A 71,730-nucleotide genomic window follows, 5' to 3' on the forward strand; every position below is an offset into this window, starting at 1 on the left:
ATGACGTCTAACTCAGGGCAGTCAGTTGGGGGCAGTTATCCAATAAATGAGCCGTTCCACGTGAGCCCAGGAGCAAACTGATGCCTGAGGAGCTCCGTTCAGTAAACATTGGTTGAGCAAGCGGCTGTGGGGAGAGCCCTCCAGACTATCAGGACTGTCCTCAGAATCTGTAAAGTGCAGTGTCAGGGAGCAGGGCAGACAGGAGGGAGGAGCACCAGATGTGGGGGAAAGTGTCAGCTTCCCTTCGGGACAGATTGAATTTGAGCCGGTCATCCAGATGGGGGCGTCCAGCAAGAACCTGGGAATAAAGATCTGGCACTGAGAGAGAGCACAAATTGGTATTTGTATAGTGAGCAGAAGGAATCCCACTAGGGAGGTGCAGATGGGAGCCTGTGGGTACCTGACCTTCAACTCATCACTTACCTTCTTTCTGATAACTCATGGCATTTGCACATCTGTTGCCTAGCTTGTTTTTACAAAAATTCGTGTAAGTAGAGAACAGTGAAGTGCTTCTATGAGCACTGCGTGCTGGTCATTTGTCTGTTTTAAGTGGTGTTTCAGTATGAAACAAGGAAGCTTCTCTCAATGTTTCAAAGGCTTCTGATACTATAGAAGTAGAATGGTGGGCTTCTGGAAGTAAGTCATCAGAGAGAACCCAAGGGAAGCATTCTGGGCAGCTCTTTATCAGCAGGTTCAGCACAGTGCCTGACACACAATAGAGCCTTGGTAGATCCATCCACTACACTGTGAATAAGGTGACAAGAATGGGAACAGAGTTTCTCTATTCTCTGAACACGTGCAACATCAGAGGTATCCCTCAGACAGGGAGAGGGGACTTGAACGATGGCCCCAGAGCAAGCTCAGGCTTAGAAACAGGATGAGATAATGCAGTGTCTCTGGCAGAGGCAGCTGGTGCCATGCAGACAAGTACAGGGCAGATGTCCTCTGCCACTCAGGCTGGAGGCTGGTGTAGGGCCATTCATGACCCAGCCCAATGACTGAAAGAAATATGTCAGGGCAAGGGCTTGCCTTCCAGGAGCTAAGCACATAGAGCTACCCAGACAGGCTGGAGTGGTGTCTGCAGGCGATGTGAAGAGGGGCAGGGCCTCAGGGGAGGGACCAGAGGATCATCTGGAGCTCAGCTTCTAGGGGAGGTCCTGGGTAGCCAGGGATACTTCAGGTCAGGGCAATCCCCATGGTATGGGGGAGGGCAGGGGAGGGGTAGGATAACCTTGAGAGCACATTCCTGGGCAAGAGTCGACCATGTCACCCACGCCGTGCCAGCACCAACCCTCCCCAGCTCCAAGCATGAGTGTCCTTGCCCAGAAGCCACTCCCTCTCCAACTCAGAGAGAAGAAAAAGAAACAGGTTAAGGCTGGTGCCTCACTCAAACCAACCTTTAACTTGGCTCCAAAACTAGCCTTCCAGATGCAGACTCTGTGATCTGTTTCATATACTATGAATGTGTGAGTGGGTTGAGGGAGGAGGCAGAATAGTAATTTAGTATTGTGTTGGCCAAAAGTTTCATTTGGGTTTTTCTGTAACTCTTTATGTCCTCAGTAAGAATTTTTGTGGGTTTGTTTGTTTGGGGTAGGGGTTCAGTTCAGTACAGTTGCTCAGTCGTGTCCGTCTCTTTGCGACCCCATGAATCGCAGCACGCTAGGCCTCCCTGTCTATCACCAACTCCCGGAGTTCACTCAGATTCGCGTCCATCGAAAGGGGTAGAGAAAATTGGTCATGGTGTTTGTTTTTGAAAATGTCTACATTTGTTCTAGGCTTCCCTGGTGGCTCAGTGATAAAGAATCCACCTGCCAATGCAGGAAACATGGGTTCACTCCCTGCGTCAGGAAGATCCCTTGGAGAAGGAAATGGCAACCCACTCCAGTATTCTTGCCTGGAGAATCCCGTGGCAGAGGAGCCTGGTGGGCTACAGTCCATGGGGTCAAAAAAGAGTTGGACACGACTGAGCGAGTAAACAACAACAACGGTGCTTGTTCCCGCCCTAGCCCGGTCTCAAGAGAAGCTGCAGAGCAGAGTCTGCTGACACCAGTCCTCCCGGACCAGAGTCCTGGGTGAAGTTCACAGCACCCAGGTTGTTTCTCCATTTAGTTTCAGAGATACTTTTTTCAGTTCACCGAGGGTCATTAGGTAATCTGCTACCCGGGGACACAACGCTGATTCATAAGGCCTGATTCATTTGTGTGGAGCAAGAGAACTACCATCTGGGACAGATCTTCACATCAGGGTCCAGGGGCTGCTCAGGGGGCGAAATCCTCTCAGAACTTGGGATGAGTGGGTGGTTTGGAATTTGTGAATTGCCAGCAAAGAAGTGGAGTGGTCTCCAGGGTTGTTTACTTAAGCTGCGAAGGCCCTGGTAGTTGCCCTTGTCCACTGAAAAGCTTGGTGGGATAAGAGGCCACTATAGCCACAGAAAGGCAGTTGCCCTGCAGAAACCACTCCAATGCCAGCTGGCACAGAGTGTCCTCTCTGTGGGAGTACTGCTAATAGAAACCCTCCTCCCTCTAAAACCTACTCAAGTGTGCTTGGAAGACCAGCTGCCTGGCATCACCAGTGAGCTTGTTAGAAATGCAGAGGCATGGAGCTTCCCTGGTGGCTCAGTGGTAAAGAGTCTGCCTGCCAAAGCAGGAGACATGGGTTGGATCCTTGGGTGGGGAAGATCCCACATGCCTCGGAGCAGCTAAGTCTGGGTGCCACAGGTGTTGAGCCTGTACTCTAGATCCCTGGAACTACTGAAGCCCGAGGGCTCTAGAGCCTGTGTTCCGCAGCAAGAGAGGCCACCACCGCAACAGGAGCTGCTCTCTACTCGCAGCCAGAGAGTAGCCCCTGTCCCCCACAACTAGAGAAAAGCCTGCGCAGCGGCGAAGACCCAGCGCGGCCAAAAATTAAAGAAATAAATAAAAATTTAAAAAACAAAAGAATGCAGAGTCATGGGCCTCTGCTTACAGTGGGAAGCTGCATTTTAACAGACCCCAGAACACTCATGCTCGTCATAGTTTAAGAAGCCCTGGGCTGTAAAAAAGGAACAAATCTGAGTCAGTTGAAGTGAGGTGGATGAACCGAGAGCCTGTTTTACAGAGTGAAGTAAGTCAGAAAAACAAATATCATATATTAACTCATTTATACGAAATCTAGAAAAATGGTACTGATAAAACCTATTTGCAGGGCAGGAATACAGATGCAGACGCAGAGAATGGACTTGCGGACACAGTGAGGGCAGGAAATGGGAGACGAATTGAGAGAGCAGCACCATGTGCAGAATGTATGGCTAATGGGAGCCTGCTGTGCAGCACAGGGAGCTCACCTTGGTATCCAGGCTCCATGTGGATCTCAAAATCCACTTTAGCTTGATTCATCTCAACACTCGCAGGGAATCTTTCCTGTCCATAGGGTCCCTCAAGGCTGGACCCAAGGTCTCCCACCTGAAATGGGGAGGGCACTGGGCTCAGCAGGGCTGCCTTCTATTCCAGATTCTCTTTCTACAGCTCTCAGCTTCTATTGCCTACTTTTGAGTCCTGGCATGGATTTTATTATAGGAGTGGGTCTCTTCAAATGCTTCTCTGTTTGAATCCAGTCTCAGAAGCAGTCATCTTACAACATTTAGAGATGGTTTATCATGATTAGCTGCTTTCTGATTACCTGGTTGGGGGCTGTGAGCTTTCATGTCATCAGTTAAACAAGTTTCAAATTTCACTTTGGCACAATGTACTTCTAGGACACATTTTGAGAGATCATTATCCCAGGCACATTGCATGTCGTGACCTTGTCTTTATATGTTGGGATCTTTAATTCTGTGCCTGTGGCATCGAATTCCATTATAAACTGGACTCAAACCCTCCTAAGATGGCTGTGGTTACTAGGTCAAGGCTGGAACTTGGAAGTAAGCATTCTGTTCTGGGCCCAGGGCTTCAACCATCTGCCTGCTGGTTAGTATTTCAGTGTTTCAGTACCTGAGATGCAGTGAAGGGTGGTTGTAAGATCAAAGATCTCAAATATCTGAAGCTAAACTATGCCATTTAAAAACTGTGTCCCTTGAAATTAATTACTCTGTGTTTTTTGCACTCTCACATATTTGTCTATAAAATAAATATGGTACCTACTTGACGGAATTGTTCAGTTCAGTTCAGTCGCTCAGTCGTGTCCGACTCTTTGCGACCCCATGAATCGCAGCACGCCAGGCCTCCCTGTCCATCACCAACTCCCAGAGTTCACTCAAACTCACGTTCATCGAGTCGGTGATGCCATCCAGCCATCTCATCCTCTGTCATCCCTTGTCCTCCTGCCCCCAATCCCTCCCAGCATCAGAGTCTTTTCCAATGAGTCAACTCTTTGCATGAGGTGGCCAAAGTATTGGAGTTTCAGCTTTAGCATCAGTTCTTCCAAAGAACACCCAGGGCTGAACACCATCTCCTTTAGGATGGACTGGTTGGATCTCCTTGCAGTCCATGACTGTCAAGAGTCTTCTCCAACACCACAGTTCAAATGCATCAATTCTTCAGCGCTCAGCTTTCTTCACAGTCCAACTCTCACATCCATACATCACTACTGGAAAAACCATAGCCTTGACTGGACGGCCTTTTGTTGGCAAAGTAATGTCTCTGCTTTTGAATATGCTGTCTAGATTGGTCATAACTTTCCTTCCAAGGAGTAAGCGTCTTTTAATTTCATGGCTGCAGTCACCATCCGCAGTGATTTTGGAGCCCCCCAAAATAAAGTCTGACACTGTTTCCACTGTTTCCCCATCTAATTCCCATGTAGTGATGGGACCAGATGCCACGATCTTTGTTTTCTGAATGTTGAGCTTTAAGCCAACTTTTTCACTCTCCTCTTTCAGAATTGTTAGGAGGCTAAATACAGTGTAAGCGAACAGGGTTCTCAGACTGACACCTGGGAACCTTAGCTCTAGGACATAGCTTCTCTACCATTCAGGAGACTGTGTGAGATGAAGCAGGGGAGCCAGGCCAACTCTCAAACAGTCTCTTCCTTGACCACATTTCCATGTACGAGAAAGAAAACTTTTGGCAGGATCATTTTCCAAACCAAGGGAACATTTGTTTACTTTCATGTATTAAGCTGAAGAAACCAAAAAGTTTCTGATGATACAATATTTTTCCAAACACTGTATTTGCTGATTTAGGATTTGGATTTAATCATCTGTTTGCAACTGTTCTCTTTACATATTTGTTCATGTTTCTCGTTTATATCAGCAACTACCCAGAACTTCACAGCCTCTTTTTTTACCCCCTTTTTTGAAGACCTCAACTTATGATAAATTTGGCCATACTGCACAGAGTTTATCAGAATTGTGTGTTGCTATTTAAAGATGCCAGATTTACACCATAGAGGAAGGGGAACTAAGATACAAATTAAAGTCGTTCCAAATAGGAAAAAGAGTACATCAAGGCTGTATATTGTCCCCCTGCTTATTTAACTTGTATGCAAAGTACATCATGAGAAACACTGGGCTGGAAGAAGTACAAGCTGGAATCAAGATTGCCGGGAGAAATATCAATAACCTCAAATATGCAGATGATACCACTCTTATGGGAGAAAGTGAAGAGGAACTAAAAAGCCTCTTGACGAAAGTGAAAGAGGAGAGTGAAAAAGTTGGCTCAACATTCAGAAAATGAAGATCATGGCATCTGGTCCCATCACTTCACAGCAAATAGATGGGGAAACAGCGGAAACAGTGTCAGACTTTATTTTTGGGGGCTCGAAAATCACTGCAGATGGTGATTGCAGCCATGAAATTAAAAGACACTTACTCCTTGGAAGGAAAGTTGTGACCAACCTAGATAGCATATTCAAAAGCAGAAACATTACTTTGCCAACAAAGGGCCATCTAGTCAAGGCTATGGTTTTTCCAGTGGTCATATAAGGATGTGAGAGATGGACTATGAAGAAAGCTGAGTGCTGAAGAATTGATGCGTTTGAACTGTGGTGTTGGAGAAGACTGTTGAGAGTCCCTTGGACTGCAAGGAGATCCAACCTGTCCATCCTAAAGGAAATCAGTCCTGGGTGTTCATTGGAAGGACTGATGCTAAAGCTGAAACTCCAGTACTTTGGCCACCTCATGCGAAGAGTTGACTCATTGGAAAAGATCCTGATGCTGGGAGGGACTGGGGGCAGGAGGAGAAGGGGACAACAGAGGATGAGATGGCTTGGATGGCATCACCAACTCGATGGACATTCGGGTTTGGCTAAACTCCGGGAGTTGGTGATGGACAGAGAGGCCTGGCGTGCTGCGATTCATATGGTTGCAAAGAGTTGGACATGACTGAGCGACTGAACTGAACTGAAACTACAGATGTCAAAAGGAGGAAGATGAAACTGATTTATTGATATTTTGAAACAAAGTTAATATATTTATTTTAATTCAGTTGCTCTCCATGGGACTTCCCTGGTGGTCCAATAGTTAAGACTGCATTTTCAGTGCAGGGGACATGGGTTTGATCCCTGGTTGGGAAACTAAGGGGGATTCCCAGGTGGCTCAGTGGTAAAGAATCCTGCCAATGGAGGAGACACAGGAGACGTGGGTTTGATCCCTGGGTCGGGAAGATCCTTTGGTGAAGGGAATGGCAACCCCCTCCAGTATTCTTGGGCTTCCCTGGTCGCTTAGATGGTAAAGAATCCGCCTGCAATGTGGGAGACCTGGATTCAATCCCTGGGTCAGGAATATCCCCAGGAGCAGGGAATGGCAACCCACTTCAGTATTCTTGCCTGGAAAAATCCCTTGAGCCTGGCGAGCTACAGTCCATGGGGGTCACAAAGAGTCAGACATGACATGTGTATGACTGAGTACATACACATGCACGCACGGGGTCTAAGATCCCACATGTGCACAGCATGGTAAAAAAAAAAAGGAACCTCCTCATCAGGGATAAGTCCACATACTAAGAATTTAGTAAATCAGCTTGTCTTGTAGAGATAATATGAATGCATTGCAATTCTCTTAAACCTGTACTTAGATTTCTTTGATGGGTTGGTGGTGAGATAAGTGGGAGTCAGCATCATCAACCTTCAGGTTCTGCCTGGTCTGGAGCCTACTTGCTTATGGGAATCATTAATTTCTCCCACCTTGAGGGGACTTCAGTATCTAGAAAACAGCTCAAAGCTATTTTTCCTGTGTGGAGATAGTGAAGGACAGGGAAACCTGGCATGCTACAGTCCATGGGTTGCAAAGAGTCAGACACGACTAAGCAACTGAACAACAACAATCCATTGATGGGAACCAGGACTCTGCCCCAAAGCTAGACTATTCTTTCTCTTGACCGTTTCTCCTTTGTCTCACATTCTCTCCCTTTCCAGGCTCCTCTATTCATAGGATTTTCCAGGTGAGAATACTAGAGTGGGTTGCCATTCCTTCTCCAGGGGATCTTCCTGACCTGGGAACCGAACCCTGGTTTCCTGCACTGCAGGCATATTTTTTTTACTGACTGAGCTACAAGGAAAGCCCTTTCCCTAATTAACAACTGCTTAAATCTGTCCATTGGAACTCAGGGAAGGTCATGGAGGCTGTGGTGGTGGTGGTTTAGTCACTACGTTGGGTCCAACTCTTGCAACCCCATGGACTGTAGCCTGCCAGGCTCCTTTGTCCATGGGATTCTCCAGGCAGGGACACTGGAGTGGGTTGCCATTTCCTTCTCCAGGGATCTTCTTGACCCAGGAATCAAACCCAGGTATCCTGCATCGCAGGCAGATTCTTCACCGACTGAGCCATGAGGGGAGACCCTTTGGAGGCTGAATGCAGGCTATTTCTGATAATCAAAGAAACGGGGGACACAGAAAAGCTTTGTGCCTGGGAGTCACACAGGGCCCTGCTGGATCTCAGGGCCCTGTGTGAGATAAACGACTAGAATCATTTTTAGCACACTAGGTTTAGGTTTTTCTAGGTTTACCTTCTCTTCACATGTACTCTTGGCTTGGCTTTGAAGTGAAGTGAAGTGAAGTCACTCAGCCATGTCTGACTCTTTGCTCCCCCATGGACTACAGCCTACCAGGCTCCTCTGTCCATGGGATTTTCCAGGCAAGAGTACTGGAGTGGGTTGCCATTTCCTTCTCCAGAGGATCTTCCCCACCCAGGGATTGAAGCAGGGTCTTCCGCATTGTAGGCAGACGCTTTACCGTCTGAGCCACCAGGGAAGCCTTTTAGCACACAGTAGATGCTTAATAAATCTTAGCCGTTATCTGTCATTCAGCTATAATATCAAGGATGTTCCCAGCCAAAGACTAGATTCTTCTGCATCACTTGCTAACTAGAGTAGCAATAAACTGGGGAAGAGAGTCTATGTATAGTGTATCAGACTGCAACAGTATGTGGATATTACATTATCCATGGAAAAGAGAAAAACAGGTAATAGCACAATTAGCTAGTACATGCAAAACTAGATTTTGAACCCAGGTTTCTCTGCTCCAAAGGCCCACCTGTCCCCTTTGAACTCTTGCTGAGAGCTCAGCATGAGGTTACAATGTGCAGTGGCTGTTAAGGTAGGGACTGAGGTGGCTGGCAGATGGCATTTGTAAAGGCCTGGAACAGAGGAATGGTAGTCCCGCTCCATTCTTCTGTTTGACCATCTGGATTGGTCAAACCATGCTTCCAGTACTGACTAGTGAGTGGGGAAACGTAGAATCGTGTCCTGTGGTGGCCTTTAGAAGGGATCAGGATATTTCACCCGAAGGAAAGATGATAGCTGTGGACATAAGAGCAGTCTTCAAACAATAACCAATTTATCAAAAGTAGAAGGGAAAGAGAATTCAGTATAATGTGAGTGAAAACTTTTTTTTTTTTTTTGGCCACACCGCATGGCTTGCAGGGTCTCCCCTGACCAGGAATTAAACCCAGTTGGCAGTGAAAGCTGAGTCCTAACCACTGGACCACTAGGTAATTCACTAGGTAAAAACTTTCTAACAGTCTGAACTTCCCAAGCTCTCCCAAATCTATCAAGGTTTTGGAAGTGATAAATTTGCTCTCATTGGAATGGCTGAGTAGAAGCTACACAAGCACTTGATGAGGTGAAGTAGACACATTTTGTTAGATGAAATCTCCATATGTTTAGTGGACATCTGTTATAGGCTGTGTATGGTACATGAGTTAAAGTTCCTTCCAGATTTGAAATTCTGTTATGAAACTAGAAGGGCTCAATAGGACCTTATATCCTGCTCAAAACTCCAACTTTGAGCACTGTATTCATTGGCATAAATTATCTTCTAATTAATGTTAAAATTAATTATGTATTCTGCTTTCCCGCCCTGAGTAACTTTTACCACTTGCTATATAGTAGGGGCAAATTCCACCATATTAACCTGGATTGCTCCTGCTCCATGCTTTCCCACGTGAGCTTCCTCTTAGCACAGAATAATTTAGTCAGGAGTATTAGGACAGGAAACTGAAGGTTTTCAAGTACATTTTAAAGGGGAAAAAATGAAAAATAAAGTGGAAAATAGTAGCAACCTCAAATATCAACCCTCAAATATATTAGTTGACAATCCTCCTTCATTCTCTGGAACAATCCTGTTCCAGTGTGCAGAACTCCACATTTTTATTTTTATGATTCTAGTCTAAGGTGATTGCCCTGAGCTTAGGATTCCAAAGTAAAGAAAGTGGATACAGGTTGTCAAATAGGAGCTGTGGGCAGAGCCAATGTAGGTTGGAGTGGCATCTATAGTAGTTACTGGGAGGACCTATACTGTGTGTCCAGCAGAGTTCTGCCATCATTGACCAAAGTGTGTTTGAAAGCATTTGAAAAGACTTGATCTGTGTTCTCTAACAGTACCTTCCCACTCCAAAAACCTCAGTCAATATTTGCTCAAGTGCAGGATGGTAGAAAGTTGAAACAGTGGGCAAAATAACAGGGAGAATCCTTTCAAGTTGATGTTTAACTTTGAGCAAGCTGTTTGTCCTGTTCACTAGAAAGATTTATGCTTCGAGAAAGGAGATGGATTAGGACCGTGGTTTTCAAACACAGGTCATAGCTCCCTGAGAAATTAATTTAATAGGTTGAAATCAGCATTTTAAAAAATTAAATAGAAAATTCCAGACTGCTTTGCACACAGCAAGAGTATTATTTAATGAAACTTTTACTTGTTTCATGTGAACATATACATATACCCATATATACTGGCTGCAGTCCATGGGGTCGCAAAGAGTCAGACACTACTGAGCGACTGAACTGAGCTCAACCGATACTGGATTGTTCAGTCAAGTGAAGATTTTACCATGGAGCCGTGGAGTGCAGTCAAAAATGTCTGAGAAATGCCGACGTCAGGGAACTCATTTAACATTTGGGCCACAGAGAGGACCCCAGAAAAAGCAAATGATTTTGAATCTTCAGTTTCTGAGTTGACAGATTAATGTATTTTATAAATTGTGATAAAATATACATAACATAAACAAGTTCACGTCTTACATGGGAAGGGAAAGAGCACTAAATGCCTTTGTCTAAAAACTAAAAACCTCCCACCCCCAACCTGCATCATCTTAGAGGCTTGGATTTACAGTGCTGTCCCTCTCTCCCATCCTCTTTGGTTTTCCCCCCAGGTTCTTGATCTCTATCCCCTGGAAGGGGTGTATGTTTTGATTTTGATACTGTGGGGCAAGTAGCAAAAGTTCCCTCTTGTACTTGTGCCTGAGTTAGAGATGAGAGTGTTTATATTCGATTGTACTTTTACATTACAAAATAGATGATTAAAAAACAGGTAGATAACTAGAATGTATTAATAAATAAGCATACATGGGCTTCCCGGGTGGCTCAGCGGCAAAGAATCCGCCTGCCAGTGCAGGAGCCATAGGAGACCCAGGTTCGATCCCTGGATCGGGAAGATCCCCTGGAGGAGGGCGTGGCAACCCACCCCAGTATTCTTGCCTGGAAAATCCCATGGACAGAAGCATCCATGGGGTCACAAAGAGCTAGACATGACTGAGCACAAATAGGCGTATAATTTGGAACAAGATTTAGAGTAGAGAAGTACAGTCTGCCTTAATAAACACACTAAAACCTTACCTTCCTTTTCAGATCTGGGCAGTTGGCTGTCGCAGACCTTGATTCACTTTTATTTTTGCTTGTATTTCATATTTGGATTCTTATTATTTGTTCTTTAAGTATAAATTCTATTTCCCCAGCCATGTTGTTTGCATTTTCAGGGGTACAGATTCCTTCCCTATCTCTATACGTGTCTTTCCTGGACACACAATGCTGTTCTGTGCTGTGCTTAGTCACTCAGTCATGTCCCACTCCTTGTGAGCCCATGGGCTGTAGCCCTCTAGGCTCCTCTGTCCATGGGGATTCTCCAGGCAAGAATACTGCAGTGGAGATCTTCCCAACCCAGGGCTCGAACCCAGGTCTCCCACATTGCAGGCGGATTCTTTACCATCTGAGCCACCAGGGAAGCCCACAATACTACTCAATGAGCATTATTGTATAAATGCAATAAATGGTAATTGATTACCTTTTCCTCTCAGCCATTATCAATAACGGAATCATTGACAGACTGGAATCGGGGCAGTCAAGTGCCACTGAAGATGAGAAAGTCGATTCCTAGGCAGGTTGATAAGAAGTCTGGGGTCCCTAAGGAGGAGAAAGGGGTCTGGGGCTCTGAAAGAGGAGATAGGGGTCTGGAATTTTCAAAGAGAAGGAAAGGACAAACTTTTTTTCCTATATTCCTTAGTAAGGATTATATAACAACAATGTATCCTGCTTGTTTCTCCTTCCTGAAAACCTTCTGACTAATCCTGATATCTTAGAATGTATATTATGGGAGTGGGTCTGGTAAGATCTTTCTGTTGTTAACTATAATCCTGTCATCTTAAAATGTAAATTGTGGGAGTTCAGTTCAGTTGCTCAGTTGTGTCAGACTCTTTGTGACCCTATGGACTGCAGCACACCAGGCCTCCCTGTCCATCACCAGCTCCCAGAGTTTACTCAAACTCATGTCCATTGAGTTGGTGATGCTATCCAACCATCTCATCCTCTGTTGACCCTTTCTCCTTCTGCCTTCAATCTTTCCCAGCATCAGGGTCTTTTCCAATGAGTCAGTTCTTTCCATCAGGTGGCCAGAGTATTGGAGTTTCAGCTTCAGCATCAGTCCTTCCAATGAATTTTCAGGACTGATCTCCTTTAGGATGGACTGGTTGGATCTCCTTGCAGTCCAAGGGACTCTCAAGAGTCTTCTCCAATACCACAGTTCAAAAGCATCAATTCTTTGGCAATCTGCTTTTTTGATAGATTGTGGGAGTGGGTCTTTATAGATTGTGGGAGTGGGTCTTATAAATTGTGGGTGTGGGTCTGGTAAAATTTTTACAACCTTGAGATATTCTTTTGATTTATTGTAGTAACTAATGAAAAAGTATTTAATTCCCTTGCTAAGACTAGCAAAGGGGGCACTCTCCGTCTCCCTTCTGATGTGTGTCAGAAGCTTTCTCAGTCCCTTTTCATACTTTTATAAAACTGCTACACAAAAGCTCTTGAGTGATCAAGCCTGGTCCCTGGTCCCAAAGCTAAATTTGCTTCTTCAGAGATCAAGAATCTGACACTGTTCACCGTAAGCTATGAAAGACAACTTTCCTTTTCTGGACAAATAACATCATTGCTAGTTGCTTAGAACTTTTCATTTTCCAGGCCACATTTACTCATTTGGCTTGGGCTCTGAACTAGCAGCACCTCATATTTGTATAACTGTGTAGTTTAAGGAGCTTTCCTACTTTTTACGGGGAAAAAAACGTTATTTTCTTGGTGAAGGAAATAAAAGCATGTTACCTCTATGTGGCCAATGGGAAAACTGAGGCATAGAGCACCATTAAGCCCATCGTTCTGCAGCACAGTTGGGACAGCTCTGGACTAGTTGGTAACTTTGAGGCTGGGGCCCTTTTCACTTCATCAGTGTCTTCTCTGCTTTACTTTTTCCTGTTATTCCTCTCTCACTGAAAATAGGAAGATTCCTGCTTTCATCTTAAGGTGAAGAAAAGGGAGGGAGGGAGAATTTTGCAGCTAATGATTCCTGTAACTCTCTTCCACCACTGGTTTCCCTGAGGTATTTACATAGAGTAGGATTTTTTTTAATACACACCACAGGAAGCTGGTCTCCTCCTCAATGTAAATCTGGCCTGAAGACATCTTCCATGTTACTTTTCCTGCCTGATCCTGCTCTATTCCACCCAGACAGACTCAACCAAAGATCTTCTCGGTGCCAGAGTAGACTGTGGTTTTAGGAGACTGCACCTGCCTTATCTCATTAAAACACACAGAAAATCTGTGAAGCAAGTATTTTTTATTCTCATTTAAGAGCTGATACAACCCAGGCTCAAGAAAGTTGAGAACTCCAGTTGCTTAACTTCAGTTTTTGTGCTCTTTCCCCAGATCTCCAGCGCTTTTATTTATTTACTTTCTTGTTTATTATTTAAACACATTGTACACCCCTCTCCAGTCTCCAATTTCCTTTATGCAAACTTCTAGTATACATGATTTTAAAACAATTTTTGTGTGCCTTTTGGAAGAACTGCATGGATTTTAGGTCTTATGTAGGTCCGTGGAAGGTTGGAAATTGAATAATATCCATTTCAGTTATGATGAATAGTTTAAATAAAGTTACCAAAAAGTTTATTTCATTGCAAGCATCCAAGTTATTGGTCTCCAGAAGTGGGAGCTAATGCTATGCAATAATGGCAACAACAACAACGAAACTCTGATTTAAAAAAGTAAAATCTTTGAACATGTGTATGGAATATTAGACAAAGCAGAATTGCCTCTCCGAATGGTTCCACAACAAAGCATGATAAATTAATTTTGATCTACTTGAAATTACAGAGGAGGGAGATCCCGCAGAGCTTCTAGGGAGAAAGGGATAGTGAAGGGAATGTAATTGCATTGAATCCCTTGTTACTAGTAAAAGCATGAAAATAAACATATAATTGACATGCTTTTTAGTGTCTTCTTTATGGTTTCATTAGGAGCCTGGTAGGCTGCAGTCCATGGGGTCCCTAAGGGTCAGACACGACTGAGCAACTTCACTTTCACTTTTTAGTCAATGTAAACATTTTAATTTGGATTTTTATAGATTATATCCTGACCTGCGGTCTCCTAATTAAATTTTCTCCACGTGGTTATAAGATTTTCACCTGGATATCAGCATTGTTTGTTTCTTTTCTTTTAAAGTCCCACCAGCCTGGGAAGGAGAAGGGACTCAGTCGACCTGCTGTCAGAATTTCAAGTTGGCCCCATCAAAACGAATCTGTTACATTCCTTGCTTTTTTTCTGTGTAGATCCACTAAGGTGCAGCGATATTACTACATAGGAGATTTTAAAATACTTCTCCTTAGCGAGACTTTAGGTCATGGCAGTATAGAGAAGGGCGGTGGACAGACATCCCTGCGGGTAGTAAGGGGAAGAGCAGAATCTCAAGGCCGGGAAACAGATTTGCATTACAGAGGACTGTTGTTGTCTCCCCCTAGGCTCTGACCTGGAGAGCGCTTTTTATGTAACCCTTTTTATGGCCCAAGACTATTCTCGCTTAGGGGCTGTTTGTAAACGTGTCTAATCTCGCTCGCTGTATATTACCGACCAAAGGGAGGGAAACGGTGAGAATGTTTGCTAAGACTTTAGAAAGTGATAACAGTCCATTTTATTTATTTATTACGCATTGCACAATCCTATAATAACAACAATGGCAAAGAACATCAAAGTTCTATTCTATCACCCTAATAAATCGCTTGTTTCTATTTTCTCTTCCATTCCCTCATGCATTAAAATATTCTGCAAAGTTCTATGCCAGTCTTAGTGATTTATGGGCAGCTTTTATACATCCGAAATACAAATTTGCATTTTCCTTTTTTAAAAAAATTACAGTTGCTTTACAATATTATGTGAGTTTCAGATGTACAGCGAAGTGATTTGGTTATACATAGATACATATCTATATTCTTCGATTCTTTTCCATTAAATATTATTACAAGATATTGAATATAGTTCCCTATGCTATACAATTACATTTTGCTTTTAATTCTGTTTTGCTTATCCTATTTCTGAAGCTGCAAAACATATATTCACAACATGGCTTTAGTGCCTACTTAATATTCCAGCAACGACAGACACTTTCAAATAAACATTTCAGTTTAAGTATCCAGCATTTAGGAGTAAACGCTAACACCATTTGACCTTGCACTGCACAGCCAGAAGATCGGTCAAGGTTAGACGGAGAGCTCCGGGAGGCAGGGCTACGGCTGCGCGCCAGCTGAGGACGCGAGGAGGAAGTGCACCACTCGCCCAACCCCTCCTGCACCTGCAGTCTGGCGCCTTTTCCCTCCGACCTCGCGTCGCGGAGTCCCGCGCTCCAGCGGAGGGCCCTCCATCCGACTGCCTGCCCACTCCTAGCCCCAGGCTGTCTTTTTCCCGAGCGCCTCTGAAGGTGTACGTGATATAGGAAGTGACGCAAGGGGGCGGGACCAAACTATAAACTGCAGGTTGGGGGTGGTTATCCCACCAGAGGGTGTCGGCAAAGACTGGTGGCGGGCCGGCAAGCAGCGGACGGGGGAGGCGCCTCTGTGAGTGACACGCGGCTGCCAGAATCCCGCCGACTCTCCTACCCTCCCCTCAGCTTGCGGGGGGCTGCTCGGAGCGGGCTTGGGTGCGACCCTCCTCGGCGCGGTCCAGCAGCCTGGGGAGCCGCGCGGGGCGCCGGGAGGCTGCAGCGCCTCCGGGTTGGCGGGCGGGAACGTAGCCCGCGTGGCGGCGGGAAAGGGGCTGTGGCGGGGAGCGGAGCCAGGCTGCAGGTGCAAGCGCGGCGCAGCGGCGCTGCGGGACGGGCTGCCCGACCTTTCCCTTACCCGTGCCCTCCCCTCGGCCCCCAACCTTGCGAATAGGTTCTGTTAGGGTCCTGAGGGCGAGATGAGGGGTGTTGCACTGTTGTTCTACGTCCTGCTATTTTGCTCCCGGCTTCCCAGGTCACCCGGATCCCTTGTCCTCACTAGCTCGCCCTGAGAAGATGCAGGCCCTCTTGGGACAGCCATAGGCTGCAGGCCCGGGAGCAAGGCGTCAGCCACGCTGCCGCAGCGCTGAGCCACTCTGCTGGGAGCACGTGGCCCTTTCAGGAAGTGTTCCCAGGGAACGGCTGTCGGGATGCGTGAATGACCTTGAGCTCGTAGCCCTTGCTTGGATTCCTCGGGGCCCTCCAGGGCCGTGGTCTCATTGTTTAAAGGGGCAAAGCTGTCCTCAACTGCATTACAATTGTGTCCTGGGCATGTAGACAAGGGTTTCTGTAAGCCGTATATTTGAACTCTAGTACAACCTGATCTTTTCGCGCTGCCTGTTGGCCTTGTGTGTGGGTTCTCAGTTTTGCTAAGAAGCCGGCTGAATCCCTTAGGTGTTCAAATTTACGAGTATTCGGATTGCTTGGCTCTTCTAACAGATGGGAGACCGTAGGAATAAGACTTCTACTTTGTGAAAGCTATGGTCTAGGGGCCAAGTAAAAGCTATTTGGATTGGAATAGGCTTTTGCCTTCAGGAAACTAGCGATATGGTATCAAAGGGCTGTGTCTGAAGATATAAAACGCCTTAAAAGCCTATTGTATCACTGTTGGCGGTGTACAGCTTTGTAGGCTAGTAATGGGGTGCGTGGGCCAGTTGTGACTTGACCCAGGTTAACATTTTGCCATAGGCTAGATTGTGGTGACTGGGTATGCCAGGGAAATTGATTGCTGGTGCTTTTTCTGGTAAGAAGGTTGAATAAGGAGATAGTTATCCTGATACAGAAGTATGTGGATACCTGATACCTTTATTTGAGGCTTAGATAGGAGTTTGGAATACTAGATGCTGATTCCGTTGTCTCTGAGGTGGGGAATTTGACCTTATTGACCAAGACATTTAAGGTGATTTCCAGAAGTGGTTTTCTGTTTTGTTTTTAATAGGATCTTAGTTCCCCAGGCCAGGGCTGAAACCTGTGCCCCTTGCTGTGGAAGCCCAGAATCTTAATCACTGGACTGCCAGGGCAGTCCCTCCCTGATTTCTCTGCTTTGAAAATTAAGGTTAGGCTCCCTAAAATACTGACTGGTCCTGCCAGGTTTTTTGTTTGTTTTGCTTTGTTTTTTTTCCTCAGTATTGGATTATTGTTGTTCAGACAGTTGCTAAGTCATGTCTGACTCTTTGCCACTCCGTGGACTGCAGGACCCCAGGCTTCCCTGTCCTTCCTTCACCATCTCCTGGAGTTTACTCAAACCCATGTCCATTGAGTCGATGATGCCACCCAACCATCTCATCCTCTGTCACCCCCTTCTCCTCCTGCCCTCAGTCTTTCCCAGCATCAGGGTCTTTTCCAAGTTGGCTCTTCGCATTGAGTGGCCAAAGTATTGAAGCTTCAGCGTCAGTCTTTCCAATGAACTTTCAGGGTTGACTTCCTTTAGGATTGACTGTTTTTGTTGTTGTTTTTCTCAATTTTGTACTGTAATAGACTCAATATGTTACACAAAATCCAGAATTAAAATTTTGTCATTGATATGAAATGTTTTCCAAAAGTCTATATGTAGCATAGTACCATTCAACTTGTCTTTGATGGAATGTTCTTGTTAAGTAATGGTGGTGGTGAACCTAGCCTGTGCGGAAGACTGTTGGGTAACGAACAACTCAGCTAACTCTGCCCTAAGGAGTGGTATTTACCTGCCTTTGATTACGTGAGTGAAGTTGCTCAGTCGTGTCCGACTCTTTGCAATCCCATGGACTGTAGCCTACCAAGCTCCTCTCTCTGTCCATGGGATTTTCCAGGCAATAGTACTGGAGTGGATTGCCATTTCCTTCTCCAGGGGTTCTTTCCAACCCAGGGATCAAACCCGGGTCTCCCGCATTGTAGACAGACACTTTACCATCTGAGCCACCAGGGAAGTCCTTTGATTACGTAGCTGTCTGTAATGAAGAAAGCTCCCAGTTCACCTTGAATCAGACAACAATTGAAAGCTCTTAAAAATGACTCTCTGAGGCCTTTTAGAACTCTTGTGTGTGTGCCCCTTCTGTCTGCTCTCTCAGATGACCACTACACAGACTGCAGGGACTTCAAGTGGTCCTGACCTTCAACTTGAGCAATCTTTTTCTCAGAAAGCTAAATAGAATGAACATTTTGCTTTGTTTTCTTTTATTCCTTCCACTGCTTTTTTATTTTAGGCTCATAAAGTTAGACTCTTAAATAGTAAAAACTTTGACCAGCTGTCTCTTTATAAGGCATTCTGGGTATACACAAGTTATGTGTTCTAAGGGCCATGCAGTTTTGTAAGTTCCTGTAATCTTTTCATTTTCACCTGCAAATGCATAAATGTCTTGGGAAACTGTTTACAAAATGGGTATCTATAACCAATTACTTGACATCTTGGAGCTCTGCCAGGTAAAGGTTAAGGTTTTTCTACTTTTTAAAATTTCTTACCTATCCAAGCTTTGCCCAGTGTTTTCAGGATAAACCAAAATAGTAGCAAGGATGGGAAGATCCCACATCCAAGGTTTTCATTATATTCCTTTTCATATAATTTCCAAATTATATGAAACGTGAACCTCATGTACATTTAGCATACCCTAGTACTGTTAAGAAATAAAGTTATCTTTACTTTGTTGATTACCACATAATTCCACATCAAATTTTGTGGGATAGAGAAGTCAGTCAGAGAAGGCTACATAGAGATGGCCCTTGAGCTGATCCAGGAAGAAATGGGTAGGACTTTAAGAACAAAGGAAGAATGTTAGTGGGTACAAGCAGGGGCTGGATTTTGTCTCATTCTGGAGAAGGTAGAGGGCAGTGAAGTTATTAGGTGGTGAAGGTCTCTAGAACAGAGCCTCAGAAGCAGACAGAGAAACTTCATTTATGTGAGCTCCAAGGACTTGGAACTGTGGCTTGTTTTCTAAATTGAAATGGGGTTGTCAGTATTAAAAAACACGTGTCTTATTTTTATTTCAGGTAAAGTGGAGTAGTGGCTTTAGATATGTTTTCTATGTAGGTGAAAGTGTATTTTGGTACCTAATCCGATTAGCTATATATATTTTGTACAGACCTATGATTTTAAGACATCCCAAAGTAGCATAAGACCTCAAGATAATTACCATATTAAAAAATTAAATAGAAAATTAATGCCACATATCAAGAAAGTAGGAATAAGATGATTTGAATTTGAAAGAAGCTTGAGACTGTAGTCTAGCTATTACCTTTGCCTGCCTCTGTCTTCCATCCCAAGGCTCAGTTTAAAACATTTCTTCCTTCCATTTCATGTTCAAAACATGTGGGGCTCTGATTTTGCTTACCTGAATTTTCATTAGTGTGAGAAACTGAATATTTTTCCCAGTTATCATTGAGAACACCAAAAATACACAAGATGCTAATATAAGTAAAAATCAAGGTGATTTTTGGGTTGTCTTTTGTAATAGATTGTTAGCACTGATGATGACATCTTGAAATAAGCTAAGTGAGAGTTGTTTGGCTTATATATATAGTCTTGTAACAGAACTACTTGTTTATAGGTTGGTATGAAAAGTTTTTCTCCCATGCTTTTAGAGCACATAGTTGTTGCAGTTAGAAAAAACATTAAGGGATTCTTTTAAATAGAAAGCTTTACTAATGGGTGAAATTATTTTGAAAGAATGACTCAATTTTGTTATGGGTAAAACTTTAGGAAGAGCCTTTGTGGATATCATTTTAGATAGAAGGAAAATGTGGATACAATTGTGTTCTTCACAGATGTGGGGTTAAATGATGGAGTTAAAATGAGAATTACCAAGGGTGTGGAGAAAAGGGAACACTCTTCCGCTGTTGGTGAGAATGTAAATTGATACAGCCACTATGGAAGACAGGATGGATATTCCTTAAAACACTAGGAATAAAACCACAAATGTGACCCAACAATTCCACTCCTAAAATTGAAAAAGACACATGTGTCCCATTGTTCATTGCAGCACCATTTACAGTAGCTAGCAACCTAGAGGTCCATGGACAGATGAACGGATAAAGAAGTTGTGGTACATAAACACAATGGAATATTACTTAGCCATAAAAAGGAATGCATTTGAGTCAGTTCTAATGAGGTGGATGAACCTAGAACCTATTATACAGAGTGAAGTGAATCAGAAAGAGAAAGATAAATACTGTATTCTAACACATATATATGGAATGTAGAAGAATGGTACTGAAGAACTTATTTACAGGGCAGCAATGGAGAAACAGACATAGAGAGTAGACTTATGGACATGGGGAGAGGGTGAGATGTATGGGAAGAATAACATGGAAACTTACATTACCATATGTAAAATAGATAGCCAATGGGAATTTGCTTTATGGCTCAGAAAACTCAAACAGGGGCTCTGTATCAACCTAGAGGGGTGGGATGGGGAGGGAGATGGGATGGAGTTTCAAAAGGGAGGGGGTATATGTATACCTATGGCTGATTCAAGTTGAGGTTCAATAAAAAATAAGTTCATTAAAAAAATGAAAATTACCTAGGTCATACTTTTTTCCTCCTCTGACTTGATTTCTTTAATGTTACAGTCTTAATTTTGTGTCTGGGGATTGAAATGGAAATAGTATATCTGTTTGCTCAGTAAAAAATATACTTATATTTTAGCTATGCAAAATCATGACATGTACTATTAACATCTGTTTCTTTAGGCTTGCACTCAATCTCCTCATTGTTTATTTACACCTTTTATTTAGATCACTTATTTGAATGTGTTGTCAGTCTTAAAATTCATTTAAAACTAGAAACCTTGAGGAGTGGCTGAGTCAGATGAATATTAAGCTGGTAAGCTGTTTTTTCCTAGAAAAGGGTGATTAAAATTGGTTCAGGGTGTTCAGGGTGGAGCCTTCCAGTTCTGGCTCTAGTGATTGGGTTTATACAGTTGAGTGCAGTGATAGTGATAAGCTTTTTGTACCAGATGGGTCAGATTGTGCTTCTAAGAGTATGAACTTTTGCTTATTGGCTCTGGTCTTTAAAGCCTGAGGATTAAAAATTGATGGGTTTTTTTTTTTGTTGTTGTTGTTAATAGAGTTTGATAGGAGACTTTTCTAATGCCAGTTTGTATAGTTTCTTTGTTTTACATTCTACATATATATCACATCTTGCTTTTTGCTGTGTGGGTGTTAAATGTGCTATGAGTATACTTTTAGAGGAAAAGCTTTAAAATAGTGTGAAATAAATGTCTTTTTATACATCTCAACATACTTTCAAGCATCACGATGTACTCAAACCAAATTAATTAGAAAAATCTAGATTTCAGTTAATACCTGTGCTTTAACTTTTAAGACTCTTGGTTACAGAGGCATAGTTTGCTTTGAAAAAAGTTAAAAGTAATTTCTTAAATTTCTGGAGATGAGAACATGCTCTCTGTAAAACCAGTTTTATAGACAGCTGTTGGACCTCATTTTTAGGTGATCAGTTTTCAGCCTTGAACAAGTCACTTAAGGGCTCAAATAATTGGCCTTTTCATCTGTAAAATAGCATACTCTATGCTTTTCTTTTATCTATTCTTTTTTGCACCAAAGATCGATCAAATCATTTGTTAGAAATTGTTCATTTGATTAGAAGGATCGGATTTTCTCTCCTTTTCTATTGGCATGATTTGTTACCGATATGTGTAGCATAACCAGTCTTTGGCTTAATTTTACTTTTGTTAGCTTTTTCTTTTTCCCAGGTGCCAGGTGTCTTTTGTATTTGCCCCTTTTCTTTGTCTAGTAAATTCAGTTAAAGTGAACTATTTGAAAGTAAGTGACAGACATCACGATACTTCATCCTTAAAATCGTTGGCATTAATCTCCCAGCAAGGACATACTCCTCCAAAAAATGCAATACCGTATCTAAATCTAATATTGATACAATACTGTTGTCTAGGATATAGTCTGTATTCAAATTTCTTACTTCTCCCAGTAATATCCTTCAAGTTGTCCTCAACCCACCTCATCCCTCCCTCAATTCAGTAGCTAATCAAGGATAACCCTAAATTTAGTTGTCATGTTAAACTATCTTGGTTAAAGATCCTTTCTAGAAAGGTGATAATATATTTTAAAGTAAACTTGATATATAATACTTAATGGAAAGTCCTCACTAGTCTAATACGGTCTTATCTGTGTTAGATATCTCGTTATGCTAATTCTCTGTTTTGTGTTTAGGCTCTTCTGTGTGGCAGCTCAGAATGATGGATCAAGCCAGATCAGCATTCTCTAACTTGGTATGATTTTAAGATGTATTTCTCTGTCACCAGTTTGCAAGAGTCTGAAGCATATGAGGATGCTTTTCACCCAGTAAGCAAGAAAAAATACCCAAAGCTATCATCTCATTTATGTTTAAGTGGTGGTCTTGAGGTGTAATAGATCTCACAAAGGAAGGTTATATTCAGTCTTGAGTAGAGTTAATTATGGAAAATCATATAAGAAGTTTTCAGGGCATAGTGAAGAGATAGTCAGGTAGTTCAGATAAACTAAAGAAAGCATTGGTCAAAATGTCTATCAATAGACATGATAACAGAAACTCTGAATGAAAAAGCTGAATGAGATGAAGGCCAGTGTATGAACCAGCCCTCTTCTGTTATTAACAGAACTCGGCACAGGGAAGTGTGCTAGCTTGAAAAGGGAACTTCTTTTTCCTTGAGAATGTACAGCAAGTCATAGTAATGGTCCAATAACACCTGATCAAGCTTCCTTTAAATGTCTCAGTTCCCTTTCTTCTCCTTCATAATGCTTTCTTTCTTTTTTAAATCTCAGTTTGGTGGAGAACCATTGTCATATACCAGGTTTAGCCTGGCTCGGCAAGTAGATGGTGATAATAGTCATGTGGAGATGAAATTAGCTGCGGATGAAGAAGAAAATGTTGACAGTAACATGAGGGGTAACCAAACCAGTATCACAAAACCGAAAAGGTTAAATGGATATATCTGCTACGGGATCATTGCTGTAATCATCTTTTTCTTGATAGGTAAGAACAGTCATTCAAAACTTTAAAAATTCCTTGTCGTCAGCTCTAGGAAGTTTGTTCATCCAGCTCAGCAAACATTTATGTAGTGCATTGTGCAAGATACTAGGAATACAATGATGCCTAAGATTTTAAACCTGCCTTTGAGGTTAGCTTGGTGGGAGAAGAGCAACACAGGAATCATTTCAGTGTAATGTGCAAATGTTACACTAGAAATTTGCACAGGTTATTTGTAGCATAGATGCGGGACCTGAGGATTCACAGAAGGCTTCTGGGAAGAAAAGTTACCTTTGCTTTAAAAAGCTAACTGTTTAAAATGAAATTATTATATAATAGATATAATAATGGTTTAAAATAGACAAAGCTGGGATGTGTTATTTACTTTCAGATGCCTTATAGTTTAAATAATGCCAGCATTTTCAAGGGATAACTGAAAATATTAACAGTTCTTACAGGAACAGAGTATAAATGAAATTCTTTGAGTTCAGCTCTGAAACTTTTTATCCTTAGGATTTATGATTGGCTACTTGGGCTATTGTAAACGTGTGGAACCACAAGGTGATTGTGGGGAGCAGGCAGGAACACAGCCTTCGTGCCCAGAGGAGACAGAAGCTTTCGAACCCGAAGAGCAGCTTCCTGGAGTGCCTCGCATATTCTGGGCAGACCTCAAATCAGTGCTATCAGACAGACTGGATGCCGTAGACTTTACCAGGGCCATCAAGTAAGCCTGAGCTGCTTCACAAGTTCAACCTCAGTGCCTAAGCAAATACTATTAGGTGCCATGGAATAGAACAAGGGTGATAGTCTAGAGGAAAAGCTGTTTAGAATAGGCAAGACATTTTCAGTTAAAGGGTAGTCAAAGTGAAAGTATTAGTTGCTCAGTGGTGTCCAAATTGCTACCCCATGGATTGTAGCCCACTAGGCTTCTCTGTCCGTGGAATTCTCGAGGCAAGAATACTGGAGTGGGTAGCCATTCCTTTCTCCAGGGGATCTCCCCAACCCAGGGATCGAACTCAGGTCTCCCGCATTGCAGGCAGATTCTCCCCCGCCCACCCCCCACCTTTTTTTTAAAAAAGAAAATTCATAGGCTCTTGGTCTTTTTGTCATGTGGTTCTTTGTAGCCTGTTGCTTGCTGTCAGACTTTGTTCTTCTCTGATTTTCCATCTCATCCCCCTGTAAGTCATGCTGAGCCCTGCTCAGTTCAGTCGCTCAGTGGTGTCCGACTCTTTGCGACCCCATGAATCGCAGCATGCCAGGCCTCCCTGTCCATCACCATCTCCCAGAGTTCACTCAGACTCACGTCCATCGAGTCCATGATGCCATCCAGCCATCTCATCCTCGGTCGTCCCCTTGTCCACCTGCCCCCAATCCCTCCCAGCATCAGAGTCCCTTCCAATGAGTCAACTTTTCACATGAGGTGGCCAAAGTACTGGAGCTTCAGCTTTAGCATCATTCCTTCCAAAGAAATCCCAGGATTTCTTTCCAAAGATCTCCTTCAGAATGGACTGGTTGGATCTCCTTGCAGTCCAAGGGACTCTCAAGAGTCTTCTCCAACACCACAGTTCAAAAGCATCAGTTCTTTGGTGCTCAGCCTTCTTCACAGTCCAACTCTCACATCCATACATGACCACAGGAAAAACCATAGCCTTGACTAGACGGACCTTAGTCGGCAAAGTAATGTCTCTGCTTTTGAATATACTATCTAGGTTGGTCATAGCTTTTCTTCCAAGGAGTAAGCGTCTTTTAATTTCATGGCTGCAATTACCATCTGCAGTGATTTTGGAGCCCCCCAAAATAAAGTTTGACACTGTTTCTACTGTTTCCCCATCTATTTCCCATGAAGTGATGGGACCGGATGCCATGATCTTCGTTTTCTGAATGTTGAGCTTTAAGCCAACTTTTTCGCTCTCCTCTTTCACTTTCATCAAGAGGCTTTTTAGTGCCTCTTCACTTTGTGCCATAAGGGTGGTGTCATCTGCATATCTGAGGTTATTGATATTTCTCCCGGCAGTCTTGATTCCAGCTTGTGCTTCTTCCAGCCCAGCATTTCTCATGATGTACTCTGCATAGAAGTTAAATAAGCAGGGTGACAATATACAGCCGTGACGTACTCCTTTTCAGTTCTAACTGTTGCTTCCTGACCTGCATATAAATTTCTCAAGAGGCAGGTCAGGTGGTCTGATATTCCCATCTCTTTCAGAATTTTCCACAGTTTATTGTGATCCACACAGTCCTGCTACTATCCATAAAGGGGTCTGCAGCTTTTTTCATCCTCTAGCTCAGGACTAACTGACAGCCCAAGTCTCAAGTATTTCTTGATTTCTTCTGGTTCTTACTCAACCCATACCCTAAGAAGTGTCCTTGAGGTTTCTGTCTTTAGACTTTTCTTTTTTTGGCTGCACTGGGTCTTCAATGCTGCGTGCACAGGCTTTCTTTAGTTGGAGTGAGTAAGGACTGCTGATCTTTTACCTTTCGTTAACCCCAAATAGTTTCAATGGGACAATAATTCTTTCGGTCTTAAATGAGAAATCTTGGCATTTTTACTTCTTCTGGTGAATATTTTTGTGTGTACTGTACACTAGGCATTATGGATAAAGTGAGGGTGAGGCTATAGTCTCAAAAAAGATTACATAACTAATGTGATGTGTGTATTTACAAAGAGTCATGAGATATCAAAACGAAGAGAGGAGTTTTGCTTCTGGGATATTCAGAATGCTTCAAGAAGTGAAATTGAAGCTGTATGTCTTGAATTCACCAACAGTAACACTGTCTTTCATTTCGTTACAGCAGATCTTATGGAAACTACTCATTCCCCTAAAATTACCCTAAGCAGATATATAGGGATGAGGCTTTACAGTAGATAAAGAGGTTTAATTTCTTCAAATATAGATGCCTTCCCCCCCCCTCTTCTAAGCTTGTCTCTTTCTGGTTAATCCAGAATTTTGGGTCATGGTTGTTTTATTGAGTTATGCTTTTAAGGCAACTTGCTTGATACTTGAGTTCAGTGTTTAAGTTAAACTTTAGTTCATTTAACAGTGAGTTTTTTCCCCTCCAGGATGCTGAATGAAAATTCTTATGTCCCACGTGAGGCTGGATCTCAAAAAGATAGCAGTTTGGCTTTTTATATTGAAAATCAATTACGTGACTATAAACTCAACAAAGTCTGGCATGATGAACATTTTGTTAAGATTCAGGTCAAAGGCAGGTATGTTGAAAGATGGTAACCTCATTTTATAGAATTAGCTATTCTCAGGTGTGCTAATTATTGTCTGACTCTTTGTGACCCCATGGACTGTAGCCCACCAGGTCCCTCTGTCCATGGAATTCTCCAGGCAAGAATACTGGAGTGGGCAGCCACTCCTACTATCTTGCCTGGTAGGATCTTCCCGACCTAGGGATCGAACCTGGGTCCCTGCATTCCAGGTGGCCTCGTTACCATCTGAGCCACCAGGGAAGCCCTAATTATAGCAAAAATGAAGTCGCTCAGTCGTGTCCGACTCTTTGCAACCCCATGGGCTGTAGCTTACCAGGCTCCTCAGTCCATGGGATTTTTCTAGGCAAGAATACTGGAGTGGGTTGCCATTTCCTTTTCCAGGGGATCTTCCTGACCCAGGGATCGAATCCAAGTCTCTTGCATTGTAGGCAGACGCTTTTACCATCTGAGCTACCAGGGAAGCCCCAATTATAGCAAAGACCTTCAAAATAAAGAATGCATGTCAAATGCTAAATGTATTAAATTCATTTAATTTTTTCTCAAAGATGCCTTCACTTCATTTTCCCTTAACCTTTTTTTTTTTTTTCCTCGCAGTTTTCAAAACTCAGTGTCTATAGTGAGTACAAGTGGTGACGGCAGTCAGGCATACTCAGTGGAGAATCCTGAGGGTTACGTGGCATATAGTAAGGCTGCGACAGTTACTGTGAGTAAGGCAAAGCCATGCATGAGACTTTTTCCCCTGTTGAATAGCTCGCAAACTCATTCTCTTTCCTGTTCTTCGTATAAGTTTACTTGTAAAATGTAGCTGGTCGTGGGATATTTTTGCTCTCATCCCTCCTATGCCACAGTTAAAATCCCGAGTCCTCAGCTTGGTCGGCAAGGCCCTAAGTAATTCGACTGCACTGCTCTTCACTCACTCTGCTGTGGCTACTCTCACCTCCCTGCTGTTCCTCAAACACTCTAACTCAAACATGCTCCCACCTCAAGGCCTTTACAGATCGCTTTTCCCTTTGTCTGTCCCACTCCTCCCTTAAATGTCAGCATGGCTTCTTCCCTCCCTTTGTACTAGTCTCTTCTCCAGCATTTCCCCCCTAGGGAAGTCTTCTTTGATTATCTTATCAACAATGTCCTTCCTCCAGTCCCTTCTCCCTACCCTGTAAGTACGGAGCCTGACATTATTCACTTGTTTCCACACTAGAATGTAAGCTACACAAAGGGCTAGGGGTTAGTTTCATTTTCTGCTATGTCACAGAGCCTCGGACAGTGCCTGACACATGCTAGTATTTACTGAATGAATTCATGTATCAGATTCACCCTTATGTGGAGGCAGATATAAATAACCATCTTGGCTGGAGTCTAATGTTAGTTTGATGCTTTAATGCTTGATCTTTTAAAATTTAGGCAACTTCGGCCAAACTACTATAGAAGTTGAAAAACAGCTAGCTAGATCTATCTAGGTCTTTTAGGTTAAAAACCACATATTTATATGCCAGAGTCTTATCTGAAGACTGTCTTCTGAGCCAAATGAAGTTTTATGGTTATTCTCTGTCTTCCTGGTTTCCTGTGCTATATCACTTTAACTGGCCACCCACAAGCCAGTGTTTTGGAGGTAGGTAGTGATAGTTTACGGTGAACAATGGCGGATTTCTGATCTCCGAAGAAGATTTAGCTTTGGGACCAGGGACCAGGCTTGATCACTCAAGACCTTTTGTGTTGCAGAAGTTTTATGACAGTAAAAAAGGACATACAAAGCTACTGACATAGACATCAGAAGAGGACAGAGCGTCCCCACTCACTAGTGGTATCAAGGCCTTACATATGTTTACCAGACCCACTCCCACAACATACATCTTAAATTAACAAGGTTAGAACTAACAATAGAGAGGTCTTACCTGACCCATCCTCATAACATAAGTCTTAATATAACAAGATAACCAAGATACAGAGCTTAAGGAAAAACATAGCCTTGAGCATAGCCTTGAGCAAGATGAGCTTTGTTGTGTAATCATTCAGTTTAGTTCAGTTCAGTTGCTCAGTCCTGTCCGACTCTTTGTGACCCCGTGAATTGCAGCATGCCAGGCCTCCCTGTCCATCACCAACTCCTGGAGTTCACTCAGACTCACGTCCATCGAGTCAGTGATGCCATCCAGCCATCTCATCCTCTGTTTTCCCCTTCTCCTCCTGCCCCCAATCCCTCCCAGCATCAGGGTCTTTTCCAATGAGTCAACTCTTTGCATGAGCAAAGTACTGGAGTTTCAGCTTTAGCATCGTTTCTTCCAAAGAACACCCAGGACTGATCTCCTTTAGAATGGACTGGTTGGATCTCCTTGCAGTCCAAGGGACTCTCAAGAGTCTTCTCTAACACCACAGTTCAAAAGCATCAATTCTTCGGTGCTCAGCTTTCTTCACAGTCCAACTTTCACATCCATACGTGACCACTGGAAAAACCACAGCCTTGACTAGATGGACCTATGTTGGCAAAATGATGTCTCTGCTTTTGAATATGCTATCTAGGTTGGTCATGACTTTCCTTCCAAGGAGTAAGTGTCTTTTAATTTAATGGCTGCAATCACCATCTGCAGTGATTTTCGAGCCCCCCAAAATAAAGTCTGACACTGTTTCCGCTGTTTACCCATCTATTTGCCATGAAGTGGTGGGACCAGATGCCATGATCTTTGTTTTCTGAATGTTGAGCTTTAAGCCAACTTTTTCGCTCTCCTCTTTCACTTTCATCAAGAGGCTTTTTTAGTTCCTCTTCACTTTCTGCCATAAGGGTGGTGTCATCTGCATATCTGAGGTTATTGATATTTCTCCCGGCAATCTTGATTCCAGCTTGTGTGCTTCCAGCCCAGCGTTTCTCATGATGTACTCTGCATAGAAGTTAAATAAGCAGGGTGACAATATACAGCCTTGACATACTCCTTTTCCTATTTGGAACCAGTCTGTTGTTCCATGTCCAGTTCTAACTGTTGCTTCCTGACCTGCATATAGGTTTCTCAAGAGGCTGGTCAGGTGGTCTGGTATTCCCATCTCTTTCAGAATTTTCCACAGTTTATTGTGTAATCATTAGCTCTGGGAAAAACATTTTAAGTGACTAAGACTAAGGAATGTAGAAAAAGTTTGTCCTTTTCTCCTCCTCAAGAGACCCCTTGGGGGCCCTGGATGCCTTATCAACCTACATAAGAATTAACTCTCTCAGTACGTAGTTCTGTTAAAGAATGTGGAGAGGATTGGTTCACCTGAATTCTATCTGTGTTTAGATATTTGGTTGTTAATGTCAGTTTATAGCCATTCATCTGAACTCTGATAGAATTTAGGAGTATTATGATGACAACTTACATAAACATCTAAAAGTTGATCTCTGCAAGTTTATTTTATTCTAAAACAACTTTTGGATGGATTTATTATCACAACTTTCAGTTAATTCTTATGTCCTCAGTAATCTGCAGTTTAAGTGTAGGAACAGTATGTAATTGGTTCTGCCTTGGCTAGTCTACAGTGTTTTTATTGATAGATATCTGTTTCCTTAAGCATATTTTATTATCCTTTCTGAAAATATCTGAAGCAATGTAAATTAACATAAACAGTCAATGTTAATTAAATGAAAGGTATCATAAGGTAATGAAAGATATGAATGTTTAGTTCAGTTCAGTCGTTCAGTCCTGTCCAACTCTGTGACCCTGTGAACTGCAGCACGCCAGGCCTCCCTGTCCATCACCAAATCCCAGAGTCCACCCAAACCTATGTCCATTGAGTCAGTGATGCCATCCAACCATCTCATCCTCTGTCGTCCCCTTCTCCTCCTGCCCTCAATCTCTCCCAGCATCAGGGTCTTTTCCAATGAGTCAGCTCTTCACATCAGGAGGCCAAAATATTGGAATTTCATCTTCAACATCAGTCCTTCCAATGAACACCCAGGACTGATCTCGTTTAGGATGTACTGGTTGGATCTCCTTGCAGTCCAAGGGCCTCTCAAGAGTTTTCTCCAACACCATAGTTCAAAAGCATCAGTTCTTCGGCGCTCAGCTTTCTTCACAGTCCAACTCTCACATCCATACGTGACCACTGGAAAAACCATAGCCTTGACCAGACGGACCTTTGTTGACAAACTGATGTCTCTGCCTTTTAATATGCTGTCTAGGTTGATCATAACTGTCTTCCAAGGAATAAGCGTCTTAATTTTATGGCTGCAGTCACTATCTGCAGTGATTTTGGAGCCCCCAAAAATAAAGTCGGCCACTGTTTCCCCATCTATTTGCCATGAAGTGATGGGACCAGATGCCATGATCTTCGTTTTCTGAATGTTGAGCTTTAAGCCCACTTTTTCACTCTCCTCTTGGAGACCAGAAATCTTGACTTTATTCCTGTTAACCCTGAACACTTTCTTAAAAAAGACTCTTGGTTGTGCCGGGTCTTAGTTGTGATATGTGGGATCTATTTCCCCAATCAGGGATCAAACCCAGGCCCCCTGCATTGAGAGTGCAGAGTCTTAGCCACTGGACCACCAGGGAAGTCCCTGACCACTTTTGACTTTAGAACTCTGATACTTTTTCTAGGCCTTGGCCTTTTTTTCTCTCTCTCTCTTGGGTTTGATCTATAAAATATTTGGTGGTGGACTCTGTCATTGTTCTAATACCATAATGCTCACTGAGTCTAATGTCTTTATTCTAGGGCAAACTGATCCATGCTAATTTTGGCACTAAACAGGACTTTGAGGATTTAAATATGTCTGTAAATGGATCTTTAGTGATTGTAAGAGCTGGAAAAATCACTTTTGCTGAAAAGGTGAGTATGAGTTATTAAATATATAAAATCATTTTATAGCTAAATGGTATTGTTAATTTTCTTATATGCTGAAAACCATCAGTCTTAAGCTCTCATACCTGATAATATAATTTATTAAAATACTCTACAAATCAAATAAGTTCCTGTTATCTAAAGTTATAGGATACTTCTGAAACTGGCATATCTACTTGGAGTACTTTGCAATAATTGTTATCCAGTAAAAATGCAGTTATGAGAAATGCTTACGTGAAAGAGATTTAAATTGTGTAACCAAGTTATATATATATATATAAAACCAAGGTTTATGTGTGTATATACACACATACATTCTCTCTCACTCTCTATATATTAATGTATATGATTCAGTTATAACTGTTTTATAAAAGGGAAAATTAAAAGTCACCTATACAAGGGCTTAGAATGGAAAGACAGTGGTTGTCTTGGAAGGGTTTTTATTATTTATATTTTGAATTCTCTTTAAGAGTTAGTTAAGCTTTATTGTGCAACCACATTGGTGTGGAAGTGTTTTTTACTTTTCAATTGATGTAATCCATATACCACTAAATTTACTCTTTAAAGTATACTATTCAGTTTTTAGTATATACACCTACCATCATGATCTAATTCCCGCATATTTTCATTATATCCTAAAGATACCCTATACCATTTTCAGTTACTCCCCATTCTTCCCTCCTTCTAGTCCCTGGCTATGGATTTGCCTCTTTTGGACATTTTATATGAGCAGAATCATACAATATTTTGCCTCTTTTGACTGGCTTCTTTTCACTTATCATAATGTTTTCAAGGTTCATCCATGTGTACCATGAATCAGCACTTCATTTCTTTTTCTGACTGAATAGAATTTGATGTAAGGATATACCACATTTTGCTTGTTTACTTGTCAGTTGACAGACATTTGGGTTGTGTCTACTTTCTGGTTTTATGAATAATGCTACAGTAAGCATTCATTTATATGTTTTAGGTGAATAGATATTTCTGATTATCTTGTGTGTCTACCTAGGAGTGAGATTGCTGGTCGTATGGTAACTCTATGTTTAGCTTTTGGAGTATATAAGATTTTTGAAATGACAACGTTTTAGAAATGGAAGAGAGATTAGTGGTTGCCAAAAGTTGAGGGTGAAAACAAATGGCAACTGGAAGAATCTTTGTGGTGTTAAAACTGATTGTTTGGTATTTTGATTGATTGTTTAGAACTTAATATGTACAAACACATGAATGAGTGCAAGTAAAACTGGGGCAGTCTGAATGACATATGTAGATTGTATGGTATCAATGTTAGTATTCAGGCTGTTAGTTCTGCAGACTTTGACTAAAAGAAAACTGGGCAAAGTTTACAGTGGATCTCTATTATTTCTTAAAACTACAAATGAATCTACAGTTATCTTGTAAAAATTTCAGTTAATTTCTTTAAAAAAGTTACATTTTAAGGCAATTATTTTTTTCCTATACATGTTAGCTATTGAAATGTTGGAAGTATTGGTGTAGTCTGCTGTAGCCCTTTGTCTTCAGTGTATGTTCAGTATGTATTCTTTTAATTTTTGTTGATTAGATCTTCATTTTCTGAGCTTTATGTGTTTTTCTTTAGGTGGCAAATGCTGAAAGTTTAAATGCAATTGGTGTCTTGATATACATGGACCATAGTAAATTTCCCATTGTTAACGCAAATCTTCCATTGTTTGGACATGTGAGTTTTTATTTCTTGACTGAATAAGTTACTGGCTTCTACAAATTGATGCTGGGTTCCATCTACATTAATAGCAATAGAACTATGCCTTCCTTAAATACTTTTTTTGCCCTTGGAGAATTTTAGCAGTAAGTGAGAAGACGAATTGCATGACTTTGAAACCTAATTATTACTTATTGCTAAAAATACTTTACCAGTAGTACCTTGAATTAAGAATTTGACGTATGGCATATAAAAACAAAAGTCATATATTATACAGCCACTCAGACTTTCAGACTATAAATGTAGGTTATAGCCTCATACAGAATTTGAATCTTATAGGGACTTCTTGAATAAATGTGTGAGCTAATTACTCTTTTGTTTTACTAGGCTCATCTGGGAACAGGTGACCCTTACACACCTGGATTCCCTTCTTTTAATCACACTCAATTTCCACCATCTCAGTCTTCAGGATTGCCGAACATACCTGTCCAAACAATTTCCAGAGCCGGTGCAGAAAAGCTGTTTCAGTAAGTTCTTATTTGAAAGCCATCTTGCAGAGTCAAGTTTTATGATTAGGGAGAAATAATAATCTGTGGATTTGATAAAATCTTAAAACAATTGGCTGTAATTTTCCACATGTTGGGTCTTTGGGGGATGGGTAGCTGTTAACTTGATGTATATAAAAATGGAAATTTTCCTCTATAAAGTGATCTTAATAGACATTCGATTCATTAAACTTGAAGAGACCTTGTTCAGTCCACCCAGTGAATTTCTTGTGTAATATTGTTGGCATACCTTCTGCTTGAGTACTTCCTGTGGTTAAAGCATTTTGTTACCTATGGCAACATTCAGTTATTGGAGAAGATCTGTTAGAATTTGTATTGGGCTGAAATCTTATTCCCTGGAATATCCATTAGTTCTGGACTTTCTTTTTTAGCAACAGAATGATTTCTTTCCTTGTCTATAGATTGAATATCCTCAGTTCTCATGACAGTTTCCCAGATGCTTTATAGTCATAACAAGCCCTTCTGGATATCCTCCCTAGTGTACTAGTATTTCTGTTTAAAAGTAGAAGCCAGGCTGGTTAGAGTACATGTCATTAATTTTTATCTTGATCTGGATATATCCCCTCGTATTGGCAGGGGATGTTAGTCTATTTTCAGACATTCATGTGAGCATTTATTTGCTATGTGACATAGAATAAGTTACTGTAACCACATTGGTGATGTTTGACGTAATTGTATAGCTGAAGTGTATTCTACTTAGCAGGATTACTGATATCAAATGAAGAGCCATCTACATGCAAGGACTTTATATATGACTATTAATAATGTGTCTAAGAGGTTTTTGTAATAGGTGATTCTTTTTGACTAAAATCAAACTTAGAATCAGCTACTTCTTCCTACTATCTACAAGCCTTTCCTAATCTGTGAAGCCAGCCCTTTATCTTGTTCTTACATACTGGGGAGTTAATAATGTTTTGACTTATTTACGTAAGTCAGCCCTTTTTGAGCAGTCATTATTTGGATAACACATGCGGAATCAGAAGGGGAAAGCTATCTAACCTAACTCTAGCAGCATGAGAGTATTCTTTCGTAACTGAAATAAGAATGTATACTTGCCTTGTTGGGCTTTCCTTGTGGCTCAGCTGGTGAGGGATCTGCCTGCAGTGTGGGAGACCTGGGTTTGATCCCTGGGTTGGGAAGGTCCTCTGGAAAGGGAAAGGCTACCCACTCCAGTATTCTGTCCTGGAGAGTTCCATGGACTGTGTATGTATAGTCCATGGGGTCTCAGAGTTGGACACAACTGAGCGGCTCTCACTTTCACTTTTCACTTTCACTTGCCTTGTTAGTGGAGAGTTAGGAAACATGACAATGTATTAATGCACCTTTATAGATAAAGACTTCATTTTTAATCTATCTTGGAGTCTATTTAAAATGTAAATTATAGCTATTCTCTGGCAGAAACACATATCAGGTGGGATAGGCAATTTTTTAAAAATTCACTAAACTAGGAAGCAACTCATACTTTTCAAATGACTGCCTACAGATGAGAGTAAACACAAGTGTTTGGTCACTAGTGAGTAATTTTGTGTGTTCCCTCTATTTGTCCTCTTAACCTCGAAAGTCACTGATTTTGTAAACCTAGAGGAAGATAACAGTAACTCAGAACTCTGATCTCTACTTTCTGTTTCTAGAAATATGCAAGGAGACTGTCCTGGTATTTGGGGAACAGACTCTTCATGTAAGCTGGTATCGTCACAGGATAAAAATGTGAAACTTAGCGTGAACAATGTGCTGAAGGAGATAAGAATTTTTAACGTCTTTGGAGTTATTAAGGGCTTTGAAGAACCAGGTAAAGATCCTTGGGGACTTTTTGTTTGGTTTTCCTCACTAAAGATATGGCTAGAGGGAGCGAGGGCAGGAGGGCGACTGGGCTTAGTTTCTTGAAATGCTAAACCATATCTGTCCTAAAGTGAACTAAAGTTCAAGTGCCAGCTTTAGTAGGAGGTAATAACAGCCTAGAAAGTTAACTTCTTGAACTGACCATTGTGCCTAGGAAATCTCTTTTTAAGTTATTAAATAGACCAGAGGTAAGCAAATTTCTTCTTAAGGGGGCAAATAATAAACATGTTGTAGGCCAAACAGTCTCCATTGCAACTCTTCAACTCTGCCACTGCAGCATGAACTCAGCCATGGACAATATTAATGAATGGGCACACAGGCTGTAGTTTGCCACTATATCTGTTTGCTATCAAATAGTCATATATCATTTGGTAAGGAAAGCCGTTGGACTTCAGTGCTTACTAGACAGTTAGCAAGCACAAATAAGTAGGCAGTGAGTAACCTTAATTAGTAATGTAGAAAAAAGAGATTAGTATTATCATATGAATGTTTAATCCCTGGAGTCCTAAGTCAGATCTGAAGTAAGGATCTCTTACCCTTACTACATATACTACATTTTTTACCCTTCTACTAATGTGCTTATTCTAGACTTCACTATTAGAAAACAGTTTAAAAGCTGTTTGAATAATTTATCTTTTTTTTTTTTTTAATTAAGATCGCTATATTATAGTAGGGGCCCAGAGGGATGCCTGGGGTCCTGGAGCTGCAAAGTCCAGTGTAGGAACAAGTCTGCTATTGACACTTGCCCAGATACTTTCCGATATGGTCTTAAAAGGTAGAGTACAAATTTTGAGAACTTGAGCATCTATGTACTGTGCTTCTAAATGTTATAATATGCTTTGCTCACTTTTGCCTATGTTCTTATGGTTCACTTATGCTGGGCCCTAGGATCCAAAGATTCAAGAATGTGATGGGGGTTTGTATGTGTGGGTGGGTGGATATAAGAGTGGCAAGTATCATGGGAGAAAGGCTTAAAAGTAAGCCTTTGTTACATAAACATTCCTTAAAGTTTATTTATTTATTTTTGGCTGTGCTGGGTCTTCATTGCTGCACAGGCTTTCTCTATTTGAGACAAGTGGGGGCTACTCTTTGTTGAGGTGTGTAGGCTTCTTCTTGCCGTGGCTTCTCTTGTTGCAAAGCATAGGCCCTAGGACCTGGGGCTTCAGTAGCCGCAGCACATGAGCTCAGTAGTTGCGGCTCCTGGGCACTAGATTGCGGGCTCAATAGTTGTGGCACACGAGCTTAGCTGCTCTGCGGCATGTGGGAGCTTCCTAGACCAGAGATTGAACCCGAATCTTCTGCATTGGCAGGCAGATTCTTTACCATGAGCCAACAGGGAATCCCTAGACCCTGAATTCTTAAGTACAAAGTAGGTTGTCTTTTGTTGTATCTGCCTATGACTTTGAAGCAGTTTTCTGTACAGTGTCTTCATTGTACTGGGAATCATGAGTTTCTCTGGGACACTGAAAACCATTGTATTGTGCCCTAAATTCTCTTTGACATATCCAGAATGATACCGCAAATCTAACATGGTCCCTAAGGAATCTGTTTGAAAGCAAGCAGTGTCATACCTCTGCACTATGTTCTATAGTTTGATTATAGAATGATAATATATAACTTTATAAATAAAATATTCTATATTTGATTTGTAAGTATATTATATAGTATATAATATGTTTATGTAAGAAAGGCTCACTTTCAAGCCTTTGTTATATGGTACTTGCCACTTTTTTATATCAACCCACCCACACATGCAAACCCCCATCAGAGTCTTGAATCTTTGGGTCCTAGGGCAAGTTGCAGTGCTTAACTCATATACAAAAGTAAGTTAATGCAGAAAAAGATGTACCCGGAGGAGGGGGAGGAGTGGAGTGGAGTGGAAGGTAATGGCCCATAAAAGCCTCAAAGGAGCTATCATTAATTTCTCTGAAAACTCACTCTTTCCTAAACTTAAATTTGTGAGTTTTAATTCTATGTCAAATATTTGTTTTTAAGTAATCTGGTATCTTAAGTGACTTCTAGGCAAATCGTTTTCAAAGAAGATCCTTTGGTTGTGATTTCAAATAGCTCTTGGTTTGGAAGTTACAGGACTCAAAGAATGGAATGTAGGAGTGAGGTCTAGTAAGCTGGTCCCTATGTACTTAAGGTCTTATTTGCAAATGATCTCCTATTACTTTTAACATTTATTTCTATTTCTTCTTTTGGTTCTTTTCACTTGGGGCCTCAAAAGGAAAAGAAATAGTTTTGAATCTGTAGTCTGTAACCTGAAATTTCTGATGCATCTTAAGTCAGTTACCAACTTGTAACTTTTCCCAAGATAGAACTAACTTTTTGTTGTCTCTTAGGTCAGTTTAAACCCAGCAGAAGCATTGTCTTTGCCAGCTGGAGTGCTGGAGACTTTGGAGCTGTTGGTGCCACTGAGTGGCTAGAGGTATTATCTATATCTCATCCATGCCCAGAATGGGCCTCCCACTTATAATTGCTTATCTTCCAAAAACCATACTCTTTTAAATTTGTTTATATCATTTTTTACCTTTGTATATTTAGTTTCAATAAAATCCAAACTTAAACAGAAATCCCTAATGATAGCTCTGTCGGTGATAACTGGATTAATACATACTAGTACATTCGTATTTTTCCTTTTCCAGGGATACCTTTCCTCATTGCATTTAAAGGCTTTCACTTATATTAATCTGGATAAAGCTGTTGTTGGTAAGTGTCTTTTCTTTAGTGGTTCTTTACGTGGTCCCAGATCAGCAGTATCAGGATCACTTGGGAACGTGAGAAATGCAAAATTTCAGGCCCTACCCTAGACCTTTTGAACCAGAATCTGGACCATACCATCTAGCAAACTGTTCTAAGTGCTCTAGTTGATTATGATGCACTAAAGTTTGAGAACTACTAGTTACCTACTTTGGACCAGGAGGAAATAAACCATACCAATAGAATGGTACTTCTGGAGACTAATTCACAACTTGCTAGATTGTGGCTTCATGGATAGAAATATAAGATAATCAAACTTCTGAAAGAGTCTGGTGTTACTAAAAATACAGATGTAGCCAGTGGATGAAGTGGAGAGTAATGAAATATCTATTTGGGGAAGAAAAAGGAAGGAGTTACAATTAAACTAAATTTTATTAGTCATTATTGCTATTTTACCTTTGCAACAAAATGTATTGAATATAACAAGCTTGCTATAGCTAATAGATGACTGCCCTAACATGGGTGAACCAAAAAGTTACAAAAGTACAAATCATTAACATTAAATACGCAAACTCAAGGACTAGGAGCTTCACTTGAATGAAATTTGGTGTTTAGCAGTCACTCAAGAGCTTGACTCCTCAACCACTTTTTTGTCTACTTCATAAAGAGGGATAGTTGTTGTATATGCCATCGATCTAGGTTATTGTCCTCCTGTTTGCCATGTAGTTTTAGCTGTAGAAGTAGTAGTGTGCAAACTGCTTGACTAAAGGAGGAGCAATGTTAATCTCTTTGCAGGTACTACCAATTTCAAAGTTTCTGCCAGCCCACTGTTGTATTCACTTATTGAGAAAATCATGAAAGATGTGAGTATATCCTTAATCATGAAAGTGTAATGAAAGTTAGACAAAATATTAGGATGACAAACATTTATATTGAACTGTAGGTGTCTATGAGGGTTGTCTAGAGTCAGAATGTTAAGGAAGGGTTCAGTTCAGTTCAGTCACTCAGTCATGTCTGACTCTTTGTGACCCCATGAATTGCAGCACGCCAGGCCTCCCTGTCCATCACCAACTCCCGGAGTTCACTCAGACTCACGTCCATCAAGTCAGTGATGCCATCCAGCCATCTCATCCTCTGTCGTCCCCTTCTCCTCCTGCCCCCAATCCCTCCCAGCATCAGAGTCTTTTCCAATGAGTCAACTCTTCACATGAGGTGGCCAAAGTACTGGAGTTTCAGCTTTAAGCATCATTCCTTCCAAAGAAATCTCAGGACTGATCTCCTTCAGAATGGATTAAATGAACTTAGACCATACCTGAGACTTAAATAAGAAAGCCAGATGAAATACTCATTGGATAAAAACAGACATATGAATGAATATAGTTTTGAATGAGCAGGGAAAAAACATATTGGAGTGATTAAAGCTGGAGACGAAAAAGGGTCAGGGAACTTGACCTTGATTCCATGGGAAACTGGGGGGTTACTATAGGGTCTCCCAACAGGGCAGTAATGTGTTTGCAGATTAGGCTGGCAGTAGTATAAAATGTGTTGAAAGGAAGAAACTAGAAAGAAGATAGTAGGCAGAACATAAAAGCTAATAAGCACTGTTAAGACTGGGTGAAGCCCCTTTAAAATGTTAAAAAGGAAAACTTTTTCTCATAACTAAAAGAACTAACAGCACAAGCCTAGAAGGAATAACTTCAGAAATTATGGATTGTTTTAAATTTTTTTCAAGATGATATAATGAAAAATTTAATGTTTTAAATAAATATTTATAGAGAAAAATGTTAGTGACTAGTCTGAATGAATAAATCTAGAAAGGTTCATTTTAATCATAATTTATTTTACAGGTGAAACATCCACGTACTGGGCTGTCTCTGTATCGGGACAGCAACTGGATCAGCAAAGTGTAAGTTGAGAAAGGTGAATGAATAGCTAACAGGAAAGCAGGGTCACTCAATAAATAGTATCTACTATGTCCATTCGAGGTTTAAACATAACCTAGCATTGAGTTTACCTGTACCTGGAAAGATTCAGTTTAAGAATTTACTTGAGGGTAGGATAGGGGTGCATGTAGCATAGTCTGTTCTTTAAAAAACTTTCTAAAGACACTTTTTGGCTCTTCTTGTAGGAAGAAACTTTCTTTGGATAATGCTGCTTTCCCTTTCCTTGCATATTCTGGAATCCCAGCAGTCTCTTTCTGTTTTTGTGAGGTAAGTCTGAAGAATGGTACAGCATTATATCTTAGATCTGCTTTGGTCAGTTTTGAGACCAGGTTTCCTAGAATGCTTAGTATGTATTAAGAAATTATATATGTGCAGTTACTGTAATCTTCCTTATTGTCAGTCTTAATTAATTTTAATCTCAGCTTAGTTAGCATTTGAGTTTATTTGCTAAAACTTCTTCAGTTATATATGATGACTTTTAGTAACAAGGCTGTCTATTGGAGAGTGCAAGTATAGAATATTTCCTTCAAACAAAGTTCTACTGGATAATGCTATTCTTGATGCCTGTTGAAATATGATTGTAGATGTTTGTCCCGAGATGTTAGTTAGTCTCTTAGGCAGGGATTATAGATAAAAGCACGAAAAAAAAAAAGGCAAGCTTTTTAAGGGACAGAACTTTGAACTGACCAAGTTGTTGGAAAACCAAGATTGGCTTGGTACAAGAGCCAATTAGAAGACACTGAAGTCCAGGCAGACTGAAAATGAAGGCCTCTGTGTTGGAGTTGAAAAACTAGCTCTGTAGCAGGCTCTTCCAAGGTATACAGAGATACCAGAGTTCTTAACAGGGGTTCAGGGTAGAAACTGCTGACTTTGGCATCAAATTGTTGACCCAGTAGAGGCCAGGTCCTTACTAGACTTCTTCCCACTGGGTGTTTTAGCCTGGGATTAGGACAGAAAAAGTGAGGAAGTGATGAAAGGTGTGGATTTAGAGATTAACATAGCTGGAATTCCCCTAACTTTCTGCTAGATCAGCAATATGAATGGTATTGAAATATTAGGTCATGATGTCTATTTAGTACCCTAGGAGGAACTGAGTGTCAGGTCCCAGGGTTGAGGAAATTTATGGATCTCTGTTGACCTTCAGAAGTCTTTTTTTTTTAAGCTGTTCAGAGGTATAGGTAATAACTATACAAATAACATACATACCTATACAGATACGTATGTGACACATACAGATAAGCATGTAGAGTCTGCAAGTTAAGGACTGAGGTCAAACCAAAGGACTGCCAATGAGATTGTCACCAAGCACAGTGGTAGAGTTGAAGAAATAGTTACTAAAGTTGTCCAGTGAAAGTAGAGAGTTCTTGTGAGTGTCTCATCAGAAAGGTAGCATGAATGCATGATGGGAAAGAAGGTAAATGTTTGGCTAAAAGTAACACTTTATACTGAAAGTACATTTCAGGCATGCTCTCCTCTTCTCTCATGCCAAACTTCTCAGGAAGACAAGAACAAGGATACAACCTCTTCTGGCTACAAATCCATTCAGGGTCTGTGATGTGATAAACAGGGATTCAGTACAGCTTAGGAGAAAGTAAAATCATTCCAGGAGTAGGTTAGGTTCAGAGGAACAAGCAAAAGCTGTATCTTCTGAAAGTAGTGGATAGGAGATAAAGTTGGAGAAGGAATATATTAAAAGCAAAGGAAGAATTATAGTTACTGTTACCTTGATGGGGGAAACTAGAATGTGAAGCTCCTCGTCTTATAACCCACGTTTGTTTCCCAGGACACAGATTACCCTTATTTAGGCACTCCCATGGACACCTATGAGACATTGAACAGAGAAGTTCCTCAGTTGAACAGAGTGGCACGTGCAGCAGCAGAAGTGGCTGGTCAGCTTCTGATTAAACTTACCCATGGTGTTGAGCTGGACCTGAACTATGAGATGTATAATGATGAAATACTTCGTTTTGTGAAGGAAATGAACCTATTCAGAGCAGACATAAGGGTAAGCACTAATTAAATCAGGTTCCTACTGGTAAAGTATTAAACAGTCTGAAGAATACTGTTTAGCTATTCCTGGGGAACAGGACAGGTAGCCAAAGTATGTTTTAAAGTGCACTGAAGTATAATTTTGCGTAGAATCCACAACTCACTTGAGAGGAAGCTCAGAGACTGCAGTACATAGGACAGACCACAGCAGGTGTTTCAGAATCTACAACGGTGTTACCTCATTCATCTGGAACAATTCTCTCATTCACGTATTCCTAGCACCCCATAAAGAGGCTGGATGTAAACCATATGAAGATCTCAACTATGAACTTTTAAGTTTGGGCCACAAATACTTTTCAGAGATCACATGGGTGGAGAGAGGAACATAGCCAGTGGGTTTATTTAGTGTTGATCCTTTTTGTCGAATATTCAAAGTTTTGATAAAACCAAATTAATATTAATGAGTGGCTTTTGTAGTACCAGAAAGCGATTCAACAGATCCCTTAAATAAAGTAAATCACTGATAACTGAATCTTAATTATAAGGATTAGCTTTCTTGAAACTTGAAACTAATTGTAACTGATCAGAAACTGGGATTAAGAATGGATAATAGTACTATTTGCTGAGCTTAAATATGAGTATGTTACTTAGCTTATAGAGCCTGGAACCTTGTATACAATATGTTTATATCTAGCTTTTGCTGACTTGAGCTTGTTTGGGAGTCTCACCCCCTTTTATCAGAATCATTTCAGTTACTACACCTAAATTTAGAAAGGTATGTAGAATAACACCCTTAGAAATATAATGTCTAATAGTGACTTTCTTGTCTTTCTGTTTCAGGATATGGGTCTGAATATGCAGTGGCTGTATTCTGCTCGTGGAGACTTCTTCCGTGCTACATCTAGACTAACTACGGATTATAAGAATGCTGAGAAAACAGACAGATCTGTGATGAGGGACATCAATGACCGTATCATGAAAGTACGTAATCCTTAGAAAAAGAGGAATTCAAGTTTATTCATTTCTAATTGGTAAATCTTGTGTTTCTAAAAAGTAGATTTTATTCTAGGAGCCTGGAATCCTTTCCCGCTTTAGAATTCAGCACAAATTTTAAAAAAGGTCTAAAGCTAGTATATCTAAACTGAAAATACAGAAGACATTTGACCTAGTATTAGTTTTTTTAGGCTCTAAAATCATTTTAAAGAAAGGATCACTAATGATTTTCATCTGTCATTTTCTCTGTATTTCTGTTTAATTCAGCCCTTAGCTGTTTTATTGTAGTGGAAACTTCTGTATGGAGGCTCCAACCAAAAAAGAAACAAAAAACAACCCAGTGCAGTTAGAGTTTACAAAGGAATTGACAGCTTTCCTTACAGTTTTAACATTAGAAGATTAGTAGCTTGGTTCTCAACATTCTTAAAATTCAGGGAAATTTAAACATTAAAGTGAGAGAATGATGGTGGTTTTACTATATCAGGTTGTTTTCTCACGACAAAAGCTGTAGCATTGTGTAAGGTCTATGTTTTGTTTCCGTAGGTGGAATATCACCTCCTCTCACCCTATGTGTCTCCAAGAGAGTTTCCTTTCCGACACATCTTCTGGGGCTCTGGCTCTCACACTCTGTCAGCTTTACTTGAGCACTTGAAGCTGCGTAAGAAACTTAACGGTGCTTTTAATCAAACACTGTTGGAAAACCAGTTGGCTCTGGCAACTTGGACTATTCAGGGAGCTGCAAATGCCCTCTCTGGGGACATCTGGGACATTGACAACGAATTTTAAATGTGACACCCATAACTTAATACGAGAACATCAGGGTAGTGTGGTTTCTAGACTTGTATTGGTTATGCTAAATTTTCAGTAGGGCTAAAAAACTAATATTAAAAATCTACCCAATCTTGGTACTACTAGATGTTGGTCTTTAGGCAGCAGCTTTTAATACAGGGTAGGTACTTGCATTTCTAGTTAAATTGAATAATTTTTTAAAATGTTCACAGTAGAATATTTTCTGTGATTATCTCTAGAATTTTTAGTGCTTTGTAATGGTAACTGCCTCTTTCCTGTCATAGTTCTAAAAAAGTCAGAACCAGTTATGTGAACTATTGGTCTAAATCCTAAGGACGTGAGCTGGTTATCTTTTTGAGCTGGAGGAGGAAGGTGGCTTAGAGTGATCTTCCATCTTCATTCGATGCTAGACAGACACCAGGCTGTAAGGCTTTACTCTCCACGTGGGGTCTCTGCCTTCTATAAGGATTTAGCTGGTTTCCACCTCTGAAAGTGGAACAGTTCACTTTCAGAAGAGATGGGACATGTTTTCTTGCCAATGAGGTCTGAAATAGAGGGCCTTCAGCTGTATAAAATGAGGTTCAACTATTTATCACAGGAGTAAGGCCTTAATGTGGCAACCTCAAGATTATCTATGAAAAGAGGAGACCAGAAAGCCAAAGACCTAGTATATTTTATTTTCCTCTATCCCTTGTCCCATAAATCTTTGTTAGTTTTTTGTTTTCACTTATTCCAAGGTATTTTGAAAGAGAACCAGGTTTTAGGTGTTTAATTTCAAACTCAATTTATCAGACTTTAGAGAACACAATGCCAAATTTTGGCCAAATTTTGGCCAAGGTGTTAATTTTTTGGAAAAGCTTCCTGTCATTTTGGCACTGAGATATTTATTGTTTATTTATCAGTGACAGAGTTCACTATAAATGGTGTTTTTTTTTTTTAATAGAAGATAATTATCGGAAGCAGTGCCTTCCATAATTATGACAGTTATACTGTCGTTTTTTTGTTTTTTTTTTTAATAAAAGCAGCATCTGCTAATAAAACCCAACAGATACTGGAAGTTTTGCACTTGTGGTCAACACTTAAGGGTGTTAAAAAATAACCGCAAGCCAAATAAAATTATAAAGCTCAGTCTTGAGAATTAAATTTAATTAGTGGTTGCTAATCAAGTTAAACTTCTATTTAGCTAACCAGATAAAAATGGCAGTTCTACTAAATGCAGTGAATTGTGACCAAGTTATAAATTAATGTCACTTAAAAGCTGTGATTGTATTCATACATGCAAAATTTTACAGTTCAATTTCTCTAAGATGTAACTTCAATCTGAATTTTGCAAAATTTCCAGTACCTTTGTCACAAACCTAACTCACATTATCGGGAGCAGTGTCTTCCATAATGTATAAAGAACATGGTAGTTTTTGCCTACCACAGTGTCTGTATCGGAGACAGTGATCTCCATATGTTACACTAAGGGTGTACGTAATTATCGGGAACAGTGTTTCCCATAATTTTCTTCATGCAATGACATCTTTAAAGCTTGAAGATCGTTAGTATCTAACATGTATTCCCAGCTCCCTATAATTCTCTATCTTTTAGTTTTAGTTGCAGAAACATTTTGTGGTCATTAGCATTTGGTGGCTAACTTCATCCACTGTAAAATAAAACTACTTCCTTCAAGGTTCTTTGTTTTTAAACCTAATGTGTTTTGTTATATTTGTGGTCTCTCCGGGCCTTCTGTTAGGCAGGATAGTAGCATACATTTATAATGTTTGCTGTTGCCAGGTGAATTTAACTTTATCCCCTTATTTGCATGTTATCTCCTATAAATGTAGTTCACACAGGTTTGAATCCAGAATTAACCTTTTAGCTTAAAGCAGTAGAAACTTGTACCAGAGTTTGGGGGGAGGGGCACTGCAGGGTTGAGGGAGGTAAAGTTTGCTAAAAGGTCTTTGATCATGTCTCCCCAACCATCAGTATTTGGTGGTTATAAGTTAAACGTAGACATGAACACGTAAGTTTGAGACCACATCAGTTAGGACTTTTTTTTTCTACTCACCCATTTTTATTATAAACCTGATAATCAGCTGTTTGTTCTAAGGCAGTTCAATACTGTCACCTAAAAAAAGTTCATAGGGTAATCTTAAGATTCTTAAACTTAGTGTCATTTATGTAAATTAAAATAGATCTAGATTAATATAGCCTCACTGATTTGTTTGACTATTCAGTCTGTTTCAGTCTTCCAATGTTTTATCTTGAACTGATACTTAGTGTAAGTGAAAAGGTCAGAGTTGGGATTCCTGGTTTGAGTATCATGCTTTGTCATTTTAATGAAAGTTCAGTGACTTCAAGGCATATTATGAATAACGGGTATACATTTTACAGCAGTAAATTTCTTCAGAAAATTTTTCTGTAGTTAGGATTAAGTTATTTGCAATCAAAAAAGTCATTATGTGGTAAGGGGCTTAATATTCCTGGAAGAATTGGATATCTGACTAATACCAACCAGCTGGTCAGATTTTTTCCGGTTTTAGATGTCACATGTATTTTGAAGGTAAAAGGATAAAATGAGGGAGCTTTGTCATGATTCACTATTCTAGAACTTGCATGACCTTTATTGTGTTTCCTCTGGAATGTTGTTGAAATTTTAGTTTACTAAAAATAGTGTATTAGCCAATTTACTGCTCAGCTGTATGTTTGTGAACAAGTGATATGCCCTTAAAATTGTATACAATCTGGTATGTGCAACAATGTGGAGATTACTCAAATGATTTAATAAAATGCTTGAACACTGAGTTGTCGTTTTAATAGATTTCACTTACGTTCCCAGTAAAACTGAGTGGAAAGTACAGAGTTCTCATATACGCCCTGCCTGCACACCACCCCCATCCCAGTTTCTTTGATTAGCAATATTCTGAGAGTGCCCTACCCCCACCAAGTACATTTGTTACAATCAGGGACTCTTATCTTGACACATCATTATCCTCCAAAGTCCATAGTTTACATTAAGATTCACTCTTGGTGGTTTACATTCTATGGGTTTGGACAAATGTATAATGATATATTTACCGTTATAGTACAATACAGGATAATGTTACTGCCCTTAGTATCCTGTTCTACCTCTTCAGCTTCCCTTCCCAGTAACCTCTGGCAACCACTGATAATTTTTAGCGTTTCCATAGTTTTGCCTCTTCCAGAATGGCATGTATTGGGTTGGCCAAAAAGTTCATTCAGGTTTTTCCATTACATCTTAGGGATCATACGGTTCATTCAATGTAGCTTTTTCAGATTGGCTTATTTCAGTTAGTAATATGCATTTAAGTTTCCTCTGTCTTTTCACAGCTTGATAGCTTGTTTATTTTTAGTGCTGAATAATATTCCATTGTCTGATGTAACAGTTTATTTCTCCATTCACCTACCAAAGAACATCTTTGTTGCTTCTAAATTTTGGCAGTTATGAATAAAGACATGTACAGGTGTTTATGTGGACGTTGAGTTTTCAGTTCATTTGGGTAAATGCCAAGGAATGCAATTGCTGGATCATATGGTAAGAGTATCTTTTTGTAAGAAACTTCTAAAATGTCTTCCACAGTTACTGTCCCATTTTGCATTCCCACTAGCAGAGAATGAGAGTTCCCGTTACGCCACATCCTAGGCAGCATTTGGTGGTATCAAGTGTTTTGGATTTTGGCCATTCTAGTAGGTATGTAGTGGTGTTTCATTTTAATTTGTATTTCCCAAATGCCGAGACGTTGAGCATCTTTTCATGTTTTTATTTACCAAGTGTATATCTTTGAAGTGTCCAGATCTTTTGCTCCTAATTTAAGCAGGTTGTTTGTTCTCTTATTGTTGAGTTTTAAGATCTTTTTTCTCTGAATAAGACATACAGATGGCCAAAAGGTGCATGAAATGATGGTCAGCATTGCTGATTATTAGAGAAGTGCAAATCAAAACTACAATGGGGTATCACCTCACATCAGTCAGAATGGTCTGAATGACAAAAAGTCTACAAATAATAAATGCTGGAGAGGGTATGAAGAAAAGGGAACCCTCCTAGACTGTTGGTGGGAATGTAAATTGGTGCAGCCACTGTGGAGACTACTACAGAGGTTCTTTTAAAAACTAAAAATAGCTACCATATGATCCAGCAATTCCACTCCCAGTCATATATCCAGGAAAAAAATACAATTCAAAAAGATATATGCACCCCAGTGTTCATAGCCACACTAATTATAGTAGCCAAGACATGGAAGCAACCTACATGTCCATCAACAGATGAATGGATAAAGATGTGGGGGGTGTGTGTATATACATATGTGTGTATATATATATACACACACAATGGAATATTTTTCACCCATTAAAAAGAATGCCAGCAACATGGATGAACCTGGAGATTATCATACTAAGTGAAGTAAGTCAGAAAGGCAAATATTTGATATCACTTATACATGGAATCAAAAAAAGGATACAAATGAACTTATTTACAGAACAAACAGACTCACAGACATAGAAAACAAATTTACAGTATCCATGGGGGAAAGATGGGGGAGGGATAAATTAGGAGTTTGGGGTTAACACACACAACTATATATAACAGATAAAACAAGGACCTACTGTAGAGCACAGGGAACTCCACTCAATAGTCTATAATAACCTATAAGGGAAAAGAATCTGAGAAAGAGTGGATGTAATGTATAACAATCACTTTGTTATATACCTGAAACTAGCAACACAGTAAATCAACTATAATGTGAAATGAAAATTAGAGATGCCATGTGGGAAAAGATTGATAAAATGATTTCATATGAATTGTTACATGGAAAAAAAAACCCACCTGATTTCATACCAATTCTTGCATGGCAAAAAATAAGCATAACCAAATTATAAGGTAATTGGCAAAAAATATTTTCTTCATACATAAAAGGCTTCCTTAATACCTAAAGATATATAACGCCTTCTTGATGTAACATCATTCCTGCAGCCCTTTCTCTTTTCTGTACTGTTTCCCATTCTCCCTGCTTTGAAAAGTATTCTTTGTAAGTGCTCACACCAAGAACCAGGAACCTTGTCAGCTCAAAGTGTGTTTGACTATTATTCATGCAGGCTACTAGTGCTTAGGAAAAAAGTATGTGAGGGTATGTTCATGCATGTACAAGCTGGAAGGTAAGAAAGGAGGCATGAAGGTCTGACCTGTTCCCATGCTAGAACTCAGCCCTAGTGTTCCTTGATATCCAGTTGGTCCCCTCAACTAATTCCATAACCCCCAACTGAGTACATAGAAACTGGCCCATATCTAATTTCTATATGTAAATTCCCAGAATTCACTAAATATTTCACTCTCTTCTGTTTTAGCAGCTTGGCTTTGGTATGGTATATATGCACGTGCTAGAGAGGCAAGAGACTTGGGAAAAGGAATTAGTAGACCAGGAGCCCTGAATTTGTATCTAGGTCATGGAAATTCTAATCCAGTCACTACCCTTAAGTTGCCAGATGTCCTCGGGTAATCTGCTATACCTCTCAGACCGCAGTTTCCCCACTTCTAAATGCAGGGGGTTAGGCCTGCTGTTCTCTAGGAGCCTTTCTAACTTTAACATAAAATCTGTCTTCCACTGAGAATGTATGCTTCCTCCCTCAAATTCAGATTTGATTCCATCCTTTTAGGGTACCTTTACAATCCTTTCCTACCCATCCAATAGCTCAGATGTGCTACCAATGAGACTTAATCTGTTCTTATCTTGGAGACATTCTTCAGACACTTATGCAAGTGCCCTAGATCTCCCCAACTAGTATTCCTATTGGTTTAACCATCTGATCACCTCCCTTGGGGCTTTGATATTGAGGTGTCCTGGAGGACTAAACTAATATTCCAGAAAATTGTCTTTTTACTATAAACAAGCTGACCAACAACATATACAAAAATAAATACAAAATGGATTAAATACCTAAATGATGTAAGACCAGGTATTATTAATATAAAACTCCTAGAGGAAAATAGGCAGAACAACACCGTTTGACATAAATCACAATATATTTTTTGGATCTCTCTCCTAAAGGAAATAAAAGCAAAAATAAATAAATGGGACCTACTTAAACTTAGAAGTTTTTGCCCATCAAAGAAAACCAACAACAAAACAAAAAGGCAATCTACTGAATGGGAGAATATACTTGCAAATGATATAACCAATAAGATTAATATCCAACATTAACAGCTCATACAACTCAACATCAAAAAAAAAACCTGGTTAAAAAGTGAGCAGAAGAACTGAGTAGGCATTATTCCAAAGAGAAAAGCAGATGCCCATGGAAAGATAATCATTGTTGCTAATCATCAGGGAAATGCAAATTAAAACCACAATGAAATAGCACTTCACATCTGTCAGAATGGCCATCATTAAAAAGAATACAAATAAGACACGTTGGCAAAGATGTAGAGAAAAGGGAACCCGTACACTGCTGATGGGAATGTAAATTGATGGACAACTGGACAACTGTATGGAGGTTTCTCAAAAAAACAAAAATAGAACTGCTTTATGACAGCAATTCCACTCCTAGGTATGTATGAAAAAAACCCAAACCACTTATTTGAAAGATACATGCACTCCAATGTTCATAGCAACACAATTTACAATTGCCAATACAGCGAAACAATCTAAATGTTCATCAACAGATGAATGGATAAAGAAGATGTACCTACACGCAATGGAATTCTACTCAGCCACAAAAGAATGAGATTTTGCCATTTGTGCGACATAGATGGACTTAAAGGGCATTATGTGAAGTAAAAAACAACCCAGTCAAAAAGTGGGCAAAATAACTAAACAGACATTTCTTCAAAGACATAAGGATGGCCAATACACATGAAAAGATGCTCAACATCACTCATTATTCAGTTCAGTTCAGTCGCTCAGTCGTGTCCGACTCTTTGCGACCCCATGAATCACAGCACGCCAGGCCTCTCTGTCCATCACCAACTCCCGGAGTTCACTCAGACTCACGTTCATCGAGTCCGTGATGCCATCCAGCCATCTCATCCTCTGTCGTCCCCTTCTTCTCCTGCCCCCAATCCCTCCCAGCATCAGAGTCCTTTCCAATGAGTCAACTCTTCGCATGAGGTGGCCAAAGTACTGGAGTTTCAGCTTCAGCATCATTCCCTCCAAAGAAAGCCCAGGGCTGATCTCCTTCAGAATGGACTGGTTGGATCTCCTTGCAGTCCAAGGGACTCTCAAGAGTCTTCTCCAACACCACAGTTCAAAAGCATCAATTCTTCGGCGCTCAGCTTTCTTCACAGTCCAACTCTCACATCCATACATGACCACTGGAAAAACCATAGCCTTGACTAGACGGACCCTTGTTGGCAAAGTAATGTTTCTGCTTTTGAATCTGCTATCTAGGTTGGTCATATGCAAATCAAAACCATAATGAAGTATCATCTCACGCTGGTGAGAATGGTTATTATCAAAAGTCTACAAACAAATGCTGGAGAGGGTGTGGAGAAAAGGGAACCCTCTTACACTGTTGGTGGGAATGCAAACTGGTACAGCCACTATGGAGAACAGTGTGGAGACTCCTTAAAAAACTGGGAATAGAACTGCCATATGACCCAACAATCCCACTGCTGGGCATATACCCGGAGGAAACCAGAATTGAAAGAGACACATGTACCCAATGGTCATTGCAGAACTGTTTGCAATAGCCAGGACATGGAAGCAACCTAGATGCCCATCGGCAGATGAATGGGTAAGGAAGTTGTGGTGCATATGCATGATGGAATATTACTTAGCTATAAAAAGGAACGTATTTGAGTCAGTCCTAATGAGGTGGATGAAACTGGATCCTATTATACAGAGTGAAATAAGTCAGAAAGAGGAAGACAAATAGCATATATATGGAATTTAGAAAGACAGTAATGACAATCCTACATGCAGGGCAGCAACGGGGACACAGATGTAAAGAACAGACTTTTGGATCCAGTGAGAGAAGGCAAGGGCGGGAGGATTTGGGAGAATAGCATTGAAACATGTATATTACCATATGTAAAACAGATGGCCAGTGCAAGTTCGATGCATGAAGCAGGGCACCACAAAGCCAGTGCTCTGGGACAACCCAGAGGGATAGGGTGGGAAGGGAGGTGGGAGGGGGTGTTCAGGATGAGGGAACACATGTATACCTGTGGTTGATACATGTTGGTTGATATGTGGCAAAAGCCATCACAATATTGTAATTATCCTCCAATTAAAATAATTAAAAAGAGATAAATACAGTATGATACTGTTTATATGTGGAATCTAAAATAAAAACAACAAACTAGTGAATAAAATAAGCAAAAAAGCAGACTCACAGATACAAAGTAGCTGTTATGGGGGCAATATAGGGGTGGTGGAGCGGGAGGTAGCAAGTATTGGGTGTAAGGACAGGCTCAAGGATGTATTGTACAACATGGGGAATATAGCCAATATTTTGTAACTTAAGTGAAAAGTAAACTTTAAAATTGTATTAAAAATTAAAATGAATAATAAGTAAAAGTGTACCTTAGTCCAAGCGACTTAGCAGCAGCAGTCCGTTTGTCGGTTACCAACTTACACTCAAAGTGTCCACCAGGGGGCGTCAGAACCCAGGACTATGGCGCTTCATTCTGAATGGTCTATGTTGATCCAAGGCTTGTAAACTCTGGGCTCATCTGGCTCTTTCTCTAGCATGGCAGAAGGCGCAGGCACGTGGGAACAGCTGGCAGAATCTCCTCCCACTGCTCTAGTAACTGTCTGAACTGTTTGGAGGCGTGTGAGCCCAGCTGCCCGAGCAGCTCTGAGGAGCTCCGACTTGCTCGATAAGATGAAGGCACTGTCCGTTCTCGGTCCTGGGAAGATGTGACCTAGGTTAACAGATAGCCCCATGCCAAATAATTCCTTTAGAAATCCCTCTCTAAAAGCTCCACTAAGGGGCAGATGGTCCATTTCTAACTAGGAAATCTCTGCCCTTTGTCATACTGCATCATTTGCTCAGATATCTGTCCTAACCCCACACCTCACTTCCCTCGCACCTCAGCTCAGGCACTGGAGGTACTACAGGGAAACAGCCCCCCCTGTTTCTGATTGCACATGGTGAACTTTTAAAACCAATGGCTGCTGAGCCCCACCCTAGAGATTCAAATGTAATTGTTCTGGGGTGGAACTTAGGCAGCAGAGTTTTTAAAAGCCCTTCCCACGTGATTCTTAGGTGCAGCCTTATGGAGAATCTCTGGGTTCAAGGCACTACTCAAGTGTAGGAGCCTGAAAAAAATACAGAATCTCAGCATCCCCTTCCCAGTTTGCTGAATAAGAACCTGTTTGAGAAGCACTGGTCAAGTCAGCATACTGTTCCACTTCATCCATGCTCATTGCCCTGGCCAGAATCACAGGCCTCCCCAACTTTCTCAAGTTAGAGAGCACTTGCCTTCAGAAGTTTTTGCCTCTGACCTACAGAGAGAAACACATTTTATAGCAGGTACAGCACACACGTGTAGATAATGAAATTAAAATATCATAAAAATACTTCTATTATTCTTACTGAAGCAAACTTGGATTCGTTCACTTGCACACAGATAATCTACTTTCTTGTGATCAAGAAAAGTGCAGCATTCATTGCAGGACATCACGCAATGAGTCCAGGCAGCTAGAGTTCCAAAGACCCAATTCCCTGATGGTTCCAGGAAAAACTTTTAAAGACAGAGTGAGGGAGGGGAGATTGAAGGATGCATGACCAGCTCATGGATATTCTTCTGATTGGCTGGTGGTGATGTAATTGGGAGTCAACATCACCAACCTGCTGGTTCCAATTGGTCTGGGGTCCACATGCTTGCGGGCAGCACACAGTTAACTTATTCTACCTGGTGGGGGATTCAGTATCTGCCAAACAGCTCAAAGGACATGGCTCAGGATATCATCTATAGCCCTTGAGGAGGAACTAAAGGTTCTTGACATTGTTTAACGGCTAAAGTATTATTGTTTCATCTTGCTTGGCTGTTATGCTTTCTTTCTGCATTTTCTTACCTCTCTGATCAAATTTATTTTTTCTTATAACTTGGGGAAGGCCTAAGAGGCTAACGTTTTTCTACAGAAAAGAGGCAGGCAGAAGACATGGTGGGGCGGGTGGGTGGGGGCGTCTATCCTGGGAAGGCCCCATAGAGTTACACTGTCTGGTTGTTTACACTATCTGTGATGAACTCTAATCCATTCAATAGGTATTCCTGGCACCTACTGTATACCTGGCATTGTTCTAGGTGCCTGTGCCAGTCTGTTCCCAGGCAAAACTTCCTGTTATTATGGAGTTTATGTTGGGGTGGTGGCAGGATAGGGTTGTCAGAAAGTTTAAAAAGTAAATCATGACTATGAAGGGCATGCTTGAAGATTAATATAACAAAGTTTCTTTTAAAACTTATATTTGGGGGTACTTACGAATCCTGATTGTGGTGTTTTTTGATCTCAGTCCTGGGTATACACACTTTGTAAAACCCAAGTCTTTGCATTTCTCTGGATGCATGTTATGACTCAGTGAAAAGTTCAAAAAAATTATATTCTGATATTTTCTATTATTGTCTTCTCATAAAAAAAAGCCAATTAAAACACTAAATTCAGTTCAGCTACTATTAGGTTGTAACAGGAGTTTAAAAAACATTGCTCTCTTTTAAAACACAAAACAGAACCAAAGAAAAACCTTCAGCCCAATAACTCCACAGCATCCACCACTCTTGGCTGAGCATCTGCCTACAGGTATGAGACAGGCTGCCTTCCTTGCCCTCCTGCTTACCTTGTGTGCAACCGTCTCAAGCCTTCTTAAGGGCAGTGCCACAAGCCTCCCTCAAGCAGCTCGGGCCACCTCTGCTTAGAACTAGACCTGACAAGCCCTTCTCCCTGCAGAGTCACTCTGCTGTGGGCAGCTCTCTTCAGGTTCCAGTTCTGGGAAGACTGGCACAGGCACACAGGAGGGCTGGGGTTATTTCTGCAGCCACCTCCTGAATCTTCTGAACCTTGTGCTTCTAGCCTGTCTCATTTACTCCATTATGGTGTCAGTCCCCTTGGGGGAGATGAGACCCCCTGGCTACTAGTACCAGAGTCATCAGACAATGCAGAGAAGGAGCCATCCTCTGAGACAATTCCCATCACAGCCCCCACTGCTCAACGTGGTGGTGGGGACAGTCCAGAGTTGGGCCTGGGCAGGATGGGTGTGGGCAGCAGGAGGCCTCTTTTCTGCGAGCCTACGGTCCAGATAACCCTGATCTAGGGACACCAGAGGCATGGGTCTGGCCCCTGAGAGCAATGGAGGGGAGATGGGAGAATGGGGAGTTGGGCTCCCCTGACAGAATCAGCAGGACCATCCATTAGGTAGGTGGTTTGACCTCTTGCCTTGTTTAATTTTGAGCTTGATTTATCAGCAGAAAAACTTGCTCCAAATCAGTTGTTTGCATCTACTGATCCCCCAAACCTAGTTAGACCTGATGCTTCCCAAAGTTCCTGGGTTTGCTGTTGCTTTGTTGTGTCTTAGTGGTTCAGAGCAGACTTGGGAGTCAGAAAACTGGCTTTGAATCCTGGCTTCACTACTACAGCTGTTGCTTAATTGTGTACAGCCTCATTTCTATCACCTGTGGCGTCCTGCGTGCCCTACACCCTGTCTCGGCCCAGGTTGGGTGCATTCACCTTCCTGCTCTGTGGCCCTGGCTCCATGACAAAGGGCAAACCCTACAGACACTGGTAGCGAATGATTTAGTAGGAAGTTGTCCTGCTCACCTCACAGGGCAAGACGCCATGACCCAAATCCACCCAGTCCAGCCCCCCATAGCCGTCTAGAACCCACCCCTTCTCATTGCCCCACTGGACAGAGCCCTTGGACCCAAAGCCGGAGAATAGGCACACAGAGAAGACACCTTTACAGAGTTCTCTGCTGTCTGATCCTTGGGACAGTTCTGTCTGGAGTTGTTTACTATACACATTTTACAGATGAAGTACGGTCAGTAACAGGGCAAGTCTTCGAGTTCTAAGCCTTACCCCCCGCAAGGCTGCCTGGGGCTGGGTTAGGCAGGCTGTACGGTCACCTGGAGAAAGAGCTCTGAATTTTCTCCTCCTTTCGAGGTGGAGGCCCAAGAGGGAGCAGTGGAGGAGGGAGGAAGGCCCCCTTTGCCTGGAGCTCTTTCTGCTTGTACTCCCCTAGCAAGAAGTGTCACAGGCCTGAGCCCAGCTCCCCTTTGACCCAGGGAAAGGGTCAAGGCGGTCCAGTTTGGCCTCTGGGCTGCTGCTGAGAGATTAGGATTAGACTCCCTCTCTGCAGTCAAACACTCACTGGATTGGGACCTTGGAAACTTCCCAATTCAGTCTCTTCATTTTAGATACGAAGGAACTGAGGCCAGGGGGAAGTAATGATTTTTTTTTTTTTAACACTACATGGTAAGTCGGGGGAGCGGCTGAACTGCTGCTTAGAATTCGAGGCTCCTATTTCAATGCTCCTCCACTGGGCCCTGTTGACTACACCGGCTCAGTGTGAACTTTCTACCTTCTGCTTCACGTCTTCTCCCTTTGGCTCCACCAGAAGGCGCAAGCAGCTCGTCCGGTGGGATGAAGAAGGGGGAGTGGTAGCCGGTTTGAAGGAAGAGGGAGAGGGAGGAGTAAGTGGGACAGGGCCCCTTAAAGGGGCGGGTCAATCCCGCCGGGCCCCGCCCCCTGGGGCGGCGCAGGCGCAGGCGGGCTCCAGGAACTCCGGCGGGAGGGCGGGCGCTCCTGGCTCTCGGGCCGGCGCGCTGGGCCGCAGCACCTGCGGGGGCCGGCGCAGGGCGCGGCGCCCGGCGGGCGGACCTCGACGCCCAGGAGCGAGGGCGGGGAGCCGGGACCGGGACTGGGGGCGGAGAGGGAGGGGACGCTACCCCGTAGCCCCCTCCCCCGGGGGACGGGGCGGAAGCAGCCGGGCGGGGGGCGGTGTGAGCGGGCGCCGAGGACAGCACCATCTGGAGGGGCGGGACCGCGCGGCCTCTGGGGGGCAGGCGAGTGCGTTGGGCAGTGCCGGCTGGGGGCCCCAGGCGGGGAGTCGTGCAGGAAGAGCGCGGCGGGCTCAGCCCAGGGCTGCCAGAGCAGCAGCCGCAGCGGGTCGGGGTTCTCAGCTGGGGCCCGCAGCAGCTCCGCGGGCTGAAGCTCGGCGTGGAGGAGCAGGGGGGCGTGGGTCCGGCGGTGCAGGAGGAGGGCGGGGTGGGCCCGGGGGTGCAGGAGCGGGGTGGCCGGGGCCACGAGCCCAGCCTGGGGGTGGTGTGGGGGCCGCCGGACGGCGCGGACTGGAGGCGCCCGCCGCCGTGGACTGGCTCCGCGGGCTGGCCGGTGGTGCAGGAGGAGGGGCTGGGGCCCCGCAAGCAGCACCAGGAGAAAGGGGAAGGCAGCCCCGCAGTGCAGGAGCGGGGGGAGGCCCGCACCGGGGTGCAGGAGCGGGGGGAGGGGAGCCCACGCCGGCTGCTGCAGCAGCCCGAGCAGCTGTCCGAGCTCGGGGAGGGCTCTTGGGAGCGCAGAGACGAGCTCGAAAGTTCTGGGGAGCAGTACTGGGAGAGCTGCGGGCACCTCAGACGGGAGGCGGTGGTCCTGGGAGCGGTCCCGGCCCGTCGCAAGAGACTCGAACTGCTGGGGAGGGCCCGGCCAGTGGGGCCCCGGGGGCCTGAGGGGGAGGGACGTCTGGGGGTGCAGGAAGCGAATTGGCTGCCTGGGGTACAGGAGGGACAGGTGGTGCGGGCTGTCCAGGAAACATACCTGGACGGGAAGGGGTCCCAGGAGGGGGAGGGGCCCCCTGAGGGGCACAGGATCCGGAGGCGCAGGCGGAGGAGGAGGTGGTAACCCACGGGCCGGCTGCTCAGCACCAAGGCCGGGCCGGGCCGGGATCGAGGTGAGCGCAGAATGTAGGGGCTTGGGGAGAGGGGAGCAGAAGAGCACCGCGAACCTGGGGGCGTTGGAAACCACTGCCCGGTAGCAAGCAGAGTCCTGCTGGGTCCTTTTCTGCCACCTCGGCTGGGACATCATAGAAGCAGTGTCTGCAGTGAGCCAGTGGAAGGCAGCAGGTAAGGAAGCCTAGTTCTGTTCTCAGTTGGAATTGATGTGTTTGGAAGGAGGGGGCTGTAGTTATCTCAGGAGAGCGTGGTCTCCGAACTGCCTTTTTTTCATTCCCCGTGTTTAAACCTGGAGAGGACCCAAGCAGTGCAGTTTTCAATGGCAAGGCAGGGCCCCTCCCCCCAGCACTGTTTGTGCCAACTGGAGTGATGGGACATTTCCTTAGAGTCTAGACTGGTGGTGAGACTGTCTGGGTGACTGCCAGGCCTGGGCAGAAGGAAGAGAGTGGTAGCCCTAGGGTGAGGTTGCAGAGGAAGTAATCAGCCCCCCCTCCCCCAGCCAACTACCGGTGGAGGTAGGGGTACCTCATGCCCTAGCTGGGGTGGTGCAGTCAGCACAGGCTGCCTCACGTCCTCAAATCACATTCCAAAAAAGGGAAGGGGCAGCATCGCAAGGACAGGACCTTATCTTGTAACTGTAGCCACATGAGCTGAGATGAGTGTGGCAACCAGTGACTTGGGCACGAGCCTGACCTCCCGCCACACCTTCTTGTCACATTTGATTAATAGTGAGGGCCCAGAGCCGAGGATAAATAGTGGGCAGGAGGGTGGAGAGCCACTGGTGAGGCCCTGTCTCCGTGTGGGCTCTCAGGACTGCAGTCTGAAACTGAGGGAGAGGAGGGGTATCTGCATTGCTGGACTCTGGGCATCCTGGGTGGCCCAGACCTCAGCCCCGCCCCAAGGAGGTGGACAGATGAGCAGCTGAGCTGTGGCATCATGAGTTCTGTACCAGTCAGGGCCAGCTTCTAGCCCGGCTTAGAGGTAGGGCTTGCAGAGGTGGGGGCTAAATTTGGCTTCCTTTTGACTCTCTCATGGTCTGGGTGCCAGGCTGTTCATTCCTGCCCCATAGGGACTTGGTGGTTCATCTGTGGGCCTCATCCTCTTAGGGATGTTCATCTCTTACCTGGCACTGTGTGGGTTCTTGCTTCTCTAGCCCTCAGGCGGAGGTGGGTGCAAAATTGCTGCCTATCTCAGTACCGGCGCCAAGACCCATCTCTGCCCCAGCCCAGGGAGTGGCTCTGAGTCAGATGGCCCCCAGAACCCCTGTCCCAACCGGACTGGGTGGAGATAGTCCTTTTCTGTCAGGCATGGGGAGTGGTGGTGGCATCTTCGGCAGGCAGCTGCTGGGACTCCGCTGGAGGAGCCGGTTAGCCTGCTCCCCATGCAAACCCAGACTTGACTGTCAGCTTCATCCCACGCCTGCCTGTCATCCTGCCACCACAAACACTCAGGCACCGGAAGTTCAGCTGCTGTGTCCAAGGAGTCTGGCTCTTTTGGGATGGCCAGACTGGTTCTGGCTCTCTGGCTTCAGTGGAGAGAATTGTTCTCAACACAGACGCACAAGCGCACACCTTTACCCTTTTTCAGGTTGATTCTTGAATTTGTGGTAGATGAAGAGAAAGGGGACTTTGGCAGGTCTGGGTTTAAACCATTTACTAGCTGAGTAACCCTCTGAGGCAAGGTCATGTCTCTGGGCTTCAGTTTCCTCCTCTATGAGGTGGACTGCTGTTTTCCCGACAGCGTCCTCAGTGCAGAGGCCTCAGACCCTTTGCCAGCCTAGCGTCCACCTTCCTAGGAGCCATGGGAGTGGACATTAGGTAAGGAGGGGTTGGCGCTCCCAGACCTTTTCCTGTGTCCCCGAAGTCCGTGATTATTCCCCTGCCCTGTGTTTTATTCTGGAAGATGAAGTGCTTTTTCGTTTTTAATAACAGCTTTATTGAGGAACATATTGGAACATATTTAAAACATAATTTAATAAGTTTTAACATTTGTATATACCTGTAAAACTACCACCACAATCAAGATAACGAATATACCCATTATTTTCAAACTACCCCCCGCAAAGTTTTTTGTGCCCCTTGGTAATCCATTCATCCTATCCCTCCTTTGCCATCCCCCTTCCCTAGGTAACAGTGGTCTGCTTTCTGTCACTACACATTAGTTCACATTACCTAAAATTTATGTAAATGGAATCATACAGTATTTTTGTTTGTTTTGGCCTGGCTTTCTTTAAGTCAGCATAATTATTTTGAGATTCATCCATGTTCTTGTGTGTATCAATTGCTTATTCCTTTTTATTGCTGAGTAGTATTCCTTTGTATGTGCATACCACAGTCTCTTTATCCATTAACCTCCTGATGGGTTGTTTTCAGTTTTTGGTTATTACAGTAAAACTGTTAAGAACATTTGTATAAGTATTTGTATGGACACATACTTTTATTTCTCTTGGATAAATCCTTAGGACTGGAATAGTTGGAGCATATGGTAGATGTACATTTCATTTTTTAACAGAGTGCCAGACTGCTTTCCACAGTGGTTGTACCGTTTTACATCCCCACCAACTGTATGAAAGTTCTAGTTTGCTACTTTGTCAGCATTTGTCAGTCTCTTTAAATTTAGACACACTAATAGGTCTATAATGGTATCTCGTTTTGGTTTTAATTTGTGTTTATGTAATGACTGATGTTGAGCATCTTTTCATGTGCTTATTTGCCATCTGTTTATCTTTGGTGATGTGTCTGTTCAAATTGTTTACCCATTTTTTAATTGTGTGGGTTTTTTTTCCATTCTCAGTTTTGGGCGTTCTTTTCTTTCTGGATTCAAGCCTTTTATGGGATATATGATTTGAAAATATTTTCTTCCAGGCTTTGGTTTGCATTTTGATTCTCCTAACTGTGTCTTTCAAAGAGCCAAAGTTTTAAATTTTAATGAACTTCAATTTACCAATGTGTTCTCTTATGGATTTTGCTTGTGGTGTCTTAAGAACTCTGCCTAACCAAAAGCACGATGGTTTTCTCCTATAACTTTTATAGTTACGGATTTTACATTTAGGTCTATGGTCTATTTGGGTTTAATTCTTGGGTTAGTATATGGTGCCGGGTGTTCAGTTTTTTGCATGTGGAGTTCCAGTTGTTCACCAGAATTTTTTGAATAGACTTGTTTCTCCATGGAGTTGTCTTTGTACCTTTATTGAAAATCAGTTGTGTATGTGTAGATATGATTGTGAATTTTGTTTTGTTCCATTGATCTAACTTTTCTATCTTTATCCCAGGACCACATTATCTTGATCACTAGATTTTATTATAAGTCTTGAAATCACGGAAAGATCTTGAACTTTGTTCTTCCTTTTCAGAACTGCTGTAGTTATTCTGGGTTTGTTGCACATTTGTATTTTAGAACCATTTGTTAATTTCTACAAAATAGCCTTCTGGAATTGCATTGACTCTATAGACCAATTTGGGGAGAATTGATATCTTAGCAATATTGAACCTGACCCATGCACAATGTGTACCTCAGTATTTATTTATATTTTTGAGTTTCACCAATGTTTTGTAGTTTACAGTGTACAAACCTTTTAAATCTTTTGTCAGATGTATCCTTAAGTACTGCATATTTTTGATGTTGTTATAAATGGCATTTTTAATGGAATTTAGCATTTTGTTTAAAAATATACCTACCTTAACTGTGGTGAAATATACACAACAGAAAATTTACCATGTTAACCATTTTTAAGTGTATAGTTCAGTAGGGTTAGGTACATTTATGTTGTTGGGCAACCGTTGCTCTCATCCATCTCCAGAACTTTTTTTTATCTTGCAGAACTGAAACTCTGTACCTATTAATCAACCCCTGTATTCCTCTTTCTACCTCAGCCCCTGGCAATCGCATTCTACTTTCTGTCCCTATGAATTTGACTGCTAAATACCTCATACAGTATTTGTCCTTTTGTGACTGGCTTTTTTGACTTATCATAATGTTTTCAAGGTTAATCCATGTTGTAGCATGTGTCAGAATTTTTTTCTTTTAAGGCTGAATAGTCATCCACTGTATGACTATATTACATTTCATTTATTCATCAATCAATGATTGTTACGACCTTTTGCTATTGCCAACAATGTTGGTGTAAGATGGTGTTGTTTTTTAAATTCAGTTTTTAACTTCTGAATATTATATACTCATATCCTCCCACCTTGCTAAGCAGACTTGTTCCGGTAGCTTTTTTGTAGCTTCCATTGGATTTCAGACAGACTGTCATGTCATCTGCTAGCACAGGCAGTTTTACTTCTTCCTTTCTGATCTTTATGTCTGTTATTTCTTTTTCTTGCCCGATTGCACTGGCTAATCCTCTGGTATAATATTAAGTGGAAGATTGGATATATTGTTCCTGACCTTCAGGGGAGAGTGTTCAGTATTTCATCATTATGAATAGTTTAAGTTCATGTATGATCTTTATCAGTTTGAAGTAGCTCCCTTCTATTCTTATTTTACTGGGCTTTTTAATAGAAAATCCATAGAAATGGATGTTGGATTTTGTCAAATGTCTTTTTCTGTGTTTATCAAAATGATCATAGGGTTTTCTTTTTTAGTAAATGTATGGAATTGTCATGCAGTAATTTTTTTCAAATACTAAATCAACCTTGCATTCCTGAGACAAGCTCCATTGGCTCAGGATGATTATTCTTTCTGTTGCTGAATTCTGTTTTCTAAAGAATTTGTGAAGATTTTTTGCATCTATTTTTATGAGGTTAGTTTTCTTTCCTTGTAATGTCTGCAGGATTCATGATATACATCTCTAATTTATTATAGTCTGCCTTCAAGTGATGGTAAGAACCATAAAATAGTACATTTTCACTTTTTCTTTCCTTTATGCAATTATTATCAGAAATTTTATTTACGCATGTGACATCCCCCATGCAGCAATGGTAAAATTTTTGTTTAAACAGTTAATTTATCTTTTAAAGTATTTTGAACAGTAAGAAAAATACGTTAAGTATTTAACCATGTAGTTGCCGTTTCCGATGCTCTTCATTTCTTTGCATAAATCTATGTTTCTATACTGGAGAAGGAAGTGTCAACCCAATCCAGTATTCTCGGCTGAGAAATCCCGTGGATAGAGGAGCCTGGTGGGCAACAGTCCATGGGGTTGCACAGAGTTGAACACGACTGAGAAACTTTCACACACACACGTTTCTATACGGTATTATTTTTCTTCTGTCTGAAGGATTTCTTTTAACATTTATTGTAGTGCAGGTCTGCTGGTATTGAATTCTTTCAGCTTTTATATATTTAAACAGCTTATTTAGCCTTTATTTTGAAAAGATATTTCCAGTGGAATAGAATTCTCAATCGCTAGTTTTAATGACACAGTGCCTCTGTCCTCTCATTTCCATTGTTTTCTGCAAGAAATTTGTTGTCATCTTTGTTCCCTGTATGTAGCATGTCTTTCTTGCCTTTCCCAACTACTTTTTGAGATGTTATCACTGACTGAGCAATTTGGTTATGATGTGCAATGATATAGTTTTCTTCTTGTGTCTTGTGTTTGAGTCACTGTTCTGTAGCCTGGAAACTCAACTATAGGGCTGACTTCCTCTTTTCCTGTCTCCTGGGTATCACTGGTCTTTGTATCTTGATATACGGTGTCTTCAAAACCGTTTTGTATATTTTGTCCATTTTTCTGTTGTTTCTGTCAGGAGGAGAAGTCTGATCTATATTGTTCTGTCTTGGCCAAAGATGGGGATTTTACTTTAATTCTCTCATTACCACCCTCTACTCTTCCCATTTTCAATCCATCCCTTCTGGATGTATCTCATTTTTCGTCAGTCTGTGCCATTCATTGTTTATGGTATGATGTAGTAAACCGTGACTTTTCCTTTCCTGCACACTTTTTTGTTTTTCTTGGAGTTGACTTTTCTTGTTTGCTTAGTTTTCTATGTACCTTGCCGGAGAAGGCGATGGCACCCCACTCCAGTACTTTTGCCTGGAAAATCCCACGGACAGAGGAGCCTGGTGGGCTGCAGTCCATGGGGTCGCTGAGAGTCGGACACGACTGAGCGACTTCACTTTCACTTTTCCCTTTCATGCATTGGAGAAGGAAATGGCAACCCACTCCAGTGTTCTTGCCTGGAGAATCCTAGGGACCGGGGAGCCTGGTGGGCTGCCGTCTATGGGGTTGCACAGAGTCAGACATGACTGAAGCGACTTAGCAGCAGCAGCAGCTATGTACCTTTTAGTTAGACTCTCCACTAGCTGTCTAAATTTCTCAGGATGTCAGTTCTGTTAAGAATTCTATCAAATTCATCTTTCTGATGAAGTCTCTTTCAGACCTTGTGCTCTGACAGCGTGGATTAATTGCTCTCTATCCCTGATGCTTAGCTGTCCTCCTCGGCTCTCCCTTTCAGTATCCTGGGCATTTCCATCACTGCCTTTCTGTGTTGCATTTCCCATTTCCTATCTTCCCCTTTGTTGGTTTATTCTCTAGTTTGGTAGAGCACATCGTTCAATAGCTTCCCAAGAGGAGGGTGAAAGAGTGGTAGATTATTCTGAGACCTTGCCAGTCTGATACTCAAGTCACTTAATTACTGAATATAGAGATCTAGGCTGGAAATGGGCTTCCCTGATAGCTCAGTTGGTAAAGAATCTGCCTGCAATGCAGGAGACCCCGGTTCGATTCCTGGGTTGGGAAGATCTGCTGCAAAAGGGATAGGCTACCCACTCCAGTATTCTTGGGCTTCCCTTGTGCTCAGCTGGTAAAGAATCCGCCTGAAATTTGGGAGACCTGGGTTCGATTCCTGGGTTGGGAAGATCCTCTGGAGAAGGGAAAGGCTACCCACTCCAGTATTCTGGCCTGAAGAATTCCATGGATTGTATAGTCCATGGGGTCGCATACAGTCCATGGGGTCACAAAGAGTTGGACACGACTTTCACTTTCAGGCTGGCAGTTGCTCTGGAATCTTAAAAACATTGCTGTTAAGTTCCAGAGTTAACACTGATGTCTAAAGTCATTCCCAATCCTTGTTTTGTCCCCTTGCCCAGAAGTTTATAGTGTCTTTTTTTCACCTCCAATATTCTTTAATTATGTAGCTTTGGTGTGGACTTTTGCTCTCCATTGTGGCAATTCCCTGTACTTTTTCCTCCATCCCTTCTGTTGTGATTTTAGCAATTTTGATAGCAGAAAATGTCTGTTGATGTTATTTTATCCCATGGCATGGATGAGATAGACAGAAAACTACTAAATTCACCTTAAGTTTTAATAGACATATTGGAAGAATGGGTTAGGATTTTTGGCTAGGGAAGTATCCATATTTCACTAAAAACAAAAAACACCTTTTTTTTTTTAAAGGACTTAATTTGCTAACATTTTAAGACTCAGATTTTTTTTTAATTAGAAAAATTAAGAGAAATGTGTGAATCTAAGGAAGAAATTTTCAGAATGAATTTCTTTGAAATTTAGTAGAATGGTTTTTCCATCGACTGACATTAATAGGATTTAGTGGTAAGAATTATCATCGGAATAGTAAGTAGTCCCGTAAACTGGTTCTCATGGCCATGATGAGAAGGGCCTTCTGAGAGTGGTCAGGGTCAGTGGGGGAGAATATTTAAAAACACGGCTGTTCTGGCCAGGACCAATGAATAGCACAATTACAGGCTTTCTCCAGAGCAGCAGTTCTCAACCCCAGTCTGGATTCATCTGAAGAGACTTAACGACATGGTGCCTAAATCTCACTTAGACCAAGTTTAGAATCTCAGTGGGTGGGACCCATACATTGACACTTTCCTACCCACCAGGTGATTTTTTAATACACAGCTAGTGCAGAGACCCACTGCTCCAGAGTTTAGCAGAGACCCTTGCTTCTCAGAGTGTAGACTAAGGACCAGCACATTATCACTGGGAGCTTGTTACAAATGCAGAACTTAGGCCCTACCCCATATCTGTGGAATCTGAATCTGCATTTTAACAAGAATCCTCAGGTGATCTGTATGGGCATTAACGTTTGAAATAGTACCTCAATTATTTATTCAACAAATAGATGTGCAAATAGATCTGTTGAACAAATTTATAAGCACCTACTGCCAGGGCAAGACTGCTGGGAGAGGTGGTGATGGGTCTGTTGAATTTTTTATGTCTCCTGTCCTGTTTGTAATTTTTTATTCCCCTTGTTTAAAAAAAAAAATATCCTCTTCTTGTTTTGTATAAGACGACAAGATAAAACATCTTGTCTCTGTCAGGATATTAATGAGCATTTTCTGTCAGAAAATTTCTTCTCTTGTGTAGTCTGTTTCTTCTCAGCTCTTTTTTTCTGTGTTTTTCTTTCTTCCATGTTAGAGGCTTTGCTTGGGTGTCTGAAAATTTGTTTGTCGTCTGCTCTTGACTACAAGCACTGGGTGGTCTTGTTGACCGGGCCTCTTCGTATGATGACTTGGCTGGACAGTTTGAGGGGGGCTCCAGGGTTGGTTTCTTTGTATCTTTCTTGCCTGATCAGGGTCCGGGGAAAGGATACCCCTGTCTTCTGGTAGGAGATGGAGGCCTGGCTCCTGGTTGCTGGAGGGAAGGGAGAAGGGGAACTAGAATCACCACGTCTGTGTGTGCTCTCCTTTTTAGGGCCACGGCACCCGGCTCTCAGCCAAGCCTGCTGTGCCAGTCATGGACCGGCAGTTTACCTCTGAAGGAAAGCCCCGACTTTGCTGGGTGGTACCAGGGCAGCCACCCAGTGGCTTTGTACTGGGGAGGGAGTCCAGAGGGGTCTTACTGCTTCTTAAACAGCTTTTAACTAATCCTGTGTATTTTTAGCACTTCTCTCTGTCTCCTGTTCTTCTTCTAGAGGTTTCTGGGGCTGCTCGTTCCCAGGTCTTCTGAGGATTCTGTGGGAGGCAGGCAGGCACTTTTCACCCTGAGATTGGGGATTTTCTTAGGTTGGCTCTCCGTAGCCACTGGTTCATCTGCTTTCTGGCTTCTAAAGCTTTGTTGTGGTTTTTCTCCTCTACTCCTCTTCCTGTCCTTAGGGACTTTTGCCATTTAGAAAGTTTCTCTTTTGACAGTTGCCACCTCAGTAGGGTTTTGGGAAGAAGTGGAATTACGTGCATGTGTGCCATGTGTCTTTTCCTGAAACCTCTGTCCTTTCTTTAAACTTCCTCCCAGGATCCATGAATTCATTCAGTTAAATATAAACAAATAGGATTCCAGTCCTGCCCTCCATGAGCCCCAGCCCTCAAACCAAGCTGTTTCGTGTCTGGTTGTATATGGACTGAGTTCTGGTTCACCTGTTACTCCCTGCACAACCCTGGTCATGTCTCCAGAGCCTCAGTTTCCTCATCTGTAAAACCAGGATAATGTAGGGTAGTAAGGGGGAAGGTTATTCAGGCAATAAAAAATAAAAGCTTTTAGTAAAGAACTTGCACACAGTGTCTTTTTGAGGACCCAGGTTGTGACTTCTCTGTCATACTCCCCCAAACCTAGCACAGGGTGAGCACATAATGGGTATGTGGTGAGTGACTGAAGGAGGCGGGTGTTGAGAAGTTTGGTCTGGGCCCTCCTTCGGCACCTCTAGGTTCTGGGAGCCACAGGCTTCTGCTGGAGGTGAGAACTCCAGGTTCTCCCTGTCTCTGCCTGTCGCCTGGATGCTGTGACTCCCACTGAGGCAGGTTCTCCTCCCAGGCCCCTGACCTTGGCCAGGCTGCCCCTTCATGGCTAGAAGGGAATCACCGTTGGCTCTGAACTGTTGATCTCCCCTGACTCGTAGGGATCCATTCCCTATGACAGCTTCTAAGGCTCCTGAGACCTGGCATGGTCCTTCCTCTCAGGGTCTCAGTTTCTTTATGGCTAAAATAGGTGGGATTTAAGCTACTTTAAAATATTTTGTAGTCCCTGACATTTCTCTCACTCCCACCTTCGGACTCTCCTCTCCCAGTTCAGCAGTCCAGCCTGCGCTGGATATTCCTAGTTCCTAGGGTTCTGGTGTAGACATGGTCCCAGGGGGATGAGCAGTCCTGCTCTCACAGTAAATGCTCTCCAGTTCACAGCTCTGGCTTCATTCCCCACCCCACCTCCAGGCCCCAACAATAGGCCCCTTCAGCTCTAGGCTCTTGCTGAGGGGCTGGGGGTGGGGTGAGGCCCGAGCGGGACCAGCCCTGGAAGAGCTCTGGGAGTGGCTGGCTGCTGGGAGCCGGACTCATCCTTCATCTCTTCCCAGGAGCCTGTACTTCTGGGTCTTGGTGCCGTGATGATGCTTGGGCCAGAGGGTGCTGAGAGGCAGCTTGCTGCAGTGCCCTGCATCCCAGCCCTGGCACTCAGGCGTGTGTGGTGCGTGTGTGCAAGAGACCCAGACAGCTGCTGGAATTCACCCACTGACACACACGGGTGGTGTTTATATGCGGGGGAGGGATGCCTCAGGAATGTATCAGGACTCTCTGTGTCCTCTCTCCTGGTGTCATGGTTGGCACACCAGTCTTCAACTGAGGGAGCATGAAACAGCTACAAAATACGTTTAAGACCAAATTGATAGATATGGGGAGGTGTTGGGCTCAGCCTGGGTCTGTGTTGTGCTGTTTAGTCAGCTTCTTCCCTTTGCTTTCTGGAAGTTACACTTCCTTCTCTGTTGGAGTCAAAGGAGATGAGGCATAGGAGGGTCTCTGGACCTGGTGTGTGTGCCCCGGCTTCCACGCCCTGCGTTCCCACCCTCTCGCTCCCTTGTCCCTGTCCTTTCTCTCTCTTTGAGGCTGGGATGCCTGACAAACCAGACCTCCTTCCCGTCAGTCAACCCTGTGGTGTCCTGTACCCCAGCTCTCCCTCCCTCAGCATCTCCGTCCAGTCTGATGAGAAGGCAGTCTTCAGTCAAAACTCCCCCTCTGTCTTGAGGGACAGCTGTGCTCTCCCCCGGGGCTGAAATAGCTCTGTGGGAGCAAAGTAGCTTAGTAGTTCTGGGACAGGGGTAACTGTAACGAGATTGGTAGCCCACAGAGTTACTTGGTTTTCTGGATTAGAAATAATGATGGAGGGTAGGGGTTGTGGGGGGCGGGGAGCAGAGCAAAGCCAGAGCCATCAAGGGCAACCAGGCTTATTCCTGATATTCACTGGACGTAAGGTGGCACCAGCTCAGTGGAATAGAGACAGGTCCATCACAAAGGCTTGAGGTCCTTTTCAGCGAACTCTCTTGACCATCTGTGCCTTGCCAGATTCTTCCTTCAGGGTGACATATAAACAGATGGTTATTTTACAATGTACAAGTCACAAGAGAGGTACATATGTAGGGCTCCCTCAATATAATTTTATATTAATACAGAGTGGTACAGAAACAGTGACCCTTAAAGGATCAGAACATGATGGATAATTACACATTTTTTTTTCCATTCTCTTGACTGTTTTCCACATGTGCTATTGTGTGATATACCACTTTGGTTTCAAATATACTTTAACAAGATAACATCAGAAGCATTGTAAAAAAAAAAAAATAACCATTTGGGAATAGGAAATAGGAATTTACAAAGGAAGTGATGTTTTAGCTGGGTCTTGAGGGATGTGTAGGAGTTCTTGATGTAGACAGTAAATCGCAAAGCTTAGCGCAAAGACATTAAGCCAGGAAAGGCTATTTGATTTGGTTGGAATATGGAGACATTTGAAGGAAATGATAAAAGGGGTGGAGGTGGACAAATATACGAGAGGTGGATTGTGAAGGGCCTTGTAGTTGGCTCAGTGAGGAGTTACAGAAGGATGTAAGCAGGAAAGGAACTTCAGACCTGTGTTCAGATGACAGTGTAACTGTAGGGAATTGTGTACCAGGCGCTTGCCAAGTGTGCTACTCGGGACCTCACTGAGTGTGCACTTGATGCAGGAGGCACTGTTTATTTCCATTTTACAGATAAGGAAATTGAGGCTTAGAGGTTGTCATTTGCCCAAATGATTAGAAAGTGATACAACCAAGACTTCAGTTCAGGTTCTTTCTGACTCTCGTCCCAGTGAGATTGATGGGAGGAAGAATGAGGAGGCAGAGAGCAGATTTTATGGTCTGCCCCATGGGGGAGTAGGGAGTTGTGGTCGGGGAGCCCAGGGTGAGGTTTCCAGCTTAGGTGGCTGGCATTAGCTTATGCCATTTTCAGTCCGGAGACAGGAGCACACACTTGGTTTGAGGTGGAGGAGGCTGAGCTCAGTGTGGACACGTGTGGTACCCCTGCATCCCCCTGGCAGAGCCAGCTGGACATGTCTGGAAACACAGGTCTAGAGCTTCAGGAGCTCAGGAATGCACATGGGGCTAATCGGAGCCCTGGGAGGAGAGGAGGTGACCCCCAACCGCCACCCCCCAGGTACAGAGAGAAGGAAGGGAGAGTTTCAAAGTCTTAGGAAATAACCAGCAGTTAAAGGAGAAGGGTGAAGAACCTTCAGGGTTAGTTAGCCTCAAGGCCTGTGCGCCCAGCAGTGCTGGCAAATATGCCTCAGCCTTGACTGTCCCAGGACCTCAGCTGCCAAGCTCCCCTGGAAGGGAGAGAGTCGCTGTGTCCTGGAGATGGAGAGGGTGTGGACAGCCATGGTGTGTGTCTGAATCACCCTCTTCTCTCCCTTGGCCTGTGGCCAGCCTCCTCCCAGACCAGTGTGATTTCAGACCTGGGATGACCTGAAGGAGTGAGGTTTCCTGATGCAGTTCCTCTGGGATGAAGTCCCATGGGGAACCAGCCTGGCCCTGGTCCAGAAGCTTAGGCCCTGCACACAGAGGGGTGAGTTGAAGTTGACTGGGCTTGGTGGAGCTAGCATGTGGAGGCAAGATAATCCTCAGGTCGGAAGAAGAGCCATAACCTACCCCCCGCCCCCCCCCCCCCACACTTTCTCCTCTCCTATATGTTATCTTCCCTCCAGGGCCTGGAGAAGAGGAAAGGCAGAGGTGGGAGAGGGCTGGCCTGGAGGTGGGGTTGGCATATATTCCCGAGAATACGGTAGATTGTTTTGGAAAAATCCTCTGGCCGGAAATTACATGTCAAGTCTGCTCCTCAGTGTGGATTTGTCACTCCACTGATGCTGTAGGAGAGCCTGGGGGAGGGGAAGGGAGGGGAGAGCAGAGGCAGGCTGGTTCCTGGCCATCACTGGCTCCCTTTGGAGATAAGGGGCCAAGTTACTGATCACGGGGTGTACCTGTGGGGTGGATTCCCCAAACCCGAGAGGCAGTTTGGATCTTGTGGATGTCTTGTAACAGAATGGCAGTAGGAGGCAAGAGATTTAGGAAGGGAAGAGGCAGAGAGAAAGCAGGAAGGGGCAATGGTTTAGATCGGACCCTTTATCCAACCTGGAGAAGGGATGCATGGGCATCTTTTTCAACCTCTCTCTCTCCACAGTCTCCTGAGTTTGGGTTCCTGCTGCTGTTCCCAAAACCAGTTTCCGCCTTCTGGAGCTCTGGAGACCTGCAGTAGGAGCAGAGGAGCTTCTGCCTAGAATAAGCACCCTGCCTGGTAGGGTCGCTTCCCTGATGGCTCAGCGGTAAAGAATCTGCCTGCAATGCAGGAGACCCCGTTCAATCAATCTCTGGGTCAGAAAGATCCCCTGGAGAAGGGAATGGCAACCCACTCCAGTATTCTTGCTTGGAGAATCTCACGGACAGAGAAGCCTGGTGGGCTACCATCCATGGGGGCACAAAGAGTTGGACACAACTGAGTGACTAACAACACGTACCCTGGCAGGGTCATCCCCTGTACCAACATGCTTCACGGTGGAGAAGGAACTTTTGAAGACAGTGAGCCTTATGGGAACTCACTTGGTGCCCACCTGGGGTCTCTTTCCTCAGTCTTGAAGTGGTGTGTGTTGATGCCTCCTCCTCTGCCCCAACCCCCAGAGGGGTGAGGGTGCCTTGAGCTCAGCCCTAAATAGCTGGTGCTGAGGAGTCAGTGGATGCTTCACATGCCATCGTAATGAGAGGGTGTGCATGTGGCACCTTGGGGCCCTCCGGGCTAGAGGGAGAGGGAGCCTCTGCAGTGGGCCTTCCTCCATTGGCAGTGTCCTCATTGCGGCACTGCGGAGACTGCCCGCTGGACTCATGTTGGAGCAGCTTCTCCAGCATGAAGTGTGGGTACTTGCACTCTTCTGAGGCCAGAGAGGTCAGCCCCAGCATTCTCCGCAGCCCTGAAGGCTCTGAGCTCCCTGGCGCTGGGCCAGCACAGTCTTGGGGTGGGGTCGGGGAGGGACGGCGGCAGGGAGAAGTCAAGGCCGAGAGACGGAGGCGGGGGCTGCGGTGGCCTGCGGTCTCCTTCCCTGTGCGGATGCCGGGGGCGTGGCTTCCATAGCCGGCGAGGAGTGGGCTGGGCAGGTTAGCTGGGAGTGCGGAGCGGCAGTGCGGAGCCGCGGCGGTGTACTGCGGAGCCTGCCAAGTGGGCGCATTCTTGCAGCCAGGTAGAAGCTGGGCTGGAAGGAGAGGTTTCAGGCCCCAAGGTCTGGAGG

The 71,730-nt window shown here is 42.9% G+C and overlaps 2 protein-coding genes across 22 annotated transcripts in view; both read left to right on the forward strand.

Moving 5' to 3' along the window:
- Positions 1 to 15,469: 15,469 nt before the first annotated feature.
- TFRC (transferrin receptor) lies at positions 15,470 to 46,227 on the forward strand. The gene is made up of 19 exons (XM_040249637.1): positions 15,470 to 15,550; positions 22,132 to 22,190; positions 22,723 to 22,933; positions 23,441 to 23,651; positions 25,986 to 26,135; positions 26,739 to 26,847; positions 30,816 to 30,929; positions 32,536 to 32,634; positions 33,004 to 33,143; positions 34,814 to 34,971; positions 35,677 to 35,796; positions 37,367 to 37,452; positions 37,670 to 37,733; positions 38,520 to 38,587; positions 39,572 to 39,630; positions 39,853 to 39,934; positions 41,451 to 41,672; positions 42,497 to 42,637; positions 43,193 to 46,227. Exons 2-19 carry the CDS (start codon positions 22,155 to 22,157, stop codon positions 43,433 to 43,435), a joined length of 2,313 nt encoding a protein of 770 aa, XP_040105571.1. The 5' UTR covers positions 15,470 to 15,550; positions 22,132 to 22,154; the 3' UTR covers positions 43,436 to 46,227.
- A 9,959-nt stretch (positions 46,228 to 56,186) lies between these two features.
- The window catches only part of TNK2 (tyrosine kinase non receptor 2), a 40,842-nt gene continuing 25,298 nt past the window's right edge, over positions 56,187 to 71,730 (forward strand). For 4 of the 21 annotated variants that reach the window (XM_040249349.1, XM_040249279.1, XM_040249377.1 and 1 more), the window contains exon 1: positions 65,394 to 71,730. This exon is cut by the window's right edge and continues 3,226 nt beyond it. The gene's annotated coding sequence lies outside the window, so the exon portion shown is untranslated. Of the gene's footprint in view, positions 57,492 to 64,711 lie in introns of those variants that run through there. The other 17 variants (XM_040249320.1, XM_040249305.1, XM_040249410.1 and 14 more) reach the window with 12 other exon arrangements.

Source organism: Oryx dammah, unplaced genomic scaffold (assembly GCF_014754425.2).
Source record: "Oryx dammah isolate SB20612 unplaced genomic scaffold, SCBI_Odam_1.1 HiC_scaffold_2, whole genome shotgun sequence".
NCBI lineage: Eukaryota > Metazoa > Chordata > Mammalia > Artiodactyla > Bovidae > Oryx > Oryx dammah.

Bases quoted from the DNA above. Each gene is read 5' to 3' on its own strand.
- TFRC (XM_040249637.1), top strand. From the start codon at position 22,155: ATGATGGATCAAGCCAGATCAGCATTCTCTAACTTG. The intron at 37,453-37,669 runs GTATTATCTATA...TTCCTTTTCCAG, and splicing joins GTGCCACTGAGTGGCTAGAG to GGATACCTTTCCTCATTGCA. The intron at 39,935-41,450 runs GTAAGTCTGAAG...TTTGTTTCCCAG, and splicing joins TCTCTTTCTGTTTTTGTGAG to GACACAGATTACCCTTATTT.